We start from the raw sequence: 68,485 nt of genomic DNA on the forward strand, positions 1-68,485 counted from the left end.
GAATGCTAAAAGCTTTTAGTGTCTAAGAAAGGAATGCCTCCACCAAGTGGATACAAATTTCCCACGAAACTGAACTGTTGAACTTACCACTCAACCATTTTGAATATTTCCTGCTGCTGAACAGAAAGTGAAAAAAGAAATCAAGGTATTGCCCTAACCGGTTTGGCTCAGTGGCTAGAGTGTCAGCCTGTGGACTGAAGGTTCCATTCCGGTCAAGGGCATGTACCTTGGCTGCGGGCACATCCCCAGTAGGGGGTGTACAGGAGGCAGCTGATCAATGTTTCTAACTCTATCCCTCTCCCTTCCTCTCTGTAAAAAAAAAAAAAAAACAATAAAATATATTTTAAAAAAGAAATCAAGGAATTATCTGAGGTTAAAAACTCTGGCTATTGCCAAGACCGGTTTGTCTCAATGGATAGAGCGTCGGCTTGGGGACTGAAAGGTCCTGGGTTCGATTCAGGTCAAGGGCATGTACCTTGGTTGCAGGCATATCCCCAGTAGGGGGTGTGCAAGAGGCAGCTGATCAATGACTCTCTCTCATCGATGTTTCTAACTCTCTATCTCTCTCCCTTCCTCTCTGTACAAAATCAATAAAATATATATAAAAAAAATAAAAATAAAAATAAAAAACTCTGGCTATTGCCAAAACCAATTTGGCTCAGTGGATAAGAGTCGGCCTGCTGACTGAAAGGTCCCAGGTTTGATTCCGGTCAAGGGCATGTACCTTGGTTGCAAGCACATCCCCAGTAGGGAGTGTGCAGGAGCCAGCTGATCGATGTTTCTAACTCTCTATCCTTCTCCCTTCCTCTCTGTAAAAAAATCAATATATTAAAACAAAAACAAACCAACAAAAAAAAAAAAAACCTCTGGCTATGAAGAGGAAAGAGGAAATAAGTTGTTACCGTAGGATTAGCGAGGCTTAGTGATAGACTCTCAACTGTGATCCTGTCCCTACTACAAACCCTGTCACAAAACTACTGCGATTGTATATGAGAGCACCTCCCAGGGCACATTTCTCTCAAGGGCTGGAACTATTCCGTGGGCCACGGACTTGACCATCTGTTCTGACTGAGGGCAGAAGAAACCTGGAAAAAGAGTGAAGAAGAAAAGTCATAAATACAAGAACAGCCTTAGAATGGGTTGTGGAGGTGAGGATGTTAGTCTCTATTTGAACTTCCTTCCTCAAAATATATATTTACATATTTTAAATACTTTCCCTTTCCCCTATTATTGTCTCTAGGTAGTCGTCTAAGGAGAGTAACTCCACCATTTAGTCATGCAGTGCAGATTACTGAGAAAGGAATATAAGAAAGCTAGAGGAGGAACATCAGGCCTTGAGGTACCTTCCCAGGGAATTGAGTTGTTTTCTTTCTCAATTATATCTGCTTTCTGCTAAGTGGGAAGCAAATCTAAGTTGGGACACAGGGGTATGTGATTGGCAGCAAGTGGGGTACATAGGGCAATTGATGTTTGGGCCACCCACACGGTAAGGAAGGAAAAACTTGCTGGCACTACCTTTCCACGTTCAATATTTGAGTTTGTGAAATAAACTGACAACAGGCAGATTCATAGAGAAAATTATTCAATTTTAAAAAAATTGATTGATTTTAGAGAGTGGGGAAGAGAAGAGAGATAAAGAAACAGCGAGCCGAAGCCGGTTTGGCTCAGTGGTAGACCGTCTGTCTGCGGACTGGGGAGTCCCAGGTTCAATTCCGGTCAGGGGCATGTACATTGGTTGCGGGCACATCCCCGGTAGGGGGTGTGCAGGAGGCAGCTGGTCGATGTTTCTCTCTCATCAGACGTTTCTAGCTCTCTATCTCTCTTCCTTCCTCTCTGTAAAAAATCAATAAGATATATTTTTTTAAAAAAAAAGAAACAGCGATTTGTTGTTCCACTTATGTATGTATTCATTGATTGATTTTTTAAATATATATATATTTTATTGATTTTTTACAGAGAGGAAGGGAGAGGCATAGAGAGTTAGAAACATCGATCAGCCGCCTCCTGCACACCGCCCACTGGGATGTGCAGCAACCAAAGTACATGCCCTTGATTGGAATTGAACCTGGGACCCTTGAGTCTGCAGGCTGACGCTCTACCCACTGAGCCAAAGTGGTTTCAGCATTTGGTTGATTCTTGCATAAGCCCTGACCTAGGATCACACCTACAACAATGGCATATTTGAGGCAGGCATTTCCTGAACTCCTAAAGCACCCAACCCCACCCCAATCTCCTTTTGGAAAAACACTGTCTGGTGTCAGTAAGAAGGAAATGCCAGTTCTCATACCCCACTGCTGAGTCCCTCTGCAAAGCAGAGCGGGCTAGATCTTTCCTCTCCCTCCTCTCAGATGCAGCCAAGGAGCAGGCCTGTGATGCCCAAGTACCAAGAATGATGCTGGAGGCATTGGGAGACTATTGTTGTTGTTATTATTATCTAGTAATTGTGATTTTCAATCTTCTTCATCTCATGGGACACATAAACTAATTACTAAAATTCTACAGCACACCAAAAAAAAAAAAGAAAAAAGATATAATTTTGATTCATTCACATGGGTCAGCTATTGTCGTATTGGCTGTTGTCATTTTTTTGGAAAGGGAAAAGAGGTCAGGTATCAAACATTTTCACCATCTTGTGGCGTGTTGGTTGGAAATAGCTGAGCTAATCAATGCAGAGAAAGAGGCTCTGAAGCTTGTGGCTTGCTCCCCTGTGCCCGTCGACAGGTCACCTTCTGGGAACCTTGGGGACAGCCACCTTGCAGGAGCCGGTCCTCAGCGCTTCCTTGGCAACATCCTTTGCTCTTTGGACCACAATAGTCCGCCTCCCGGGTGGTTCTAAAAGTTACAGGACACAAAGGATGTCCCCCCTGACACGCCAAGGTTGCAGGGACAGGACACATACAAACATCACCCAGTGAATGCATAAATAAGTGCAAAAACAAATTGATTTTCTCTCTTTCTCCCTTGCCCTCTTCCCCTAAAAAATCAATGAATAAGTAAAAAAAAAATAAGCCCAGCGGTGTGGCTCAGTGGTTGGGCACCAACCCATGAACCAAGGAGGTCATGGTTCGATTCCTGGTCAGGGCGCATGCCTGGATTGCAGGCTCAATCCCCCGTGGTGGTTGTGCAGGAGGCAGGTGATTGATGTTTCTCTCTCAGCACTAATGTTTCTATCCTTCTCTCCCTCTCCCTTCTTCTCTGAAATCAATAAAGTATATTTTTAAAAAGACTGCACAGCACAGCACGTCAGTAGAGCAGGACCAGGGGGGTACTGGTAAAAGTTCAGCAATGCCAGAGGGGGGCATGCTGCGTACTGTTTGTGGATTTCGATGATGTGAACACTACCACTGTCATTGATTTTAAACTATCAATGTTTAAACACCACTGAGGGCAGAGTTGGGAAGAGATGTTCAGGAAGAAGCACAGTATTATATAGTATTTCTACCATATAGATACAATAAATCTGTCACCTCAAAAGCAGAGATGCTAGTGAAATATATAAAAATAATTAGGTAGTGTGAGTTTCGGATTTTTGTTACCTTTATTTTTTATTTTTTTGTAATCTATTTAATTGTAAGTTTTTATCTTTTTTTTTTTTTTTTTTTTTTTTAATGGATTCCTGCCCAGCCCCTGCCCAGCCGACGTGACTCAGTGAACTGGGAGGTCACAGTTCGATCCCCAGTGTGGGGTGTGCATGAGGCAGCCGATCAACAATTCTCTCACATTATTGATGTTTCTGCCCCTTTCCTTCTCCCTTCCTCTCTGAAATCAATAAAAATATATTAAGGGAGTCCATTCTTTTTTAAAAATATATCTTTATTGATTTCAGAGAGGAAGGGAGCGGGGGAGAGAGAGGTAGAAACATCCATGATGAGAGGGAATCATTGATCAGCTGCCTCCTGCACGCTCCTCACTGCGACCGCTTTGAAACCCAGGCGTGCGCTCTGACCGGAAATCGAACAGTGACCTACTGGTGCATGGACTGATGCTCCACCACTGAGTCACACCAGCTGGGCACAGGCTTATATCATTTTTAAAAATAATGGCTGTGCTGCTGAAACTGGTTTGGCTCAGTGGATAGAGCGTCGGCCTGCGGACTAAAGGGTCCCGGGTCCGATTCCAGTCAAGGGCACGTACCTTGGTTGCGGACACATCCCCAGTGGGGGTTGTGCAAGAGGCAGCTGATCGATGATTCTCTCTCATCGATGTTTCTAACTCTCTATCCCTCTCTCTTCCTCTCTGTAAAAAATCAATAAAATATATTTAAAATAAAATAATAATAATGGCTGTGCTAAACAGCCAGCTTGTAAAATTCTTGAAATGTTAATAGTCGGCTCTAGAAGGCTGAACTAGAACCTTTCTGCTGGATTTTAGGTATGCCCTGTGCTGTTTCTACCAGCAACTTAGGCATTTTCATTTTGCATGGGCCCCATAAATTATGTAGCTGGTCCTGCTGCTAAGGGTATGGTGGAATCTCCACCACAGAAATAGGGTGATTTTGGGGACCGTTATCTCCCAGGATCTCCCAGGCCTTGCTGCCTTTCACTGAGGAAGCCCGCCAAGCCTCTCTAGAGGAGCCAGCAAGACATTCCAGGGGCCACTCCTGTAAGTCCTGCCTGGCACTGGCAGCCGGCTTCATCTGAATGAGTCTACAGCACCATCTGGTGGCAACTGGGTGTCAGGGCTTCCTGGGAGTCAAAGCCAGGAGGATCCTGGAATGCCAGTATCCTCAGCCAAGAGGGGCCCAGTAGTACAGGAGTGGGGATGTGGGTGGAAGGATGATCTGAGGGTCAGGGATGGGGCGAATTCATGCATTCATACTTTGCCTAAGAGCTACGAGAGGGCTTAGAGGTCCAGAGGGCATTGAAACAAACAATTTTAGAGAGAAAAAGTGACCAACGCCCACATCCAGGATGAAAATTTACATCTACTGACTCCCAGTCCAGTCTTCTTTGAACATATCTTTTATTTATTTTTATTTTTTACTTTAAAATTTTTTCTAATTTGCCTTAGGTTTCTTTTCTTTCTTTTTATAATACATTTAGTTTTTTAAAACTGTATTTTTTTTTTTATTGATTTCAGAGATGAAGAGGGAGATAGAAACATCCATGAGCATCAGTCTGCGGACTGAAAGGTCCCAGGTTCGATTCCGGCCAAGGGCATGTACATTGGTTGCGGGCACATCCCCAGTGGGGGGTGTGCGGGAGGCAGCTGGTCGATGTCTCATCGACGTTTCTAGCAATCGATCTCTCTCCCTTCCTCTCTATGGAAAATCAATAAAATATATTTTTTTAAAAAGAAAGAAAGAGCCAAGACCGGTTTGGCTTAATGGATAGAGCATCGGCTTGGGGACTGAAAGGTCCCGGGTTCGATTCCGGTCAAGGGCATGTACCTTGGTTGCGGGCATATCCCCAGTAGGGGGTGTGCAAGAGGCAGCTGGTCGATGACTCTCTCTCTCATCGATGTTTCTAGCTCTCTATCTCTCTCCCTTCCTCTCTGTACAAAATCAATAAAATATATTAAAAAAAAAAAAAGAAAAAAAAAAAGAAAGAAAGAAAGAAAGAAAGAAAGAAAGAAAGATCCATGGGAATCATTGATTGGCTGCCTCCTGCACGCCCCCTACTGGGGGATCAAGCCCGAAACCTGGGCATGTGCCCTGAATCAGAATTGAACCCAGAATCCTTTAGTCCACAGGCTGATCCTCTATCCACTGAGCCAAACCAACAAGGGCTCAATATATATTTTAATCCAAAAGGTGCTTATTAACGCTCTACCAGTGCCTACCACTGTGTCAGGCTCTGGTAAGGGGCTAAAACAATAATAATTATTATACTTCATTGAGGACTTTGTCATATGTGTTGGGTGTTTTAGTTATTTTACTCAATTCTCTTAACAACCAGGAGTCCTGCTTCCATTTTAATAATAAAGACACTGAAAACAGGGAAAGTTACCTTGCCCAAGGTCACATTGCTGAGAAGTGGCTGAGCTGGGATTTGAATTCAGATTTGCTTGATGTCAATGAAGGAATCCAAGGGTCAAAGGAGGGGACGACCAAAGAGATCCAAGCAGAGGGTCTCACTCAGTCCACATACACGGAGGCCCTCCTGGGCACGCACTGTGCGAGGCCGGGGAGTGGAGAATGCGGAAGGTGAACATAGCAAACAATAGGATATAGCCCTTGCCTGTCTGCAGCTCATCATCTGATCGGGGAGGCAGGACATGAGCTGAAGTTAAGACTTATTAGATAGGCAGAAACTTGCTTTTATTAGACAGCATTGAGTTCAAATCAGAGTCTTGTCATTTCCTAGCTGTGTGATCTTGGGAAAGTCACTCCATCTCTCTGGATCTCAACGTTTTCAACTATAAGATGGAGATGAAAAATTGCTCCTACCTCATAGGGCTATTGGGAAGATCACACAAGGCACATGGTGTAAAACACTCACCTGTTTAATGAGTGCCCCGTTACACCTATTAGTAGTAGTACTAGGTCACTTGGTCATGTCACTTTCACAGCACTAGTAATTTCTTTACTAAAAAGATCTTTAGTGACTCTCTGTCCATGAATTAGGTTTGAATTTTTAGCCCTACATCCAAGGCTCTCAGGAATATAGATGCTAATGGCTTTTATAGCCTCGCCTTCATCTTTTCTTTTCATTTAAGCCACTCCAGCTTGCTCCAAATCAGTCCCGTTTTGCCTTTACTCTCCTCACATTTATTCTTTTATTTGCTCAATAAATTATAAATATTAAGCATCTATTATGTTCCAGGCGCTGTGCTAGATGCTAGGAGTAGACAGATAAATAAGACAAACAAAAGTTCCTGACTTCATGGAGGTCACATTTCTAAGTCAGAGGGAGGCATGCCTTTTTTTTTCTTTTTCTTTTTTTAAGTGTGGTATGTCAGATGGTGATAAGTTGTGTGAAGAAAAAAATAAACAGGGGAGAGGAATAGGAATGCTGGGGGTGCAAGTTACAGTTTTAAATAATTTGTGGAGAGGTCTGAGAAATTTCAAGGAACATCAAAATGGCCAGTATTGCTGGAGCAGAGAAACGAAGGGAGCCAAAAGTTTACTGTCAGATCAACCATGTAGGGCCATCAAGGCGTTTGTGAGAACTTTTCCACTGGCTTTTCCACTGAGTGAAACAAGAAGGCATTAGAGAATTTTGAGCAGAGGAGAAGGGTTGTGATCTTACATATATTTTTCTGGTAAAATATACATAATACAAACTATTTCCAAGTGTACAGTTCAGTGGCACCCACATTGTTATGCAACCATCACCACCCTCCGTCTCCAGAATTTTTCATCTACCAAAGTTACCCTCTGCACTCATTTCCTCAGCCCCCGAGCCCCTGGCGACTTTTTTACTTTCTGTCTCTGGGAATTTGACTACTCTAGGTACTGCATAGAAATAGATTGAAATATGGTAGCAATCATACTTGGGTAAAAACTGCTGTTTGAAATTTTTTTATTTATTTATTTTTTAAAAAATTTTTTATTGATTTTTTACAGAGAGGAAGGGAGAGAGATAGAGAGCCAGAAACATCAATGAGAGAGAAACATTGACCAGCTGCCTCCCGCACACCCTCTACCAGGGATGTGCCCGCAACCAATGCACATTTCCTTGACCAGAATCGAACCTGGGACCCCTCAGTCCACAGACCGACGCTCTACCACTGAGCCAAACCAGCTTCGGCTACTGTTTGAATTCTAACCTTGCTATCTGACTTCGACCTTCAATTACTTGCTTAAACAATAGGGCAGTTACAGGAGATTGAGTCCCACAGACTCAGTAGCTTCAGGGGTAGAAACTATAGATAACATAGAGATTAACCTCTGAGTTCTGCTTTTGTATTATGGGCAAGATAGGGCCACATTCCAATGTTTCCAGCCTTTAGAATTTAGAACAAAGGGAAATTCCTGTGGTTTTAAGCTTTAAAAGGGATTGCCTACGCCTGGATCAGTGTGGTCCTGTGGGGCCCACCTGCGAGTGGTGCTCCTGCAGCCATCCTGGCCAGTTTTTCAATAAACCCTTGTCTGATTTTTTTAATCAATCATCAGCCTCTGGTGGTCTTATTTTGAACCCAGGGTTTGACCCCACAACAGGATTCGTACAATGTTTGTCCTTTTGGGACTGGCTGATTTGGGACTGGCATAATGTCTTCAAGGCTCATCCATGATGTAACATGGGTAAGAATCTCCTTTTTAAGACTCAATAATATTCCATTGTATTATATACCACATTTTGTTTATCCATTCACTGTCAGTGACACAAGGGTAGCTTCCACCCCTGGGCTACTGTGAACAATGCAGCTATGAACATGAGTGTACAAATATCTGTTGGAGTTCCTGCTTTCAATGTTTTTTTTAGTATATACCTATAAGTAGAATTGCTAGATCACAAGGTAATTTTTTTTAGAACCATCACCATACTGTTTTTCACAGAAGCCGCACCATCTTAGGTTGTTTAAAAGATTTCTTTCAGAATGAATTAAGACTAGACTCTAGGAAGGCAAGAGTGGACACGGAGATATCAGTTAAGAGGCTCTGCCTTTATGCAAGTGAGAAATAATGGCCGCTTGGACCTACATAGTAGCAGGGGAGGTGGTGAGGCATGGCTGGATTCTGGTGATGTTCTCACGGTAGAGCCAACTACATTCGTCGAGGAATTAGCTTTTGAGTACGAAAGAAATGTCTCCCTCCTTTCGGGCTTGAGTAATTGGACGGATGAGGTTGCTATTTACAGCTTTGGGGAAGTTTGCATTAATTGTAGGAAGATACATCAGGAGTTTTGGGGCATGTTAAGATTAATATGTTTATTTTACAATCAATTAGAGATCAAGATCCTGGGGTTCAGAGATGTATGGGGTGGAGAGAAAAGTTGAGAGTCCCTGGTGTACAGATGACATTTAAAATCACGAGACTTGAGAAGATCATCCAAGGAATGATGATAGACATAAAAAAGGAGAGGGTCAAGGACGGAGAACTGGAACATCCAGCAATAAAGGTTGATGAGAAAACAGCAAAAACACTGAGAAGGAGATGCCCATGAGATAGGAGGAAAGTCAGGAGGGCATGGTGTCCTGGAAGCCCAGTGAAGAAAATATTTGAAGAAGGAAAGGGATCAACTGTGTTAGATAAGATAATTGTTGCCTAACCGATTTGGCTCAGTGGATAGAGCCTCAGCCTGCAGACTGAAAGGTCCCAGGTTCGATTCCAGTCAAGGGCATGTACCTTGGTTGTGGGCACATCCCCAGTAGGAGGTGTGTAGGAGGCAGCTGATCAATGTTTCTCTCTCATTAATGTTTCTCTCTATCCCTCTCCCTTCGTCTCTGTAAAAAAAATCAATTGAAAAAAGATGATTATTCAAGTAAAATGAGAATTGACAATTGGCAATTGGCCATTGTTCTTGGCAACCTTACAAAAGTTATTTCATGGGGAGAGGGGAAAGGGCAGAGGGTGGGGTGGGAACCTGGTGGAGGAGAGCAATGGTGGGGAGGGGGGAAGGAACATTTGTAATAATATGAAAAATAAAAACTTATTAAAAAAAAAAAAAGTTATTTCAAAGGTCTGTGGAGAGGTGACTCAAAATGAGAAGGGGAGGGTAGGGGAACTGGAGGCGGTGAGGATAGCCAAGTCTTTCAGAAGTTTTGCTGTTAAGGGAAGTAGGGAAATGCTGGAGGGTCAGGAGAGGGTTGGTTTTTGTTTGTTTGCTTGCTTTTAAGATGGGAGAAGAACAGCATGTATGATGACAGGAATAATCCCACGAGGGAAAAGGGAATGGGAGTGATGGGAACTGTAAAGCTATGCCCTGAAACAGACCAGAGGGATGGGATTTAGTGCAAAGTATGGGGTCCCCTCCCCATTCTATCTCTCTCTCTCTCTCTCTCTCTCTCTCTCTCTCACCACATCCACCTGGAGTTGTTTTGAGTCAGGCCGTCAACATTGAGTTAATTGTGTCTCCCGATAGCTTGAGAGCCCCTCTAGAGTAGAGGTGCATGTAAGTCACCTCTGATTTTTTCTCCACGAATCCCCAATCCGTGGCCCAGAGCCCCCCAGTCTGCGCTCGCTGAACCCGCCCGAAGGGACCCCAAACAGCTACCACGCGGCTGGTTTCATAAAGGGGGGCGGTCCTAGCCCTGCGCTCTGAGATCCAAACGTTCGGGCTCCCGCCGGGCTGGCTCCCGCGGGGATCGCTCCCCTCCTCCCCTCTACTCCCAGCTTCCCAAGACCACTCTGAGGGCCCCTGAGGCCCCATGCGGCCACCGTAGGGGACGATGGCCGATTCCTGTCAAGATTCGAGGTTGGTGGGGGCGGGGCTAACGCTTGGGGCCTTAAGACAAAACTGAGGATTGGACCAAGCACTCGGGGGAGGGGCTTAAAGGAGAACTCTGGCTAGAGAATGGACCAGGCCCGAGGAGGCGGGGCCTGATTGTAAAGCAGAGCGGAGATTGGACTGAGGGGGGGCTGTCCGCGCGAGGATTGGGCCGAGTGCTCCGGGGCGGTGCTTAAGGGGGCGGTACCGTGTCGGAAGTCAAAGGTCAGTAAATAGTGGTGATGTCATGCGGGGAAGATGGCGGAAGGGTGAGCCCGTCATCCTGCTCTCGGGCGTTGGGGCCTGAGTTCTCCCAGGGTCGGGGTGCTGGGCCAGGGTCCCCGTGGAGAACAGGGGGCCGGCGGGGCGGAGTCGCAGTGGGAGGGGGTGGGGGAGGCGGTCTGCGAAGCCTCAGCCCGTGGGGTCACATCCGAGGGGAAACTGAGGCCGGATCGTTGGACCCGCGGGGCTGCCAGATGTGTCTGTCTTCCGCAGGGAGGACGTGGGGTGGTGGCGGAGCTGGCTGCAGCAGAGCTACCAGGCGGTCAAGGAAAAGGTAAGCCGGCCCGGCTCCCTTCCTCCCCCGGGGCCCCGCACCGCTTCGCTGCAACTTGGCGCGGCCCCGCCCGGCCTGTGTGGGTGCCGGGTCCTGGGGGGGGGGGGGGGGGGACGACTCTCTCCCTACTTTTAGCCCCTTTCGGGGCTACAGAAAGACCGATGCCGACTTAGGCCTGTGGGACACTAGCCACAGCGAAATCAAGACTTTAGGTTGCAGCGACCCTCTCGTGGGAATCCATAGGAAGGGGAGATTTACAACTTCCTCGAAGAGAAAACATGTCATGTAGGTCTTAAAGATAAAGGGTTCTAGCAATAAAAACTTAGTCCTATAGTCCTTTAAAATATTAGCGTATGTGCCACAGCCAGCACTCTCGAACAGATCCTGAGGAGGTCGGTATTGGCCAAACAGATGCAGCCCCCAACCCCACAAAGCTCACAGTCTAGTCACTGGGAAATGCCATTGGGTGCCTCTGTTTCATGCCATTGCTAGCCTGTCAGAGCCAGCCCGAAGGCATTGTGGACATAGCTAACTACTATTTACCTCCAGCTACCGGGATGAGTCCTGCTTCAGAGCAGACTCCCCGAGGCTCTGCCCTCAGTTAAATAGGTCCTTTACTCCGGGAGCTTTTTTATCCTCCCGTGGCCTGTGTACTCCTCTCAGCTCCGGTCCAGCAGAGCTGAGGATGCCCTGAGCTGTTTGTGTTTGATGGGGACCAAGAAGGAGAATTTCACACTGAGGTTTAATAGAAGAGACCTCCAAGTAGCTCAGTTTCTGTTGCTCATTCTACCGACATTCATTTAGCAAACACATTTGAAGGCTTCCTGTTTCCCTCAAGGTTGGTCTGCCATACTCATGAAAAATAGGTAAATTAGCTTTCCACCTTTGTTCTTGGAGAACTCTCATTTGAAAACTGTGTGTGTGTGTGTGTGTGTACTTAACAGTTATAGGAACCTGGGCAAGTTACTTAACCTCTTTAGGCCTCAGCTCCTCATCTTTACTTAAAAAAAAAAAAAAAAGTGTATGTTTTATTGATTTTAGAGAGAGAGAAAGGAAGAGGGATAGAGATAGAAGCATTGATAAGAGATAGGCTGCCTCCTACATGCCCCCTATTGGGAGATTGAGCCCACAACCTGGGCATGTGCCCTGACTGGGAATCAAACCAATAACCTCTTGGTTCTTGGATCAATGCTCAACCACTGAGGCCCATGGGTCCGTTTTTTCTTATTTTTTCTGTGCTTTCCTGGCCTTCCTTCCTTTCCATCCTGGCTCCATTTGGACCACTCAATTCCCAGCACCCTCAATTCTCTTACACCCCATAGCATAAATTGCCCCAAGACTATTGCTCTGAGATGGTGCTATTATCTGCCTTCCTCTGCTCCTTACTCTCTGTAGTGTGTGGTGTGTGTGTATGAACTTCCCCACAGACACTGGTCGAGAACGTCACATTGCTCTTTGGCCCTGCCACAGATTCCCAAACTTACCTGGGCCTGAATATCCCCCACAACTTTTTCAGTCTCTAGTTTGCTTCTTCTCCCCTTGCCTTGAGGAACTTTCCTCAAACTTAACACCTCCCTCAAGTTCCCTGTTCAGTCACTTCCTCTTTTGCTTCCAGGAGACAACATTAGCTCTTACTTTAAAAAAAATAGATAGATAGATAGATAGATAGATAGATCTTATTGATTTCATAGAGGAAAGGAGAGGGAGAGAGAATAGAAACATCAATGATGGAGAAGCATTGATCGGCTGCCTCCTGCACGCCCCACACCGGATCAAGCCTACAACCCAGGCATGTGCTTCCTCCCAGAACGGAACCTGTAACCCTTTAGCCTGTAGGCCGACTCTACCCACTGAGCCAAACCAGCTAGAGCAGCTCCTACTTTTTAAAATTTGAGGTCAACAGCATGATCTCTCTAACTCCCTCTGCACCCCTGAAGCCAACCCATATGGGCTTATCTCTGATACACACTCAGCTTTACTTCATTTGCCAAATCCAGTGGGTGTTTTCAGCCCTTATCTTCCTGCACCTTCCTGCTGCATTTGACACTAGCGATCACTCCCTCTTGAAACTCGACTCCCTTGGCTTCTGTGACATGATTCTTTCTCAGTTCTCCACATGCTTTCCACCCCCCCCCCCCTTTCCTTTTCTGTTTTCAGGAGTTCCTCTTCCTCTGCCTGCCTCCTAAAGGTGTGGTATGTGAGAGGCCTTGTCCTCAGCCCACTGCTCTGTTTATAAACTCTTCCTGGGTGACTTCCATTTTCATGTTAGGGTGACTCAGTTCTTTTCTCTGAGCTTTAGTGTTTGAGAAACTCCTTCTGGACAGCTGTTCCAGATATTTCAGTCACTGCTGATTCTACATGACCAGAGTCACTGTCACCATCATCTCTCAACCTGCTCCCCCTTCCGCACTTTCTCTCTGTTGGCAGCACTACACCTACCCTGGTCATCTAGGTTAGCAGCCAGTAGCTCTTCTTGATTCTGTCTTGTTCTCAGTCAGTGTGTGTGTGTGTGTGTGTGTGTATATATATATATATATATATATATAATCACCAAATCTACCTTCTTTGCCTGGTATTTCTTTTCTTTTTTCTTTCTTTTTTTATTAATGTTTTTATTGATTTGAGGGGGGGGGGGGAGACACATCGATCAGCTGCCTCCTGTACACCCCTACTAGATATTGAGCCTGCAACCTGGACATGTACCCTGACCTGGAATCAAACTGGTGACCTCTTAGTAAATGGAACAGTGATCAACCAACTGAACCACACCAGTGAGGGATGCCTGATATTTCTTGAATCAGTTCCATCCTTACCGGCACTGTTCTTATTCATACTTTTCTGTTTTCTTTCCTGGACTATTGCAACAGCCTTCTAACTGGACTTCGCTCTTCTAATCTTGTCACCTGAAATTACCTATTAAAAAACGCAAATCTTGTCCCAGCCACTGTGGGCTCAGTGGTTAGAACATCATCCCACACGCTAAAAGGTTGCGGGTTCGATTCCCAGTCAGAGGGATGCACCTGGATTGCAGGTTCGATCCCTGGCCCAGGTTGGAGGCATGTAGGAGGCAACTCTCTCCCCATCCCACTTTCCCTTCCACTCTCTCTGAAATAAATCCATGGAAAAAATATCCTCGGTGAGGATTTATTTATTTATTTTTTTAAAAGTAAATCTCATCATGTCCTACCTCTTTCAAACCTTCGTGGCTCTCCATCACCCACCAGGCTGACTGGATGCTCCATGGTTGCCCTCGGCAACATCTCCAGCTTTATTCCTCACCACTTCTGCTTCACCTTTTATGTTCATTAGGACTAAAATACCATAAGCCTCAGTAAACCCCATACCCCAACATGTCCAGGCTTTCTTAGGTGACTCCTGCTCATAATCCACGTCACATCTTAAAGTAGGGGTCCTCAAACTTTTTAAAGTGAGGGCCAGATCACGGTCCCTCAGAGAGCTGGAGGGCCGGACTATATGAACTACTAATTCATACTGTAATACCTCGGCTGCGCTCACTGCCCAAAAAACCTGGCGGGCAGGATCAGACTCCTCTGCGGGCCGCATGTGGCCCGCGGGCCATAGTTTGAAGACCCCTGTCTTAAAGCATAGCAAAGCAGTGCAACAAAGTCTGTTTTGCTTCAGACTCTATGTGTCCCCTAACCCCACTCTGCTCCTGAGGACACTGACCCCGTCCCCCTCCGTTTCGTAGGAGACAGCTGAGGACTAGATGAGAGTTACTCTGGCTACACACAGCTTGTAGGTGTCTGGACTGACACTCAGTTCTCAGAGCGGCAGGAAGTTCTTTGCTCTCTGTTGTCAGTTATCAAGTCGTGGAATTGGGACAAGTGAGCATCGCCCCTGAGGCTAGGCTTCCCGTGCCGCCTGAGTTTTCTGAGTGTCTGTCTGGTACTGAAGAAGCACAGGGAGCAGGAGCAGAGGGTGGTGGATGTCCTCCCAGCCGGCTCTGTCATCCCTCTCTGTCTTCCACAGTCCTCCGAAGCCTTGGAGTTCATGAAGCGGGACCTGACAGAGTTCACCCAGGTGGTGCAGCATGACACGGCCTGCACCATTGCAGCCACGGCCAGCGTGGTCAAGGAGAAGCTGGCTGTGAGTACAACCTGTGTCCTCAGAGTCACTGTCCCTCACACCTGACCTATTTTGAGACCATGGTGGAGGCTCCCAACTTTTCTCCCATTTTTCTTTTATGGAATTGCTTTTCCCCATGGGCTCTCGTTTAGAAAGAATGTGTCTGCCAAGCAAACAAGCTACATCTCTGTATTAAGTATTAATAAGCTTTCCCACTTCTTACTGTCTTAGCAGATGTTATCCTATTACCAATGCAATTCATTGTAGATAATTTAGAAAATACAAATAAGTAAAAGAAAAATAGAGAGAGAGGCCTAGAGACATCCAAAATGCCATCTCCCAGCGATAACTACTGTTACTATGTGGAATATATCCCTTAGGTACCCTTTTATTTTCATAATTATCTTTTTCTTTTTTCTTTTTTCTTTTTAATTCAGAGAGAGGAAGGGCGGGGATGTGGGGAGGGGGGTAGTTAGGGAAAAATATCGATCAGTTGCCTCCTATCCTCACCCCAACTGGGGATTGATTTTGCAACCTGGATATGTGTCCTGACTAGGAATCGAACCCGCCACCTTTCAGTGCACAGGATGACACTTCAACAAACTGAGCTTCACTAGCCAGGGCTGTAACCTACTTTTTTACTTAATCATTACAGATTTCATTCTGCAGCTTTACAAATGGCATGGCATTCTATTATGTGGCTTTAACCAGTTCCTAGTTTCCTATTTCATTTTTCCTCAGTATTGTAAACAGATACAGTGAACATTCTGATTGCTAAATCTTTGCCTTTCACATTTTAAAAAAAATATATTTTATTGATTTTTTACAGAGAGGAAGGGAGAGAGATAGCTAGAAATGTCGATGAGAGAGAAACATCGACCAGCTGCCTCCTGCACACCCCCCACCAGGGATGTGCCCGCAACCAATATACATGCCCCCGACCGGAATCGAACCCGGGACCTTTCAGTCCGCAGACCGACGCTCTACCACTGAGCCAAACCGGCTTCGGCTCACATTTTATTTCTAATAAAATATTGGAAGGAATACTAGGGGGAGTATAGTTTTAGGTCTTTTAATATATATTACAAAACTACCCTCCAGAAAGGTGTGCCAACTTATATTTTTACTGGCCCTGTTTTTATTTATTTTATTTTTTTAAAATATATTTGAAGAGAGAGGGATAGAGAGTTAGAAACATCATTGAGAGAGAAACATCCACCAGCTGCCTCTTGCACACCCCCTACTGGGGATGTGCCCGCAACCAAGGCACATGCCCTTGACCAGAATCGAACCTGGGACCTTTCAGTCCGCAGGCTGAGGCTCTATCCACTGAGCCAAACCGGTCTCGGCTGGCCCAGTTTTTATTAATCTTCTGAGGTAGGAGTTTGATTCTGAAGTCTGTGGGAGAGAAAATTTATACAGTCAAAGGTATCCCTGCAAGTCTCCAGTTTCTGAGGAAGTGCAGTATACTGTTTTTTTACAGTTTTCCCTTTAGTGATGGGACAGATTGCAATTTCTTCATTTGCTCACCAGCTGAATCAATTGCCTTGTGACTAGAAGCCATGTCATGAAAAACATGTTTGGCAGTTTCTTACCAAGCTCGTTTCGTTGAAAGTTGTAGAATGCTGTCTGCCTGCTAACCACAGCTCAGATGAGCATGGAAGACAAGCGGTAGTCCAGCTGAACTGCGATAAGTCCCGCCAGGGGCAGAGACAGCACTTGTTTCTTTCATTTATTTATTCCTTTTTTTAGACCCGTGCTAACATGTTCTAGTACTGAGATAGGTTCTAGTTTAAAATGCGAGGGCAAAAAAAAATAAAAATAAAATAAAATAAAATGCGAGGGCAAAAAATAAATAAAATGCCTGGGCAGCCTAGTTAGGAATAAATGTTACAGTTTTCCACGAGGTCTGTAGAGCCTGACCCTGTCTCTCAGCATCTCATCCCTGCCTGCTCGAGGACATGCTGACCAGTGTGGCCAAGCTTGTTGTCCATACATTGGCCCTCAGCTAGTCCTAGGCTTGCCTGTAGGCAAGACAGTGTTCTTACCCAGCCCATATTTCCTCAGACTTCATAGAAAATACTCCACTTCCTGAGCAGTCACGATGATGAAATTGTGATATTACAATATTGCTATTTATTAAATGTTTGCTATATGTCAGGCATTGTGCATGCCTTATCTCTATTTTTTTTTGTTGTTGCTGAAACTCACATAACTTATCTTTTTAATCTACACGGTAGCCCTCTGAAAGAAATATATTTATCTGAACTTTACAGGGAAGGAAACAGACTCAAGGAGGATTTAGGTCTCACATCGGCAAGTAGTAGAGCTAGGATTCAAATTAAAGTTTGATTCCAAGCTAGTACCTTTCTCATCACATTGGCCTTCCCACTGAATGTCTGTGGCATGGCTCCTCACCTGTCAGTTTTTGCTCAGTCTGGCTGACCCTGAAATTTTGATGAAACAGCCAATCAGAGGAGCTCTGCTCTGACCTACAGAGGCCTACTGCAGCCCTACTCTGCACCCCCATCTGGTGGATGGGAACCCTGGCTGCCTCTCTCTCCTTCTCCAGCCCCAGAGATGGGGTGAGAAGTTGTGAGCGCTTCCCTGGTCCCCACCTACACAGTAAATTTTTGTACTTCACCACCGCTGTCTGCCCCAAACCCCAGATTGCAGCCTACTCCTGGACCACTTGCTTCCTCTGCTGGCTTATCTTTTCAGACTGAAGGCTCCTCGGGGGCGACGGAGAAAATGAAGAAGGGTTTGTCTGACTTCCTAGGAGTGATCTCCGACACCTTTGCTCCCTCAGCAGACAAAACCATCGACTGCGATGTCATCACCCTGATGGGCACGCCCTCTGGCACAGCTGAGCCCTATGATGGCACCAAGGTATTCACTGTGGCTTTCCCTGCAGCTAACAGCTCTGAGCTCTAGCTTCCCACATGTACTCACAAAAGCAATGTGTGTCCTGGCTAAAAAGCAAATGTATGTATATTACTGAATTGGAGAATACCAATAAGCAAGGAGATAATTATTGCTAAGTTCATAATCCCATCAGTCAAAAATAACCACTGATTTCTTACTGATGTATAGCCCTTCCTTCCTCCCTCCCTCCCTCCTTCCCTTCTTTCCTTCCTGTCATTCTTTTAAAGAATAAGGAGCTGCACAGAGAGAGTGTAGAGGGGAGTATTGGTATATTGGGATAATGCTCTAACAAACTGAGCTACCCAGCCAAGGTTAGCCTGTCTTTTTTTGTTTGTTTGTTTACAAACATGGGTAAAGATAGTTTAGGGTGTTGTTTTTTTTAAACCAAAAAGGCACTTTATACATACAATTTTGTTACCTGCTTTTGAAAAATTTATAATAAATTTAGCACCTTTCCTAATCACCATTATTTTTTATGTCTTTAAAATGAATATGGCATAATTTATTTCTTAAATATATTTTTATTCATTTCAGAGAGGAAGGGAGAGAGACAGAAACATCACTGATGAGAGAGAATTATTGATTGGCTGCCTCCTGCATGCCCCCTACTGGGAATTGAGTTCACAACCCCTGCCTGTGCCCTTGACTGGAATTGAACCCGGCACCCTTCAGTCAACAGACTGAAGCTCTGTCTACTGAGCCAAACGGGCTAGAGCTAGCATAATTTATTTCGTCACTTCCCTGCGTTGCACATTTGGATTCCTTTCAGATTTCAACCATAATGAGGAATGCTGTAGGGAGCATCTTGACAGACATGATCTGCTCTATATTTGGGCTATTTAAAACTAACTTCCAATAGGAATACATGTATGGGAGGAGGATGTCTATATTTCTATCACATTTTATTTTCTCTTGTCATTTCTTGGATGTCATGGAGTGTTTTTCCTAAGTTGCATGGTGTCATAGCAGTTTAGCCTCCTTCATAGCATTTTGCCACATTGAATTTCCATTCCAAATGTACTGAATTCCAAGAATTGGCACCACCACTTAGTGAAATTTGAGTGGAATTGTGAACATTTTAAAATGACAGGTTTTTAAATTATAACAGTGAATCACCAAAACCACTTGCTGCAGTTCTGATGCAGCCAGCCAGCCCAGCCTTCATGTAATACTGAGGAAGGAAGACGGGGCTTTCTGTTCACAGCTAAAGTTTGCCACTTCCATGGCCCTCATTCCAATGGCCCTCATTCCAGCCTACTGTTCACTTGGCAGATGGCCATGAAATTAAGAGATTCTTGATGAATGGTTTTAACTTGGGGAAGTTTTATTATTTCAAAACTTGTCCATAAATTTTTGACCTTATTAATATTTTTGCATTAATTTTTCAAGCTTCACATAATTCAAAAGTATTTTATACATATAATTTTGTAGCCTATTTACCCTGTATTTTCTTTTTCTTTTTTTTTTTTTAACATTTATTTATTTATTTTTACATATTTTATTGATTTTTTCCCCCCTACCCTGTATTTTCTTAGTGTAATATTTGGTGAGAGATCATTTTTCTCAGAACCTACTTTTGGATTCCTAGCCCAGCACTCCCCACCCTAGCCTGTTTTGTGTGTTTTTTTTTAATTTTTTTAAAATTTATTTTTATTTTTTAAAATATATTTTATTGATTTTTACAGAGAGGAGGGGAGAGGGATAGAGAGTTAGAAACATCAATGAGAGAGAAACATTGATCAGCTGCCTGTTGTAGTTTTTTTTCTTTATTGCTCCAGTCAACAAAAGGGAAACTTTATTGAGGCACCAGGGCCATGGAGTTCAGGCAGAAGGCAATCAGTCCTGCAGGCTCAAGGAGGTGGTGGAGAGGCCTTATTTATTAACCTTCTGGGGACAGGTTGTTGGTGTAGCCTCACTTTTTTGGGGAGTTGACAGCTTGAGGGTACAGGCAGGTGTAACACTTGTGACATCATGTACTTCTGGGAGGGCTGGAGAAGGAAGGGCTCGATGATGCCACCCTGTGGATGAAGCACCAAGTGCAGGGTGCACTCTTTCTGAATGTTGTCATCTGAAAGAGTGCAGCCATCCTCCAGTTGTTTGCCCACAAAAACCAGGCGCTGTTGGGCAGGTGGGATGCCCTCCTCATCTTGGATTTAGGCTTTGATATTCTCAATGGGCTCAATCTCGAGGGAGATGGTCTTGCCAGTCAGAGTCAGAGTCTTCACAGAGATCTACGTCTCTGCATCTGCTGGGGAGGCGGCTCATTGAAGAATCTTCTCTGCTTCTTACAGGCTCGTCTCTATAGCCTGCAGTCAGACCCGGCAACCTACTGCAATGAACCAGATGGTGAGGGGGCAGCTGGGGGGGTGGGCTTGCAGGGCAGGGAGGCCAAGGGCTAAGCATCCCCTGTGTAGAGGGACCAGAGTGGAGTGAGTGTGTACCTTAGATCTGGTGGGATGGCTGATGGTCCTCCTTCCTCCCTGAACCCAGGCTATCTTTTTTTTTTTTTTTTTTTAATATATTTTATTGATTTTTTTACAGAGAGGAAGAGAGAGGAATAGAGAGTTAGAAACATCGATGAGAGAGAATCATCGATCAGCTGCCCCCTGCACACCTCCTACTGGGGATGTGCCCACAACCAAGGTACATGCCCTTGACCGGAATCGAACCCGGGACCTTTCAGTCCGCAGGCCGATGCTCTATCCACTGAGCCAGACCGGTTTTGGCAAACCCAGGCTATCTTCATCCCTGTCTGCAAAGACTTCAACCCCGTCCCTCATCCTCAGCTCAGGCTCCCTCCCAGCCCCGGTGCCTGCCTGTTTGCTAAACCCCTGTGGTACAGCAAGCCCCAGGCTGGGAACTGGAGGTCAGAAACAAGTCAAACCCTCAACCTGGTCTAGACATTCAGGAACCTGCTATTAGGAGAGGGAAACAAGAAGCAGTGAATAAAGCAAAGGTAGTAGATTTGGAATGACTGCTTCTATAAAATGATGGGTGCGGTGGGAACCCAGAGGGATGGCACCCAGCCTAGCCTGGGAAACTAGGATGTGACACTTGAATTGATGTTTTAAGGATGAATTAGCAGCAAATTAATTTTATCTTTAAAGAGGGGGTGAGGGGAGGTGGGTGCTTAAGCAGAAGGTCCAGAAAGAACGGAGCAGCTGGCATTTGGGAAGGTTGAAGTAAAGGGAGCATGTGAGGGAATGAGCAGTGAGAGATGCGGTGGAAGCCACATTGGGATGCTTTGGGTGTCAGACTAAGCAGTTTGAATTTTGTCCTAAAATGTTCAAGGTAGTACTTCTTAACATTTTTTAAAAATATATTTTATTGTTTTTTAACAAGAGAAAGGGAGAGAGATAGAGAGCTAGAAACGTCGATGAGAGAGAAACATCGACCAGCTGCCTCTTGCACACCCCCCTACCGGGGATGTGCCCGCAACCAAGGTACATGCCCTTGACCGGAATCGAACCTGGGACCTTTCAGTCCGCAGGCCGACGCTCTACCACTGAGCCAAACCGGCTTCGGCAACATTTTTTTTTTTTAAGTCAAAAAGGCCTTTAAAAATCTGTTGAAAATTACAGGCCCTCTCTTAGCAAAATTTTAGATGCAAAAATGAGAATTCTTGGACCGTTTGAAGTCCATCTTTGGACCATAGCTTTTAAAGCCTCCTATAGAGAACTGGTGAAGGGTTTTGAGGCCTGAGGTAGTCAGATTTTACAATATATAAAAGAGTTCTGGGCAGTGTTGTGAAGGATGAAATGGAGGGAGAGAGAGAAGACAGGAAGATAGGTTAGGAGGCTTGGTAGCAGTCCTCACCTCAGAGATAGGGTCAGCACCTAGGAGGTGGCAGGAGGAATGAAGAGGAAAGGGTGCATGTCGAGAAGGGTTCTCGGGTTTCCATTGGATTCCTGGGTGGATCAGGTTGGGCAGGAAAGAAAAGGAGTTGGGTTTGCAGCACCCGTGCAAGTGGACGTGTCCAGGGGATACTTGGACCCCTGGATCCAGAGGATTTTCAAGAGGGAAGCAATGGCTACCAGAGTCAAAAACTGGATTGGTCACATGAGGAAGGACAGAGAAGTAGCCATTGGATCTGGAAATATGAGTCACTGGTAACCTGAGAACAGCTCTTTGAGAGAGGAGATCCAGTGGCCAAGTGCAGTGGGCTGACAGTGTGGAGGCATGGGAGAGAGGGAGTCTGCAGCCCTCCTGGAGGTCATGAAGATGCTGCGCCTGATTCCACCCACCCCTTCACCCTCCCTGCTCCCCACCGTGGGCCAATGGCTTTGAAAAAGACCTTATCCGTGACCAGGCTTAGGCGTGTGTTCTGTAGGCCCAGTGTTCTCTCCTCAGACCAGGGAACTGACCCTCAGTGTCTGTCCCTCTACAGGGCCCCCGGAATTGTTTGACGCCTGGCTTTCCCAGTTCTGCTTGGAGGAGAAGAAGGGGGAGATCTCAGAGCTCCTTGTAGGCAGCCCCTCCATCCGGGCCCTCTACACCAAGATGGTGAGGGCCCAGCTGGCAGGAGGTGGCGGGAGGTGGGAGAGACATTTCAGTCATCTGGCTTAGAGAGCGGTGGGAGGCCCTCCAGAGCCAAACCAGCCAGTTCCTGGGCCAAGAATTTTCACAGGGGAGATGATATGCCAGGTTTCTGGCCATCGTGGTGAGAAATGGAAGGACTGGCAAAGCCTGGTGGGATTCCTGTTCTCCTGGGCCAACCTAGGCCAGGAAGATAGCAGGAGTGGGGTGTGGGTTGGAAATACTCTGGTAATCATTGCTCAGCCTCTTGCTGTATTTGAAATCCAGAGTGGCTAGGAGCTGGCTGATAGGGCTGGGATGCAGACCCCACACAACCACTCCAGATGTTTCATCTTTGCTGTCCCCTCCCTCCAGGTGCCCGCAGCTGTTTCCCATTCAGAATTCTGGCATCGGTATTTTTATAAGGTTCATCAACTGGAGCAGGTACGCTGGCCTAGCCTGACTAGGTACTCCACTCAGCCATGGGGGGGCTGAGCTGGATTTTGTGGAGGGAAGGAGGGCACACAGGATGCTGGGGTCAGGACCAGATGGGAAGAGGGTGCTGTGACTGTCCTCGCTCCCCCACATTCAGGAGCAGGCCCGGAGGGATGCCCTGAAGCAGCGGGCAGAACAAAGCCTCTCTGAGGAGCCTAGGTGGGAAGAGGAAGAAGGTAAGACATTGGGCAGGTAACAGGTGCTGCCTGTGGGGGACTGTCTGTCCATCCTCTCTGAATCCTGGAGAGACATGGCGCCCCGGGGAAAAGGAATGAGGGTGTGCATGCTAAGGACAGGCTGAGCTGATGAGATATTTCCCAAGGCTGGGGGGATGCGAGGTACAGAAAGCACCTGATCTGCCGTGTCCTCATTGTAGCAGATTACCCTGTCGGCCGTGGACCAGCTACTGCAGAGTCACATGGGATGCTTATTGAAATCCCAGAGCCCCTTATCCTCTCTTGTAAGATTCTATGGGGTTGCCAAAACCGGTTTGGCTCAGGGGTAGAGCGTCGTTCTGCAGACTGAAAGGTCCCAGGTTCGATTCTGGTCAGGGCAGGTATGTTGGTTGCGGCACATCCCTGGTAGGGGGTGTGCAAGAGGCAGCTGGTCGATGTTTCTCTCTCATCGACATTTCTAGCTCTCTATCCCTCTCCCTTCCTCTCTGTAAAAAATCAATAAAATATATTAAAAAAAAAAAGATTCTATGGGGTTGTTGTGGGTTTTTTTGTTACTGTTTTTAAAATTTATATTGAGAGAGAGAGAGAAACATCCCATGTCAGAGAGATACATCAATCAACTGCCTCATGTACAATACATGCCCCAATGGGATTGAACCCGCAACCTGGCTCTGTGCCCTGCTGGGCAATCGAACCCATGACTTTTCGGTATACTGGCTGAGATGACACTCCAACCAACCGAGTCACACAGGCCAGGACCAAACTTGTATTTAACAAGCTCCCTAGTGATGTTAATGCCCAGCCAGACTTGGGAACCACTGGTTTAGGGAGGGAGCTAAGCATCCTCTATGGCAGCTCAGCTTTTGACAGTGTGTGGGAGTGATATAATATTAACGCATTTATTTATTAAGTGCTTATACAATATTATACTAGAGGCCCAGTGCACGAAATCTGTGCTGAGGGGAGGGATCAGCCTTCCCCCAGCCTGCACCCTCTCCAATCTGGGACCCCTTGGGGGGCCTAAACCAGCAGTCAGACATCCCTCACACAATCCTGGACCGCTGGCTCCTAATCACTCACCTGCCTGCCTGCCTGATTGCCCCTAACTGCACCCCCCCTGCCGGCCTGGTCACTCCTAACTGCCCCCCGTTCCAGTCTGGTCACCCCTTACTGCCCCCCCCCCAGCCTAATTGCCCCCAACGGCCCTCCATGGTGGCCTGGTCACCTCCAACTGCATCCCCCTGACAGACTGGTCACCCCTCATGGCCCCCGTGCCGGCCTGGTTGCCCCATGCAGCCTGCTGTTCAGTTGTTTGCTTGTCCCTCACTAACCCCTGTGCGGGCCTGGTTGTAGACAGCCATCTTGTGAGGGCATGAGGGTTAATTTGCATATTGCCTCTTTATTATATAGGGTACCTAACCTGTACTAAGAGCTTTATATATATGGTCATTACCACAACTCCATTATCCTCTTTTATAAATGAGGCAAGTAAATTAAAGAAAAGTTAAAGAAACACCCACAAAGTGCTTTGCCTGAGATCATATAGCCTGATCTGAACTCAAAACCGACAGAAAAAGAAAACTTAAAAGTCTTAGTTTTCTAGTCTAGAATGCCATCTTGGGCTGAATTTCTAGAAGCCGAGTGCCCACCAGATTCGTGCTTGGCCTCAGGGTAAGTGAGACTGACAGGGAGTCTGCAGTGAACCTGGTGGAAAAGGGTGAGGGCTCTGTCACCCTTTCATCCTGATCAGAGCAAACTGTGGAAGGAAGCCGAGGCCTGTCTTCAGGGGGCTCCAGCGTTGTCCTGGGGCTAACAGGGCACATTGCCCGCTTCCCCTGCTTTTCTCTCCTGACAGAGGAGCTTGCGGGCATCTCGCCCCCACCTCCAAAAGAGGCAAAGGTTCCTGTGGCCAAGACTTGCACATCCCTTGAGGGAGGACCTGGCCCCCAGAGTCCCTGTGAAGAGGATCCGGTGGCCCCAGCCGAGCCTCCGGCAGAGGTCACCCCGTCCGAGAGCAGCGAGAGCGTCTCCCTCGTGACCCAGATCACCAAACCCGCCGCCACCCCTGAGGCACCGGCGCTGCCCAAGGACCTGTCCCAAAGGCTTCTGGAGGCGTCTTTGGAGGAACAGAACCCGGCTGTGGATGTGGGCGAGACTGGACCCCCGCCCCCAGCTCAGTCTAAGCCTCACGCCCCTGCCGCTCGCCCCAGTGGCCCAGAGCCCAGGCCTCCAGCCAGAGTCGAGACTCTCAGGGAGGAGGTGCTCACAGACTTACGGGTGTTCGAGCTGAACTCGGACAGCGGAAAATCTACACCTTCCAACAACGGAAAGAAAGGTAAGTCAAGGCCAGAACCCGGGGAGTGTGCGGGGCAAGGCAAGTGAGAGTTGACACCTCACAAGGCAGACTGATCTCCTTGACCCTTGTGAGGATCCTAGGAGCAGCTGTCCTTTATTTGTGATACTGTTGGTGATGACAGTTACTATATATTATTCATTTGTTTATTTTTTTATTTTTATTTTATTTATTTATTTTTTAAAATATATTTTATTGATTTTTTACAGAGAGGAAGAGAGAGGTACAGAGAGTTAAAAACATCGATGAGAGAGAATCATTGATCAGCTGCCTCTTGCACACCCTCTATTGGGGATGTGCCCGCAACCAAAGTACATGCCCTTGACCGGAATCGAACCTGGGACTTTTCAGTCCGCAGGTTGACGCTCTATCCACTGAGCCAAACCGGTTTTGGCTATTTTTTATTTTTAAACATATTTTATTGACTTTTTATAGAGAGGAAGGAAGAGAGAGAAAGAAAAACATCAATGAGAGAGAAACATCAATCAGCTGCCTCCTGCACATCCCCTACTGAGGATGTGCCTGCAACCAAGGTACATGCCCCTGACAGGGATCAAACTGTAGGCCTACACACTATCCAGTGAGCCAACCCGGTGAGGGCTACTATATATATATTTTTTTTTTTTAATATATTTTATTGATTTTTCACAGAGAGGAAGAGAGGGATAGAGAGTTAGAAACATAGATGAGAGAAAATCATTGATCAGCTGCCTCTTGCACACCCTCCACCGGGAATGTGCCCTCAACCAAGGTACATGCCCTTGCCCGGAATCAAACCCGGGACCTTTCAGTCCGCAGGCCGACGCTCTATCCACTGAGCCAAACCGGTCCCGGCAAGGGCTACTATATATTATTTATTACCTTAGTCCAATTCTAAAATACACTGATTAAAGTGCATCTTACAAAATAAGGTTTATGTCAAGTCCTGTGCTGAGTTTGTAGCATTACTTTTAATTTCTCACATCTTACAAGCCAGTGAGGTCACTGTTACTGTCCTCATTTTACAGATGAAGAAAGTGAGGCTCAGAAATATTAATTAACTTGCTCAAATCACATGGCCACAAGTGGCTAGCCCAGATTCAGACCCAAGTCTGGCTGACTTGAACCCCATACCCTTAGCTACCTACCGAATTTTATCCTTTTGGACAATTTAACCTTATCTTGGGGTGGGTATTCTGGTGACACTGATTGATGGCAAGGGTCTTCTCTCCTGGGTCACCTTAGAAAAGTCATTAGCTTCCCTAAGCCTTCATTAATTATTAGTATAAAATATATATAAACAAAACTTATATGTACAGTTTTGAGGGTTTTTTTGTTAATCCTCACTCAATATTTTCCATTGAGCTGAGACCGGTTTGGCTCAATGGATAGAGCGTCGGCTTGGGGACTTAAGGGACCCGGGTTCGATTCTGGTCAAGGGCATGTACTTTGGTTGCGGGCATATCCTCAGTAGGGGGTGTGCAAGAGGCAGCTGATCGATGACTCTCTCTCATCGATGCTTCTAGCTCTCTATCTCTCTCCCTTCCTCTCTGTACAAAATCAATAAAATATATTTATTAAAATATATATATATTTTCCATTGATTTTTAGAGAAAGTGGAAGGGAAGGAGAAGACACAGAGAGAGAAACATCAATTGGTTGCCTCCCAGATCAAGCCTGCAACTAAGGTGTGTGCCCTTGACCAGAATCAAACATGGGACCCTTCAGTCCGCAGGCCAGTGCTCTATCTACTGAGCCAAACTGGGTAGGGTTGCATGTACAGTTTAAAGAATAAAGTTAATATTTCTGTGAGCCAGCTTAAGAAATAAGCTTTAGTGTCTTATCTGTATAATGGAATTTTATTCTGGAGGCTTTGACTTGATGTCACAGGGAACCTCTCTAACGCCTAGAATTGATGATGCCTTTGTTGTCAATTTCTTTGCCACATTCAAAAATACCTCTCTACGAGGTAGCTGATGGCCAGCAAGACCTTCCCTCAGCTCCTCACACACACGTGCATCCTGTCTGCGAGCACTCGGTACCAGTCAGCCACGAAGCTTGCCCATCTGGCAAGGGCCAGCCTGCTGGCACGTGAGGGACTGCTTTGCTGCAGTGGGTGGGAAACAGACCCCGCTACGCCCTCCCCTGTCCCTGATGGAAACTGCAGGGTTTCTAGTTTCCAAACAGAGTGCTTTCCTTCTGACTGGCTCAGTGAGGTCATCCATTGAGCTCCTACCTATTCTTTGTGAGACACTGAGGAGGGAGGGGCAGAAGCTGCAGTCTTTGTGATGAAACATGAAGCTGTGCGGGACAGACTAGTATTGGAGAAGGTCAAAGAAAGAAGGAACATCTCGGCGTCCGCGCGTCTTTCACCGAGGAGGCCAGCGTTGTCTGGGAAGCTGGGGAGTCCGGGGCAGGTGCGGGGAAGCAGTCCGGGCTCGGTGTGCCCACAAAGGCCATGCAGCAGAGGGCAGGGGGCACACTGAGGGGGGTGACGAGAGGGAGGAACAGATAGGTGAATGGATCGGCTCAGAAATAGAACTTAAGAACGTAAGCTGAATTTAGAAGGTTGGACTTAGTGCCACAAAGCAGCGGGGCATGCTGCATATACTATATGCCCAACCTGTACTAAGAGCCTCTCATGGGGAGGCTCTGGGTTCAAATCCCAACTTTGCTCATAAGCCATGTGACTTCAGACAAGTTACTGATCTTAAGCCTTCATTTACGCCTCTTATCAACTGGGGGTAATTGTTTCAGGTGCTTAATCAAGGAGAAATGCTTTGGAGAAATGATGATAATAAGAGGTACTAGTCTCTGAACACTTTCTGTATGTTCATATAGCTCTGTGCTAAGCACGATATGCATAATCACTCAATCTTCACAAAACCCCTGTGGATTCTGTGCAATATTCCCCCTGTTTTATTAGTAGGAAATAGATCAGTCACCTCCCAATAAGTACTTAGAAAAGTATGAAATAGTCATTTAGGAGAGTGGATGAGGAGGTGATGGATCAACAGGTAGTGTGTGGTTGCTGGGTGGGTGGTACTAAGGGCCATTGGAGGTAGTCGTCATTAACTTGGAGACACTGGTCAGCACTATTGCACTTCTGTCCGGCCAACGTCACTTAACTCTGAGAAGAGGCCTTAAGGACTCCATTTGTTCATGTGCCGGTACAGGCACAGAGCAGGTGGGGAGTTGGATTTAACCGGGGCTCGTTTAGCTAGATGAAATCAGTGGAAGAAAAGGAGTCAGTCAAGTACATGAAAGAAGTGATCAGAATGATGGCTCCTGGAATCCTAGCTGGACAAGGGAGGGAACAGCGATGAAAGAGTTGTAAGGTTCAAGAATTATAGGTTCCATTTAGAATCCACATGATCAGGAAAGTGAGTGGTGGGTGAAAGAGAATGGACAAAATGAGATTTGGGGGAAGATGCAGCGAAAGCTCTTAACCGCCCCGTGTTACTGTCTGCGTGCCCTCAGGGACTCGGAAGGAGAGGCTGGATTTGATGCAGAAGACCCAGCAGACGTAGTTGTAGTCAGTGAGGGGAAGCCAGGGTCTTGGATGAGGGTCGGACAGTGGGAACAGAGTAGAGGGAGTAAATCTTAAAGGGAAGACTGGAGACTTAGAGACAGAGTGACTCCTTTCCCGATTGTGTTACTTCCTAAAATGGCATGAGGGAGGTGGTCTCTGCGCAGCAGTCTTTCCTGGGGTCCGCTGCAGTGCCCGTCTTTGCAGATTTGCTTCCTACCTGAGGTTAGTGATGAAAAACGCCATCGTGAAGTCTAAAATGATGGTTGCATAGGTGAGTTTTCTGCCACAGGCACAGTATAATGGAGATCTTACTCTCCTTGTGTGACTGAACCGATGGTGGGACAAGGCAGGTGGCAGAGCCCCAGTTCACGTCTCTGCCACTCACACCTTCATTTTCTCATCTGTGAATCAGGACTGTGAATACCTACCTTGGAGGGCGGGTGTGAATGCTCCAAAAAGTTTAGCTGGTACTCTGTTTTCTAAAGGGTCTGCCCTAGCATGTAAGCCTGAAGAAGAGTTTCCAATCCCTAAAGGACAGCTGAGGCTAGAGAAAGCTGTCATGGCTACGGCCACAGCTCTGAGGTGACAAATCAGCCAGGAGTCTGGCTTCCATCTCACCGGGAGCCTGCTCTGTCAGAGGTGTCAGAGGGTCCCACCAGTGTTCTAGAAGCACAGGGACACTTAGTGTGGGTCAGGGGAGCTGGGTCTTGTGGCAGGCACATCTGTCCCTGACCAGCTGTGGGGCCACGTACAGCATCACTTAACTCTGAGAAGAGGCCTTAAAGACTCCATGTGTTAAATATCCAATGTGCACATATGTACGGGCACCTTCCACTGATATTTATAATATTAACACTGTCTGGTGTCAAACGGAAGTCTCAAGTCCACACAATCACCCAGGTTCCTGCAGAATCCTGGACGAGGGTAGAACAGTGGGAGCAGAGGAGAGGGAGTAAATCTTAAAAGGAAGATTGCTGAGTGAATGAGAGAGCAGGAGTCTGCATTCTAATAAGCTCCTCCAGTGGTTCTTTGCAAAGAGGGTAGTTTATCTTTTATTTATAAAGTAAGAATGAAGCTCAGTAACTTGCCCAAGACTACAATAAATAAAAGAGTCAGGATTCCACCTAGACTGACTTGGTTCCATAGACCATGCTCTTGCCACACTGCTTATAGTTAGCTAGGTGGCTAGGAAGAGAGAACAGTGTGAGACCCCTTATAAGGAATGTGCGGGCTGGGCTGAGGGAGGGTCTGAGACCCCAAGAACTTGGTGGGGAGCAAGTTAGAAAAGAAATAAGGAGATATTATGAGTCATGCTGTTGGAATCAAAGGCCTACATTTTTTAAAGGTCCTTTAAAAAAAAAAATTACAAAGTAATACATGTTTCTTTTAGGAAAAAAACCACACCAAGAAAAATTACCCCATGACCTCATCTAGGGATAACTATTGTTAGTATTTTTGTGGATATCTTACTGATCTTTTCTGCATACATCTGTGAGCATATTTCTAAAATGGAATCTTACTGCATATACTTGTTTTTACACGAACTATATTGTAGCTTTCTTCTTAGTAATAGCTTTCTTTTTTAATATATTTTGTTGATTTTTTACAGAGAAGAAAAGAGAGATGTAGAGAGTTAGAAACATCGATGAGAGAGTATCATCGATCAGCTGCCTTTTGCACACCCCCTACTGGGGATGTGCCCGAAACCAAGGTACATGCCCTTGACCGGAATCGAACCTGGGACCTTTCAGTCTGCAGGCCAATTCTCTATCCACTGAGCCAAACCGGTTTCGGCATTAGTAATAACTTTCAGTGTACATTTTAAAAATATTTGCTTGTAAGCAGTCATAACCAAATATGAATTTTTAGAGCAGCGGTTGTCAAACTTTAGCAGGCATCAGAATCACCTAGAACAGGGATGGATAAACTTGTTCTGAATAGAAAACCGTATAGGCCTAGGTCACAAGTATATTAGGCCTTTGGGGACATACAGTCTCTGTCTAAACTACTGGCTGTGCTGCTGTAGCCTCAAAGCACCCATAGGCAATGTGTGCACAACATTTTATTCCAAAACAACAGAGGCTGGATTTGGTCCATGGGCCATGGCTTACCAACCCCTGGTTTAGAGAGAGGGTCCATGAATATTTATTGAAAATGAGCTATGTGTTCTAGTCACTTGGAGTATATTGGGAAATAAAACCAATACCCTGCCTGCTCTTGAGGAGCTCTCATTTTAACTCCTATATTATTAGGCAATAAATATATTAAATCTGATGGTATATGCTAGAAAGTGACAAAACAATGGAAAAAAGAACAACTTGGGCAGAGGGGAATAAGTTGCAATTTAAAAGAATGTTAGAGCCCCAAACCGGTTTGGCTCAGTGGATAGAGCGTTGGCCTGCGGACTGAAAGGTCCCTGGTTCGATTCTGGTCAAGGGCATGTACCTTGGTTGCGGGCACATCCCCAGTAGGGGGTGTGCAGGAGGCAGCTGATCGATGATTCTCTCTCATCAATGTTTCTGACTCTATTCCTCTCTCTTCCTCTCTGTAAAAAATCAATAAAATATATTTAAAAAATAAAATAAAAAATAAAAGGATGTTAGAAAATAAAAGGATGATTAGGGTAGGCCATACTTAGATGGTGAGTTTGAATGAAGCTGTACAGGAAGTTAGGAAGTTGGCTTGTGGATAGGGAACAGCCCATGCAAAGGCCCTGCAGTGGGAATGTGCCTGCTGTTTTAGATGTAGCAAGGAGAGTGTAGGCAGAACGGAGAAAGTAAAGAGGAAGAGGTTCATTGTTTATTCTGGGAGATTTTTGTGGCTCCCAGGGAACATTGGAACCAAAGTGCTCAGTAACTTGCTTTTCCTCATTTAATAGTATAGTTTTGTGGGTTGTTTTTTTTTAATATATTTTATTGATTTTTTACAGAGAGGAGGAGAGAGGGATAGAGAGCTAGAAACATCCATGAGAGAGAAACATCAACAAGCTGCCTCTTGCACACCCCCTTCCAGGGATATGCCCACAACCAATGTTCATGCCCTTGACCGGAATCGAACCTGGAACCTTTCAGTCTGCAGACTGATGCTCTACCACTGAGCCAAACCGGTTTCGGCAATAGTATAGTTTAATACTATTTGTCATGTATATGTTCTGTAGTCTAACCTTTAAAAGCTACATGTAATGTTCCATCACATCACTGCACTATTTACATTTGTAATTCTCTTGTCAGTGGGTTTTCAGGTGGTTTTTTAAGTTTTTCATCACTGTAGTAGTACTACAGTGAACATTCTTTTCTTTTTTTTTTAAATATATTTTATTGATTTTTTTTTTTTTTTGCCCCCCTCCCTCCCTCCCTCCCTGAACATTCTTTTGGCTGCATTTTTTTTTACTGAATCTAGGATTTTTCCTTAGATTCCTAAAAGTGGGAAGTGGGATAGAACAGCAGCAGAAGGCAAAGACCTTTGTGTGTCTTTGTCAGATCCTTTTAAAGAATGCCATTGTCTCCAGCTTTGACCTCTTCACATACCACTCTGACTTCGACACTGTGGATTTTGGTTCTAGGCTCAAGCACAGACATCAGCGAGGACTGGGAGAAGGACTTTGACTTGGACATGACCGAAGAAGAAGTGCAGATGGCACTTTCCAAAGTGGATGCCTCTGGTGAGGTGAGTGGACCCGGTTGGCCACAGGGAAGCAAGCCCAGCGATCCCAGGGTCTGAGGCCTCTCCCGCTCCAGCCCAGCTGTCCCCTCAGGGAGGATGGGTCCCTGAGCCTCTCTGAGGTGGCAGGCTGCAGAGAGAGAGCTGGGACCTCCCACTCGGGCCCTGAGCAGTTGTCATTGGATGGAAGAAAGGGAGAGTTCCTGGCATTACTGTGTCAGAATCACCAAGGAACCATTAAAAAATAGAGATGCCAAACCCTGCTCTAGATCTGACTCATGGTCCCCCAGGTTGGGCCCTGAGCAGATTTCTAGTCTTGGAGACAAAAGGCAGTGTGATCTAGGGCTGATCACTTAGCCTGAAACATGACATTGATCATGATAAGCTTGTCAGCTGTGACAGACAATGATCGACACAGTGGGACTTGGGAGCGCTAGTATATGTTACCAAAACCACCACAAGACCCAGTCCAGTTATGAGCTCTTCCTTCACTACCTCTCAAAATAAAAAAATGGCTCATTTTGAATGAGAGCCTAGGGATAAGCCTCTCATAGCTAGTAAACAACAGGCATATGATTCAAGTCAGTGTTACTTCCATCGTCCACCATGTAACTCATGCACCTGCTAAAGAGGGAAACAGATTAGAGGGAAACAAGGCGGGGAGGGCCTTGTTTTTCTGATTGGAAAACTGGAGCCTGAGAGGAGGCGGTGACCATGCGAGAGCATCTTGTGCCTGTGCCTTCATGATGCCCCAGGCAGAAAGGCTCTGCTGGCCCGTCGTGGCTTTTGTGTCTTTGCGGCCTTCTTCTTCTTTTTTTTTTTTTTTTTTTAAATATTTTTTATTGTTTTGTTTTTGTTTTGTTTTTTACAGAGAGGAAGGGAGAGAGATAGAGAGCTAGAAATGTCAATGAGAGAGAAACATCGACCAGCCACCTCTTGCACACCCCCTACCGGGGATGTGGCCGCAACCAATGTACATGTCCTTGACCGGAATCGAACCTGGGACCTTTAGTCCTCAGACCGACGCTCTACCACTGAGCCAAACCGGTTTCGGCTGCAGCCTTCTTTTAAAGCCTGACATCCACTCTTCCTGAACAGTTATTTTCGCCATAGCAGGGATCGGCAGGCCAAGAGAAAGTTGCTGGGAAGATTTTGGCTAAGGACTGGGTGCCTGAGCCCCTGGTGAGGCCCTGTAAGCACCTGCAGTCCAGGGCCACCCTCCAGCTCTCTGCCTCTCTGAGCCATCTTCGTAGCTGCTCACCAGGAGACAAGTTTTCGTTCAGGAATTGCTGATTCGTTCCTGTGGGCAGGCTGTCCTTCCTGTAGGACAAGTGCTGGTTGGTGGAAACATTTCCTTTGGGTCTGGAATGACCAGAGAAGCAGACTCACCGCTTAGATAGAGGGCAGCTCTGCTCCCAGACACGTTCCTTAAGACGGGGGTTCACTCTCGTGGGCAGCTGAGGGCTTGGGGCTATCTGGAAATGGAGGCAGCAAGGGGAGCTCTGGGTCTGGGTTTGACTTAGAGGAATAAACTGGTATTTGTGCTGTCCATTGTCCTCTCCCATTTGCAGCTGGAAGATGTGGAGTGGGAGGACTGGGAATGAGGGGAGCCAGAACAAGCGGCTCCCCCTCCCACCGCACCTCCCATTTCCCTCGGTCGTCTCAGCCCAGCCCTGGAAGACGCTGACCAAGAATGTCCCCCAATGGCCTCTCAACCAGAGCTCTAGGCACAGATTCTGGGTTGCTTCTTGCTGGCCCTGGGGGCCCCTGCTCACATCTGGGAAGGGGCTCACAACCAAGAACTCTGACTTGTGCCAACCATAGGATGACCCTCACCGGAAGAGCCTACATTTTTATGCTGAATTCCCTGCTCCTGGGGACTCTTGCTGGGAAGTCCCAAGGGATAGCTCCATCCCTTCTGCCTCTGTGGACAGGAGCTGAACCACCAGTCTCTTGGAAGAAGCCAAGTCAACACACTGTCCACCCATAAGCAGGCAAGGAAGGACATGCCACCTGCCATTGGCTAGATAGGGATGGCAACCTGTTTGGTTCTTATTCCAGTGGGTAAGAGACATTTGATTCTGGGGAATTAGCCTCTCTTGGGAATCTCCTCTTCCCGGCATTTTCCATTCCCAGAAAGGTTCCTTGTGGTTCAGAATCCAGAGACCAAACCCATCTCCTTCCATCCAGCCCAGCTGGATGTCCCCCACACTTTCCCAGGGCTTCTTCATGTCCGATGCACCCAAGTCCTTAGCCCAGCTGTGCCACCTGCAAGACTCTGCTCTTGCTTTTCTTCCCCTCCCCATGAAGGGAGGGGCCCCTTCAGGCCCTTCCGTACGATGCCTGGGGGTACTTTGTCCAGCCAGCTACCCACCTCAATTCACCTGGATCTTAGGACACAAGCCAGCTCGCAGTGGCACAGAGCAGTGATCAAAGCTGAGTACTTACAACTCTGGTAAGCCCAATTTCTCTGCCTCAGCCCTTCTGCTTCTAGAAGGGATGTGCTGGGGTGAATTCTTGAGACTCATCAGGCTTCTGAAAAAGCTCTTCTTGAAGGCAGACCCGTCTTTGTCTCTCTCACCCTCCACTCTGCTAACGCGGCCCCTCTAGGGGAATGCGGGCTGCAGGGATCCCTGGAGGTCCTGGCGCTGACAGGGCTGCTCTGGTATTCCAGTGCAGAGTCTGGTGCTCACCAGTGATTTAATGGGAGCGTGGCCGGGATCCCAAGGAGTGAGGGGGTGGGGTGGAGAGAGTGCTGAATCTTTGTGATGGGATGGGGTTTTTCTCTTTGTAATTATTTCTTTAGTTTAATTAATCTTTTGGTTGTTTGTGCAATATTATATATTTTAAATTATAATGCATCTCTCCAGAGTATTTTGTAGCTGGGAAAAGAAAAAAAAAAGGAGAAAAAAAAAAGATTCTAACAGCTGTTAGTTTTGTAATTAAAAAAGAAAGAAAAAAGAACTTTGTTCTGACCTTTTCCAGACTGTCGTTAACAGCATTAAAGAATTCAACAGAAGCTGGAAGATGCCTGGGGTCTGTTCTTGTCCCCCATGGCAGCTGGGCAGGACAGTCACAATGTGCAGAGTGGCTTCCTGCTTAGAATGTGGTGGGGGCGGGGGAGAGGGAGGAAGGGGTGGGGCCTGGGTTCTGAGGGCGTCCCTGTCCTCATCTCAGACTCCGCTTGGCCTTTGGAATGAGAAGGGGCAGGACTTCCAACAGGCTTCTCACCAAGACTAGAAGTCAAGAGGCCAATTCTGCATCCCCAGTGCTTCTGCTTTTATTTGGAAAGGAAGTTGCAACAACAGTGGCTCCAATTGCTCTTGGTCATTGTTCTCCTCCTCCCCTCCCCCCGTATATGTATGATTCTGGGGTCTAATTTAATTAACTTTAGTTAAATGCCCGTATGAAAATCACTTGTCAGTCATAATAAAAGGGAAGTCTGAATGAGGCCCTCTGGTTCCTTGAAGATCTTTCAAGGGAAAGAAAAGTAAGGCGGGGAGGGTGTAGGTAAGTTTTAGGATGAGTAGACTTAACGTGTGAACTATACACCACCAGTTCGGAAGCGGGTTTGGGTTTGCTTTCTCCCCTGCTTTATTGGGGAGGACTTGCCATTGCTTTTATGAAGTGCTTGCTAGCCATGGATGCCAACTAACTTCTTCGATTGAAGGCCGGAGGAGCATGTCTGGTTCCAGGAGCTGCTTGAGCAAGTCCTGGCACTCGGCCGAGATGCCCAGGTGAGTGGGGAAGGACACCCCCTTCTGCTGCTGCCACAGCATCTTGGGAATGTCTGTGTCATCGAAAGGCAGGCTGGCGCAGAGCATGACGTAGAGGACGACGCCCATGCTCCAGACGTCACCCTTCTTGCTGTCGTGCGGGATGCCCTGCAGCACCTCGGGGGCGGCGTAGGCCGTGCTGCCGCAGAAGGTCTGGCTCAGCTCCCGGCGCGACTTGGGCAGCACCTTGGCGAAGCCAAAGTCCGTCAGCTTCAGGTTGCTGCCCTGCAGCAAGGCGTTCTCACACTTGAGGTCCCGGTGGGCCACGCCGCAGCCGTGGCAGTAGCGGATGGCCTCGACCATCTGGCAGAAGAGGGCCTTGGTTCGGCTCTCGGGCAGAGGCCCCCCGTTCAGCACGCAGTCAAATACATCCCCTCCCTCGGCCAGCTCCATCACCAGGTAGATTTTACCGTCGGCGGACTCCAGCATCTCGTACACCTGGATGATGTTCTTGTGGTCCAGGGTGCGGACGATCTGGAGCTCCCGAGGCAGGAATCTCTGGATAAATTCTGAGGAGACGAGGGGAAAGGATGGTATCGGTCCAGAAGAGCCTAACTCTCCCTCCCGCTTTCTGCCCTCCAGCATGTCTTCTAGTCACAATGTCAAGTTCCCTTTTAACAGTTTTAAACATCTAGATGCTTGGACTGTACAAAGAATATCCTATTTTTGTAGTTAATACGTTATTCAAAGGAGCTACATGCCAACCTCAAGGACTGTTGTGAGCACCCTGGAGACCGTGGAATCCAAGTGTTTGGGGATGGTCAGAGTCACTGGCACTCATATTCTGAGGCCTGGTTTGCTCACAGTGTGGTGACCCAGCTCCTCACCCCTGCCTTCTGACCCAGTTCTTCCCATGAGCCAGTCTCTCTCCCATCTCCACCACCTCCACACCAGCCCCTGCCCTCTGGTAGCCTGATCATGCCTCCGCTGGTCTCTGTTCCCCTGATGGGCTTGGCTTCTGCCTCTGAGGACCCTTCACCTCCTGCCATTTTAATCATAGATTCTGGAAGGTGTGATGTTCCTGGATTCCCAACATCCCTGTTCCCCATGGACCTACGCCAGAGCCACAATCACTCTTGCTTTCCCTTGGCCTTAGTCTAAAGGGGAAGAGGAGTGATCCTTCTGACTGGAGGAGGCCCCCACCCAGGTCCGCCAGCCCTCCCTCCTTCCCTCCCTCGGGCCCCAGCTCACCTTCTGGCCCTCCCATCTTGTCTATAATTTTAATTGCCACCTTTCTTTGGTGTTTTTTGGAAAATGCTTCCTTGACTTTTGAGTAGGTCCCTTCCCCAATGGTCTTGCCGAGCTGGTACCCATTGGAGAGCAGAAAGTCCTCCATGCTGTGTAGCGTCTCCTTCCTATCACCCTCTCAGCTCATGCTGCCTCTGTGAGGCAGCTCTACTCCACCATAGCCCTTGGCCGGGTCCTCTTCTCCCCAAGGACTTCATCCACGGCAGCCCCTATCGCTAGAACATTCAGCCGCAGATGGTGGGGAGGGAGAGGGCCAGACATTTTTAAACTCCAGCCCAATTGTGATGTAAATGATGTGTGACCCTGGGCCAAAATGGCTAGCGCCCCTATCTGCCCTCACCGGACCCGGCACCGGTTAGGCATCGCTGCCCCCCAACCCCAAGCCGGGCGGGGGGCTGCGGCCCGGCCCGGAAGGGAGGCGCTCCCCGGGCCGGGCCGCCCGCGCCGCCGGAACGCCGGCTCCTTTTCCCGGACGCCGCCGGGTGCTGTAGCCGCCGGCGCCCCCATCGGGCCGCCGGGGGGCCGCGCCGCCCAGCCCCCGGCGCCGTGGCCGGAACCCCCCGGCCTCCCGCGGGCGGCGGGCGGGCTCCCCGGCGGGAGGAACGGGCTCTGTGAGGTCAGCGCGCCGGGCCCGGGTCACAATGCAGCCCTCCCCGCCGACGCCCGCGCCCGCCCGCGCCGCAGACACCTGCCCGGCCCCGCCTGGACCGGAGCGCCCCCCCGCGGCCCGGGCTCCGGCAGCTGCGTCCGGCCTGGGACTGGCCTCGGCCGCCAGCAGGTGAGGGGGCCCGGGCGCGGCGCGGGGAGGGGGCGCCCGGGGCCCGCAGCGCCCTGACCGGCCCTCCCCGCGCAGAGCGACCCGGGGCCTGGACATGAGTGCCCAGGAGCCCCCTCAGGGTCGGAGATTCCCCATTGAGGCCGGAGACTCCCCTGGCCTTGCCGCCACCCCCGAGTCCCAGGACAACCCCGAGCCGGTAGCGACGGAGCACAACCGGGTCAGGTGAGCGGCGCCCCCCCTCTCCTTCCCTCTCCTCCCCTCCCCTGCCCTCCCCTCCCCCGCGGCCCCCCTGCGCCCCCGGCTCGTCCCCGTCCCCACCCCCAGTCCACCGCCCCGCGCCCCGCCCCACCTCGGAGACCGGTGCGCTCCGGCGAGGCCCACAGCGCCCCCTGTCGCGCCGCCCGCAGGCCGCTTCGCCGCTGCCCGGGCTGCCACTGCCTGACGCTGCTGCACGTGCCCATCGACGTCTACCTGGCCATGGGCGGGAGCCCCCGGGCCCGCGCCACCTGAGCGCCCCGCACGTCGCGCGCGCCGAGCATGAGACAATGATGCACATTTTAAAATAAAGAATGATGCACATTTTAATAAAGCACAGCATAAACTGTTCTTTCCACTCCGGGCTGGCCGTGTATGTCTGTCCCGTCGGATCGGGCCGCGGACTTCTCTACTTCATCCCACGGTGCCTTCCCTTAGGCTGCCTCCTCCCCTGGATCCTCCCAGCCCCCGGGCTCCCCCTTCCCGTTACGTCTCCTGGCGGGTGCCCACCCTTCCCCCTTTTCTTGCTAGTCATGCATGACCGCTTCTCAGGCAGCCTTTCCTCTCCGACCCTTTTCCTTATCCTCTCCCCCCATCTCTCTCATGGTCTCCAGGGAAAGTTGTGTTACTGTGCTCCCGGCCTAGTAACTGGAGGGGATGGGCGGGCAACTTGAATAAAGAGAATGACCTCCCACATCCTCTTGGCAGTGGTAATTGGCCCCAGGTGTGCACACGTGATTTAAGAATGGCCAATTGCTGTCCCTCTATGGGTGGAGATACAGAGACTGAGAGAAGACATCTCTCCCTTCTTGGGATTTCTAAGCTGCTTGCGGGCGTGCTGCCTGCCCAGGAGGTCATGTGGGATGAGAGAGGAACAATGGGGCAGTCCTGGTGGGACTGAATCCTTGGTCATAGCCAGACAGATGCCCTGGCTCCTAAATTCTACGGCAATGAGGAGCCTTGGACTTGGACAGCTTATATCCTTCCAAGATACTTAAATAACTAGTTCCTTTTAGCTCAGACTAACGTCAGTTGCTCTCAGTGGTGAGACCCTATCAATACAGAGCCTGATAATTGTTTTCTCCCTTAAAATGAAAACATCCTGCAGAGGAGGTGAGTTCTGTTTACAGTAGGGGTGTCGAACTCAATCAGAGAAGGGGCCAAAATCTAAAATCCAGCCTAAATCTCGGGCCGAATGGTTTACTGAACAGTCATAAACTGACAATGTCATAAACTGACAGCGGAGTGCAGTGATGACAGCGTGGTGCGGGCCACATTGCAAGGCCTGGTGGGCTGGATTTGGCCCGCGGGCCTTGTGTTTGACACATGTGGTTTACAGGGAACGAGGTCCTTTTTCTGCAGAGCAGCAGCACGGGTTGTCAGGCTGCAGAGGCTGACATTAAGTTTGGTGGGGATAGAAACAGCTGGATTATTCCACTTACCAGAACTGAGAGTCCCTGAGGGGTTTTCCAGGAGGTACAGGGTGGAGGAGGAGCAGTGAAGGCGAAGAGAAAAGCCAGCACTCGTGCCTGATGCCAGGGTTATTATGGTGGAGGGAAAAAGGTGTGGGGGGCTTCCAAGTACCAGGATGTCTGAAAGCAGCGGTCGCCAGCCTTTCGGACCTCACGGAGCACCGTCTTAAAGGACCAGGAGCTGAATGGCCAAGTAAAGTCCTCACTTCAAAGTAGACCTTTTGGCCAACATCCTCTCCAATAAGCCTCCCACATTTGGCACTGCCTAGGAGAGCATTTGTGTGGAAGTCAAGAAGTCACTTTAAAAAAAAAAAAAAAAAAGAAGAAGTCACTTTACAGTGACCCTGGGATTCTGAAGTGCTCTGGGACAGCTTGGCCTTCTTTCCTATGCAATTAGGGGAGGGAAATTAAGTCAATGGTACTTAGATCTCAGGAGACAAGAGACTGAACCTGATCTTTGGCTCACATATATTTTTCCAATCCTATATAATTAAGAGGTACTATGGAGCCGGAACCAGTATGGCTCAGTGGATAGAGCGTCGGCCTGCGGACTGAAAGGTCCCGGGTTCGATTCCAGTCAAGGGCATGTACCTTGGTTGCGGGCACATCCCCAGTAGGGGGTGTGCAAGCTGATCAATGATTTTCTCTCATCGATGTTTCTAACTCTCTATTCCTCTCTCTTCCTCTCTGTAAAAAAATCAATAAAATATATTTTTAAAAATTAAATATATATATATATATATTTGTGTGTGTGTGTGTGTGTGTGTGTGTATCCTCCTCCCATGTGCTTGGATAGTGAGGGATGCAAAGATTCCAGACGCATTCGTTGCCGATGGGCCAGACCCTGGAGCTAGTTAGGTCTAGAATGTCCATGAGAAAGGGCATTCTGGAAGGAACGCTGTGGACAAAGGCAGGAGGCAGAAAAGTGCAGGGCAAGTTCAAGGAATTCAGTTCAATCGGCTTTCACCAATACCTACCGGCCACACCCTGTGCTGAGCGCCCAGGCCTGAATCCGACCACGTGCCCTCGCAGAGCTCAGAATCCAGGGGACCCAGGAGCGAGTTCACAGAAGAGAAGCTGGACTGAGACACTGAGTTTGAACTTTGTTCTGCAGATGACAGAGCACAGCAAGCTCCAATCTGGATCACGTCTCTCTCCTACGTCTCATCTCCATTCTGTCCTCAGCTGCTGTTCTTTCCCACTGAGAAAGCCACTGGCCTAAATTCTAGTCCTGCGTATGAGTCCTGACTACCATTGACAAGCTGTGCAACCTTGGGCTACTTAGCCTCTCTGATCTCCATTTCCAAGTCTGTAAAATGAGATGAATGACACCCGGTGGGAGGTTTCAGTACAGTGAACACAGCATCAGGCAGGAATCACTCGAAGACCGAGAGAGGCTGATGCTGCTCCTACCGTTGGCTTCAAGGGGCAGCAGAGAGCCGGCCAGCCAAGTCCCCAGGGGCTGGGTGATGCCCAGCCAGGGAGGGGCCTGGGGAATCCCTCTTGCCTCCCTCTGCCAGCTTCCCAGCAGTTCTGCTCAGAAGCCTACAAACTTGTTAGGGGGATATTTCCAGGGGAATCCCCAAGTGCTAAGAGCAGAGTTGCCTCCCTCCCTCTATAGGGTAAAGCTGTCCCCGGATCCCAAAGCAGGACCCCAGATCCCAGCCTTATTGTCTGGGCCTGAGGAATGGGGAGGGGCCCTGGGAAAAGGGGATGCCTTCCCTCATTCTCTCAGACACCTTATTAGCCAGCCCCTCCCTCAGGACTCCCTTTTAGAAGGAGGGGGTGAAGTACAGATGGACCCCCAGGTTGCCATGGAGATGGCAGGGGAAGGGTTGCTGTGTCGTCATGGCAACAATTGACGTCAGCACCATCTTTTCCCATTGCTTGATATGAAACCGGGGCAGCCCACCCCAACCACAAGCGAGTTCCCATAAAACCTTCTCTTACTGAGCCAATCAACCAGGGGTCCCCAGGCTTAATATAGTTCTGGAGTTAAAAGCACAGACTCTGACGCCAGTCAAACCTTCGTTCCAATCCTCCTGCCTCATTTTAGCTGTGCGAATTTGAGCAAATTCCTTAAGCCCTGAAAGTCTCCGATGTACAATGCGGGTACATAGCTGGGGAGCGCCAGGTGTGTGAGGACCCCAGTCCCGGAGAATCGTGCACTGGGCCATCTCGTGTGAAGTGCACACTGATGTCAGGGCCTGTCCAGAGTCCTGGAGGCCTGTCAGGGGGTGATGGGCCTTCAGATATAGACTCGCAGACCCTAGAAGGTTCCTGAGACTTCCAAGGACTGGGTCCCAGAGACTGAGCATCTCAGAATTTGGGTGGAGCCAGAGACAGTGGAATGTCCAGACTCTGAGGAAACCCCAGATATCACTTTCCCTGAAACCCCATCACATCTGGACTCTGACCCAACTTCCTTTTGTCCTCCCCTCTGCCTCATCTGGGTCATCTTAGCAGCCTCTTCCTTTTGGGCCTCCACCTGCTCCTTTGGAAAAATGATGAATGAGCCGAAACCGGTTTGGCTCAGTGGATAGAGCGTCGGCCTGCAAACTAAAAGGTCCCAGGTTCGATTCCAGTCAAGGGCATGTACCTTGGTTGCGGGCACATCCCTGGTAGGGGGTGTGTAAGAGGCAGCTGATCGATGATTCTCTCTCACCAATGTTTCTAACTCTCTATCCCTCTCTCTTTCTCTCTGTGAAAAATCAATAAAATATATTTAAAAAAAAAAAAAAAAGAAAGAAAAGAAAAATGATGAATGAGGGCCCCTGGGAAGACTCAGGAAACCCCAAACCAGGTAGATCAGCGAGTCGGAAGCCACAGGGATATGGGTGTCCCAGCTCCCATGGTCTCTCCCCACCCATCCTTGGGGTAGGGCGCCAGAATCATTCTCATTCCCTCTCTCCCAAGCCCAGTCCAGACGACCACAGTCCATCCTGCCACCTCTCCGAATCAAGCCCTGGTTGCTACTCATCTGGATTCCTCCAGCAGTCTCCTCACCTGGCCCTCTGGTTTCCTCCGCGCCTGATTCCTCCAGTCTGGACTTGTTTCATAAAGACCACAAACCCAGCAGTGCCGTCCTCCTATTTAAATCTCATCCATGGCTTCTTTACGTCACTTGTCAGCCACATGGGACACCCCTCAGCTCTTCACTAAACACATTTCCCACCTTTAAGCACACGGGTCCTTCGGTCCAGGATGGCCTTCTTTCCACTCCCACTGACCCGATCTCCACCAACTGTCACTTCTCAAGTCTCCTCTGCCCCCCGTTTCAGCCCTCCCCTAACCTAGCTAGCCCACTGTGTGCTTACACTGCTCTTTAGCCCCTGTCGAATGGCTGTCTAGCCCATTACGATATGGATTCAGTAAGGGCAGGGGCCTTCGACATATTCACCCTGACACCCCCAGGGCCGAAAATGGGAGGGCTAAGGATTCTGTAGAATGTCTGCGGATTAGATTAGCTAGCGAATGGCTGCTTGCTAAGTCCACAGAGGAGAGGGCACAGGGCTGTAGGAGAAGGAAAAGCAGCGCCAGCTGGGGGTGTCCAGAATGGCTTGCCTAAGGAACTGACACTGGAACTGAGGTAAGCAGCAGTTACCCAGGCAAAAACCCAGGGGTGGGGGACGTCCCAGCACTGCGATGGGTGTGCGCCATGGGTGAACTTTTGGCTGAGGACACACTCATGTTTGGAAAGACAACCCTGGTTGCTTTGTGGGAACAGACCACCTCAGAGATCCAGTGGCAGCAGGAGACAATTCAGGAGGCTGCTGCAGCCTTCCAGGTGCAAGGCGACAGGTACCGGGACCAGGTGTCAGCAGTGGAAACGGAGAGAAGCAGTGGGATTTGGATGTGTCTCAGAGAGGACAGGATTTTGCAGCTCCTTGAATATCAAAAGGGAAGATATAGAACCAAGCCCAGGTTTCTAGTTCAGGCATCTGAGAACAGGACCAAGCTGGGGAACCTAAGAGGAAGGGCAGGGGCTGGGCTTGTCTCCTGTGAGGTGGGACGTCCAGGGGAGGGGTCCCAGAGACGGTGTGGAGCAGAGAAGAGCGGTCAGGGCTGAGAAGTGAGTCTCTGACACAGATGGACACCATCGGCATGGGAACGGAGGAGATGAGATTCCCTTGGGACTGACTGCGGAGGGTCCGGGAACACCTATGTTTAGGCCGTGAGCAAAGGAGGAGAAATCTGCCATGTGGCTGCAGTCGGTAAGATAAGAAAACCAAGCGTGCAGTGTCCAGAAAAACAAGGACACAAAAGTACTTCAAGCAGGAGACAGAATGTGACTGTGCCGGAGCCACCACGGCTAAGGGGTCATGTCAGAGAAAGCCCTGAGAGCATCCTTTGGATTTAGCCACAAGGAGGTCAGTGGTGACCTTGGTGAGGGAAGGTGGGGGCGGGAGCCACACTGTGAGTACGGAGGCAGAAAGAGAGGGTGCACACAGCTCTTCCGAGAACGTTGGCGGTGAAGGGGTCTAGAGACGGACACAGGGTTGAAGGAGGGCTTTCTTTTTCCAAGATAGGAAGGACGACAGCCTGTCTGTCTGGGCTGGGAAGGAACCGCCAGGGAGGGAAAGGTTGGAGAGAAAGAAGGGGAAGGAGAGGAGATTCCCTAAGGAAGAAAAAGAGATTCAATCCCCAAGTGTGGTTGCACAATTTTTGGGGGGAAGAGAAGGGGGGCAAGTCAGGACCTGTACTGGACTCTGGGGGCTCGAAACAGCTGCCCACTCTCCCCAGCAGCCAGGATGGGTCACTGGGGGGAACAGCCCAAAGTGGCAGAGCGAGAAAGGGAGCTGGGCCAGAACGTGCCTCAGGATCCCAAGGGGTTGAGGGCTGTGCCCGAACCTCATGCTCTGAGCAGGGTTGAGAGGGGTTTGTGGGGGGGGGTCAGACAGAGTAGTAGGAAGCCAAGGTTTTCCTTTTGGCTTTTCTCTACTCCTCTTTGAACCTGTTTCCCTTTCTGCAGAGAGAGGGTTAGACCAGATTAAGGACTTTTTTAGGGGGAGGGGAGGTAGCCAGGAACGCTTTCTAGATTCTTTCCAGAAATATACTTGTGCCTGGAACTTTGCAGACAGCTTAGGGGTCCTGAAACTCCCAGAAACGCATTCCTGAGCTAGATAACAATTCCTGAACTCCAGCTGGCAGAGCCTCTGACATGTAAGAGTGCCCTGGGGCAGGGGGAAAGGCTCTGAAAGGGCCAAGCAGGGCTCCTACACCTGGGGGCAGGGAGGCCTTTTGAGGTGTGGGTTCTACCTGTGCCACCACCAGGGTGTGAGAGCGGAACAGAGGTTTATTCAACCGGCAGCTGACCTTCCTGCCCTCAGCCCCCTCGGCCCGTCCTTGCCCTTGTGACCCCGGTCCGGGGAAGTGTCCCGGGGGCCGCTGAGGATCTGGTGACCAGCTCTCTCCCATAAAGCGGCTGGTGAAGTCAGACAGCAGACTGGACCCGCCTGAGGTGTTTTTAGCAGGAGGTGCCCCCACCCACCTGCCAGCTGAGGCTCCTGCTAAAAACAGCCGGGCCCAGGGGGCCTATGGGCTTTCAGCCTCCCCCTCCGCCGGGGCAGGTATTCTAGAGGCCGAAGCCGGGCGGCCTGGACACCATGCTGTTCACCGAGAAGGCCCACTTGGTGGTGAATTTCCTTCTCTCCCGGGGAGGGGCCTGGGGAGGGCGCTGGCAGTATCCGGGGCCCTGGACTGGCAGGTGGGGGAAGGAGGGCCAGGCCCTTGGGGAGACCCATGGGAGCCTCCAATCCCCCTCCCAGTCCCTCTGGAATCTGGATTGACCAGGAGGGAACCCGGCCTTCGCCTCGTCTCCTCTGATTCGGGGCGGCCCCTCCTCCCCGCTCCTATCTCCTCCTGGAGTGACCACCGCCTCGGGTCCCCGCAGGCGACCCCGGGCCGCGCCAGCACACCGCCTGGACCAGGAGCTGTGCTTCTGGGGCTGCCGGGCCTGTCCCCGCCGGCGGCGGGCGCCCGCCGCAGCCTGGGCGACCACTGGCTGAGCCCGCAGCGCCGCCTCCCGCCCGGCGCCGCGTGGCGCTGGCCGGCGCGCAACATGCTGCTGCTGCCGCCGGGCGCCACGGGCCTGGCCGACGTCCCCTCCGCGCGCGCCCGCGCCTCACGTGAGCCGGGGACCAGGGAGAGGGACGTGGCCTAACGCCGGGGGCGGGGTCTGCGAAAAGGGGCGGGTCCCAGACTCCGAGAAGCCAATCAGAAGTTGGTTGGGCTGGGCTTGACGTTTCCTGCAAGCGGGAGGCGGGGCGGAACTGGGAAGGGCGGCGCCTGAGGGGCTGAGAGCGGATAAGGGGAGGGGCTAGGAGAGTGGGCGGGGCCCCGGGAAGTAGGGGAGCATTGCTCCCTCCAGGAGCAAATCTTCCCGCCCTCCAGGTGGACGCACCGATGGCAGAACATTAACTACCAATTCCTGGGCAAGAGGAAGAGACATCTGGTTCCTTTGCGCCCATGAGAACCGGTAAGGGGCGGGGCCGGGAGAGGGGAGACCATGGAGGGGCGTGTTGTGGGGGCGGAGCCTAAGGGAGGGCTGGGGCGGGGCAAGGCACGAGGTGGGTGCGCGGCTGCTGCAGACTTCAGGACCAGGGGGCATTGGGCTGAAATGGAAGAGGCACGTGGGCCCGGCTAGTGTGGCTCAGAAGGCTGAGCACGGACCTATGAACTAGGTCAGGATTCGGTCAGGGCACCTGCCCCGATTGCGGGGGTCAATCCCCGGTAGGAGGCGTGCAGGGAGCAGCTGATCAATGATTCTATTATCATTAATGTATCTCTCTCTCCCTCTCCCTTCCTCTCTGAAATCAATATTTTTTTCTTTTAAAGAGGCACACTGGGTGGGGGTCTCTGCAGGGTTATTTGTCCCTGCCTTTCTCATACCACCACAAACATATTTTAAAAGATTAGCATATTTTAACCATATTAAAATTCCTGTTCAGCCAAAACCGGTTTGGCTTAATGGATAGAGCGTCAGCCTGCGGGGGTGTGCAAGAGGCACCTGATCGATGATTCTCTCTCATCAATGTTTCTGACTCTCTATCCCTCTCTCTTCCTCTCTGTAAAAAATCAATAAAATATATAAAATTTTTCTGTTCGTCAGAAAACATCTAAAAAAGTAAAATACAGCTGGGACCGGTTTGGCTCAATGGATAGAGCGTCAGCTTGGGGACTGAAGGGCCCCGGGTTCGATTCCGGTCAAGGGCATATACCTTGGTTGCGGGCATATCCCCAGTAGGGGGTGTGCAAGAGGCAGCTGATCGATGACTCTCATCGATGTTTCTGACTATCTCTCTCCTTTCCTCTCTGTACAAAAATCAGTAAAATATATTAAAAAAAAAAAAAAAAAGTAAAATACGAGTTCCAAGCAGGACTCCTCAAGTAATGCCAGCTTTGTGCCCTGCATGAGGAGTGCTGGGACCAGGATAGGTCTTGACTTTGGGCACCAACTAGACCAGGAGTGACTCCAGGCCTTGGCCTGGTGACTAAGCGGAATGACCTCCGGGAAGGAAGGCAGGGCCCACTCGGCCGGCGCTGTCAAGGCGATCACCCTGTGTGCGTCTGCGCACTCTTACATCTCTGTGCATCTGTGAATGACTGACCCACCTTTCCGCATGGCTCAGTTTCTGTGTATCCGTCTATCTCTGGTCTCTGTGTCTGTTTATTTATTCCACAGATATGTATCAAGGGCCCTTTTTAGTGGCTTGTGTCAGGTTTATACACTGAGTCCCAGGGTTCACACTTAGTGAAATGAGCAGTTGAAGTCCCTGCCCTCATGGAGCTTATATTCTGGTTGGGGAGACAGACAATAAAAAGAGGTCAGAGGTCAGATGTCCTGTGTTTAAGAAGAACAAGGTGGATCAGATGCGGCTTTACAGGTAGTGGGCGGGATTTGGTCTGTTCACAGGTCCAGAAGAGAGCCTGCCTCTTGATTGGGGCTCAGTCAGTGTTGAATGAATGCATTTGTTGGTCAGGAAGTCTCGACCGAGGAGGTTAACTCTGACAAGGCCTGCAGTATGAGGGGGTCAGCACTCCAGAACCTGGGAAGAATGTTCTGGACGGAGGAAACAGCGTATGTCTAGTGGGTGGCCTCTGGCCTCTGGCCAGCTGGCCTTAAGCCCCCCTATTGCCATCTCTGCTTTTGTGATCTTGGGAGTCACAGGGCAGGTTTACACAGGGCCCCTCCCAGGTGTCTGGAAGTAAGGTCACTGCAGACCTAATTCACCCCCTGAGCCATTGTGGCCTGACCAGGCTGGCCTGGCCATTTCCCTTAAACAGTGGTCAACAAACTCATTAGTCAAAAGAGCCAAATATCAACAGTACAATGATTGAAATTTCTTTTTTTTTTCTTTTTTTTTTTAAATATATTTTATTGATTTTGTACAGAGAGGAAGGGAGAGAGATAGAGAGCCAGAAACATCGATGAGAGAGAGTCATCGATCAGTTGCCTCTTGCACACCCCCACTGGGGATATGCCCGCAACCAAGGTACATGCCCTTGACCGGAATCGAACCCGGGTCCCCTCAGTCCCCAAGCCGACGAACGCTCTATCCATTGAGCCAAACCGGTCTTGGCTGAAATTTCTTTTGAGAGCCCAAAACTGACTTCTGCTCATGGGCCACGAAGTTTCAGTCTCACTGTACGTGCACGCCCGCACGTGGTATTTTGTGGAAGAGCCACATTCAAGGGGCCAAACAGCCGCATGTGGCTTAAGAGCCGAAGTTTATGGACCACTGCCTTAAAGCAACCCCTCCCCCCAGAGCCTCGGTCCCAAGACCTCTGGCTCCTTTCCAGGGTAGTATCCTGCAGCGCAGAAGGAAGTCCTTCGTCCTGTCTTACCACAGTCCCTGCTGGCCGGCCCTTTCCTCTCATCCTGCCTTGGGGGAGAGGGGAGGAGATGGGCTGGCCCTGTGGGACTGAGAGCCCAGAAAGACCTGACAGAGTGGGGGGTGACACCCCCCTGCATTCCCCAGGAGATAAACCTCAGAGGGGCAGAGGTAGTCATTCACCCTGGAAGCCTCTGCCTCATCCATTATCTCATTTAACCCTTCACCATCCTATTTTACAGACGGAAACTCAGGCAGGCCCAGAGAGGAAAACATGGCAGAACTGGGACCAGAACCCAGGTCTCTTGATAAAGTAGAAATAATCATAACAAATAATATTTATTGATCTCTGCCAGGTACCATGCTTAAGCTTTGCATTCAATTATCTTTCCTTTTAAAAATATATATATTTGTATTGATTTCAGAGATGTAGGGAGAGGGAGAGAGAAAAACATCAGTGATGAGATTGGCTGCCTCCTGCATGCTCCACACTGGGATCAAGCCCACAACCAGACATGTGTCCTTGACCAGGAATCAAACCATGACCTCCTGGTTCATAGGTCCATGCTCAACCACTGAGCCACCCTGGCTGGGCTCAATTATCTTTCTTAAGCCTCATCACAACCCTGGGTACCATCGTTATTTTCATTGTCCTCCGATGAGACGGAGGCTCAGGGCCATTAGATGACTTGCTCCAGGACACCTGCTAGTCCACGGCAGAGCGGCCGGTGAGGCCAGGCGGCCTGGCATGCTCAGCGACACGCCCTGTGCCTGTGGTTCCAGAGGCGTGTCACCGATGCCTATTTTCCAGGGATTTGGGAAGACAGACTTCAGGTTCATCGCGTGACGGTCTGGAGCTGACTTGTGCCAAGCCAGGATGCGCAGGAAGATGGCCTGGGAGCACTGCCCCATCTCCTGTCCCTCTCTGAGGGTGAAGATGACCTAACTCCGACTTCTCCTGGGCTCTCTGCCCTTCGGTGCCCAAATAAAGCTGCTTCCACCTCTCTGTGGCTCTCTCAGTTGTCCTCATTCCCACACAGAGTTATACTGGACCCCAGGGGTTGGGGGGCACCTGCTGTCACCCCCAATATCCCTACTGTACCCATTCCCACCCATGAACCCCCAGTAGGGTAGACTGGATGAACCAGACCTGGCTCCTGCTCTCCAGACTCTCACAGCGACAGAAAGAGAAAGGCAGAGATATACCTCAGCTCAGTAAAATGCCACGGGGGTGGGGGGACCATGACATTGGTTTCCATGAGGCACAGAGGGTCTTCTGGCCCAGAAAAGCCTTCAGGAGGGGGCCCTTGAGCTGAATCTTGATGGGCGAGCATCAAGGAAAGCACACACACACACACACACACACACACACACACGGCATGCAATGCAGGCAGAATTGGCGGCATGGAGAAAGGTCTGGTGATTTGTAGGCTGAAATGGTCATCCCACTGATGGAAGGGTGAGAGTGGCAGCCAAGTGGACGTGGATAAAATGAAGCTAGCCGGACTTGGAGCTACAAAGAAAAAAAATATTTTTGCTTCAAAGAGTTTGAAAGCCCAAGTAGGGAGTCAGACATTCTCCAGAAGGAAGTAGGGGGACATGGGCAGGTTCAAAGCAGAGGAAGGACATGGTCCCCTCAGGGCACCTCCAGGCCTTGAGTCCTCCTGGGGCCTCAGATTCACGCTGGCAGGCGATAGTGGTCTCCAGCCCTCCATTCGTTCCGAGGCCTGGAGCCTGTCCCAGTCTCCCCCTTACACACTCTCCCAGGTCCTGCCCAGGACTGAGACCCAGCCCTGACCTCAGGAGCACTCCTCTCTATGGATCCCGGCGAGTCCTGTGGCTTCAAATTTGGGACACCCCCTCACCCGCCCCCAAAAAACTCCTCTGAAGTCCAGGTTTGTTGATCCGTTAACAGCGGCCTGATGTCTCCACTCTAATAAGCATCTCAAACTTTACCTCTGAGGCTGCCCTCCTACTCCCAGCACTGAGCAGACACATGTGAGAAGTGCTGAGTGGGGACCCTGAGCCCAGCGGTATGGCGGACATGGTGGGGAGAGCCATCCCGTCCTCCGGGGGAATCGGACAGTCCTCAGGACAGGTGTGGTCTGGGTGTTAAGAGGAAAGTAGAAACTGAGCAAGCAGAGAAGTGGAGAGAGGCGTTCTAGGTGGCGGGATGGCATGTCCACAGGCCCGGAGGTGGCAGAAGCTCAGCACTCTGAGCTAACAACCCAGCACGTCTGAAGTTCAGTGGCCTGAGGAGAAAAGGAGGAAAAGGAGGCCAGGGGCTCAGTCTCTCAGAGGCATAACCTGGAGCAGAGGGGGAGGGCCTCAGGGATGCAGGGCCCCTGGTGCAGACAGAAGGGAAGGAGGATTTGTGGATGGACTGGGATGGGACAGACAGGGGGGCTCCAGAGTGTGTGTCTTTCTGGGAAAAGTCACTAAAAGGAGGTCCCAGGGGGACACTTTGGGGTGCAAGACAAGAGGAAGAGAATCCTCAGGGTTCTGGAGAGAGGCAAATTCCTTTACCATTTAAGGACAATTCTGAGCCAAACAAAGCCCTCTGAACAACTCAGTATCTGGTCAGCCTGGTCAGTCCCTCCACCCCCTGCCCCAGAGGATTGTGGATGGAAAGACTGCAAGGTTTTCTCAGGGTGGTCCTAGACCCTCGTCTCCTCTCCCCAGGGCAGGGAGGGAGGAGAGGGAGGGAGTGGGCACCCTGCTGAGTGCTAACTTTGTGTCAGGCCTTTGCCTGGCAGGCCACGTAACCCGAGTCTAACCATGAACATGGTTGAACTTCCCGGCTGCTCCTTGCCTCAGGAGTTTCGGTTTTACAGGCTTTACCAGCTGGTACTAGCTCATGTGTCTCACAGTAACCCTAAGACATGGATACTGTTATTCCCATTTTACAGATGAGAAAACTGAGGCGCAGAGAGGGCCTAAAGCCACACAACTAGGATATGATGGAGCCAGCTCTTCACCACTGCCACTGGCTCAACACAACTCACTGAACCCTTTCCACACCTGAAGTGGCACCCAGTGGCCTCATTTTGGGGTGGGCACGGTGAGGGTAGTGTGGGGAGGGTCCTGTTAGGGTCACAAAGCTGGAAGATAACAGTAACGTGGGTTCAGATCACTTGGAGGAAGAGGCTGAACGGAGAGGCGGTGAGCAGTGTGGAGAGAAAAGGGTGGGACTGGGGACTGGTCTGGGAGAGAATTTTAGTTTCCCTTTTAAAGGGACTTCCCCTCAGTGGGGGGATTTTGACTGGAAAGTTGTAAGCAATCCACATTCCACCTCTTCCCCAAAGACACCCAGGATCTAAAAAGAAACGGAAAGTTGGGAAGACGGGAGGGAAGGTGGAAGGGAGAGGTCCAGGGCAGCCCAGAAAAACTGGATTGAATTTCTGGTGACCTCATCCAGCCTGGGGGAGATAGGGAGGTGAATTGAGATTACACACCTGTTGGCTACTGGAGAATCAGCCCGGGCCCTGACCATTACTCAGCCACCCCCACCACACACACAGAGACCGGGGGAGAGGGAGGGGAAAGGCGTATTGGGATGATCACTTAGTAAGTTATGTCTAGTAACTTACTAAGTTGTGTCTAATAACGGGTGTATAACTGAAACTAATATAATAATGTATGTCAATTATAATTGAAAAAATGTTTAATGATTTTGTTATAAAGATCTGGGCTGCCTAAAGTTCTGAAAGGAAGAATCCCTGTCCCTGTGATTGGGTGACTGGTTGCATGGTGGGTTCCAATCAAGGCCCAGAAGGACCTCGGTATCTAGACCCAGGTTCAAGGCTAAGTGACTGGCGGCCAGGCTGCGGGCCTGGGCCCTCCTGACCACCTTGTCAGAACCTCCTCGCACTCCAGGATGCCAGACTCCCGTCCCTGGGGCCGCCAGCCTGTGACTGCCTTCCCTCTCCCTGCCAACATCTAATTGCTCCTCCAAACCCAAAGCATCGGAACCCTGAAAACCACTTTCTGCTGGTCCTGACTGCCTCCCTGCTGCTCACACAAACTCTCCTCGGGCTTCGGTTTCCTCCTCTGTGAACGGAAACAAAAGGCTACGTATCTCACTGGTGGGAGATAATGTATGGGAAGCAGTATGTAGTCCGTGCTGGCAGCTTTGGTTATTACCAGGGCTGGTCGATCCTGCCTTGTTAACCCTTAAGCGCCTTAGAGATCTCCCCAGTGGCTCAAGGTCTCTGTGACTCTGTGCTCTGGGGTTTCCCCTCCCCCTCTCTGCTGGCTCCCTCCCAGGCTCCTTCCTGGGGCCGCCTGCGCCTGCCCCTCCAATGGCAGTGCTCCTTCCTGCCCTGGTACTTTCTGGGTGACCTCATGTGTTGTGTGGCTGCTGTTAAAAGCAGTGACCAGAGGCCCAGGTTTTGTGGGGTCAGTTCTGACTTAAAACCTACTGTCTGCTGGGACCGGTTTGGCTCAATGGATAGAGCGTCGGCTTGGGGACTGAAGGGTCCTGGGTTCGATTCCGGTCAAGGGCATGTACCTTGGTTGCGGGCCTATCCCCAGTAGGGGGTGTGCAAGAGGCAGCTGATCGATGACTCTCTCTCATCGATGTTTCTAACTCTCTATCTCCCTTCCTCTCTGTACAAAATCAATAAAATATTTTTTTTAAAAAAAACAAACAACAAACACTTTTAAAAACCTCCTGTCTGTTGTCCCTGTTTGGTCTCTAGTCAGTCTGGGCCTGGCCTTTGTGATCACATGTCTATGAGCCGAAGTGTCCTGGTCATTTCCCCGAGGGTCCTCTGGGCACCTCAGACTCAACAAGTCTAGATTCAGTAAACCCCTCACAATTACTTTTTTTCCTCCGATGCCTTGTCTCAAAGACTTCGCTTTGCCAGCTGTCACCCTGAACAGAAATGTGGGCAACAATCTCATCACTGCCTTCTCCCCACTGAACCCCTCTATCCAGCCCATCACCCATTCCGAGGGAGCCTGGCTCCTGACCTTTGCTCTGGACTAGGCCTTTCCCTCCGTCCTCATCCTCACACAAGCCGTGTGCTGTTCTCCCTTTGTCCTGCTCTAAGCTCTCCGCCATCCCCGGCCCACCCCCATCCCCCCTCTCCATGCCGCCCAGGAGCCCAGGATCCCGCTGGTCCTTCTTCTCCCCGTACGGCATCGCCTGTCCTCCCCGCAGTGGGAAACCCCTGCGAGCAGGGCCCGTGTGACTCACAGCTGACGCCCTGCCTTGGTGAGAGAGAGCAGAAGGAACTCCAGTCTTTGTGAGTCTGAATCAGAGCCCAACCTCTCACTCTACAGATAAGCAATCGGAGGCCCCAGAGCAGAGGGGCCTGGCTCCCAGTCACAGAGCAGGAAGAGGCAGACCTGGGGCTAGAACTAAGGTCTCTGGGTCCAGGTGGTGTTCCCGGGAGGAGATGGAGGCCCTGGGGCTGGGAACACCCCTCTGCCCAGCTGGCCCGAGAACGAGCCTCTCTCCTTCCCGCACCACACCCCCCCTGAGCTGTGCCAGGCCACCGTTCCCGAGGCCTCCGCCGGACCTCGCCATTGCTGATGTCTTCCCCCGGCAACAGGCCTTCCTCCATCACTGACTGCGTCGTGCTCACTCCCTCCTCAGCTGGCATCTGATCTGGTCCCCACCGCAGGGCCCCCCTCAGAGATCCCCAAATGCCCCAGCCTCCTTTATCCGTGCTCTCTGCTGCCCGCCTCCCTCTTCAGCCCCACCTGCATGTCTCTGAGGTCCCAGGCTTCCTGCCAGGGACATTCACTCCTTTCTGTCCACGGGGACTAGGAGCCTCAGACCAGGGCCGGGGGCTGAGCCTTACCAGAGAGCTGGGAACAGATGGGTGTGTGTGTGTGTGTGTGTGTGTGTACGGAAACACGGGGTTTCTAGTCTCTGCAGCTTCCCTTCCCCCATGGATCCTGGAGTCACCCTGGCTTCCCATTCCTCCTTTCCTGCCACTCTTCCTGGTGCCAAAGTTCCCACCTCAAAGACTCTGGCCACCTCAGCCTCAGGGCCCCACGGAAGCACACCCAGCACCATGAGCACCCATGCGAACACGAAGGGTTCGCTCTTTTGTCCACACACTCATAGACATCCTCTGCACAGCCACACACACTCAGAGGTACACACCCAGCCCCAGTCAGACAATAGTCAGCAACATGCAATCTCAAGGTCAGACAAGCACACGCCCAGAACGTCGCAGAGTCACCAAGAGTCACCCTAAACACACACAGCCGCACAAGGATGCAGACTCACACTGTACACAACTGGTCGCACACACAGACGGAGTCACAAAGTCTCTCACACACAGACAGACACAGAGCAGTACACAGTCACACGCAGAGAGAAACAGACACACACAGTTGCACACAGACCCCTGGAGACGCAGAACAATGGACACATTGTTTGGGCTGGCAGCAGCTGGGAGGAAGGAGCAGCAGTGTGGACGGAGGAGGCCGTGGGGGCTGCTGTGCCCACCCCCCCACTCCTACAGCATCCTCCAAACCCCTTCCTTTCCCCAGAGGCCAGATTCTGCTGGGACCTAGATTTGCCGAGGGATTGGGCTCCCGGGCACCCCCCTCCCTGCAGCCTCCAGCAATGTCTGGTGGGTAAGGCAGGGGCTCCCCTGTGGACCAGGCTCCCTCTGAGGATCTGGGGACTCGGGGTCCTTCAGCTCTGACGCTCCTTTCTCCCCCTGGGATGATCCAAGCAATTTGCCTCTCATCCCCGGAAGGGCAGTGCCTGGAAACCAAGAGGCTTGGGATCTGTTCTTAACCTCTGACCTCAACTTCTCAGCTCACCCACGCCCTCCAGCTATGCCCTATCAGCTCAGGTGCGTAGCTCCAGGCAGCACTGCGGGTTCCCTACCCCTACTGTGGCCAGCACAGGGATGCAGGTCACTAAGTCCATCCCGTCAGCAGTGGGTAGAGAAGTCACTGTCATCTGAGCTGTAGCAGGGCATGGCGCCCCCGCCCCCATCCCAAAGCTAGTTCTTCTTGCTTCCCACCCTGACCAAGCAGCCCTAGATCTCAACAGAGAATTCTTCCAGGGGTTTCCTTACAGCCCGTTTGAGCAGGTCTCTTGGCTCTTTCTTTTCTTTTTTAAATATATTTTATTGATTTTGTACAGAGAGGAAGGGAGAGAGAGAGAGAGCTAGAAACATCAATGAGAGAGAGACATCGACCAGCTGCCTCTTGCACACCCCACACTGGGGATGTGCCCGCAACCAATGTACATGCCTTTGACCGGAATCGAACCTGGGACCTTTCAGTCCACAGACCGATGCTCTATTCACTGAGCCAAACCGGTTTCGGCTTGGCTCTTTCTTACCCTCAGCTCCTGGTGTGTGCTGTGTGCCCTTGGACACGTCACGTTCCTTTTTTGAACCTCAGTGTCCCGGACTATGACATGCGAGGGTGCTAATGAAGCTGAGAGTGTTAGGTATCCAGCTGGGGGTGGGGATGGAGGATATAAGAGTGAGTGCTGAATGTAGCAGCCACCTCAGCCTATCGCTCCCCCCCCACTCTGCCCCCCAACCCCCCTCTGCGGTTAGAGTTCCTGATTTCTCGTGTGTGTGTGTGTGTGTGTGTGTGTGTGTGTGTGGAGGGGTTATGCCCATCCCCGACGATCTCAGTCCTCCCAGGAAGCCTTACCCATTGTGGGTTGGAGGGAAGATGGACACCATGCTGAGCCAGCTGTCCAGGACACGGCCTTGCTTTTGTAGCACTTTGCTTCCTCCAGTTCCCATCCCCTTCCTGCTGTAGAGGACAACAACCCCTCCACCCCAGGCAGCTGCACATGCACACATCTGGGGCCAGCCAGGACTCTGGGGTTCCCGTGGCCTGTCCAGGCTGAAGGGAGCCTTGGTGAGGTCCACCCCTCCTCTTCAGGATGGTTTGTTGACCCCCTCCTGGGGTACCTCTGCCTGCTTCATGGGGAGTCCTGATGTAGGGGAGCAGGTGTGGAGGGGAGAGCACCAGACAAGTCAGACTGAGCCCCAGGCTCCTCAGCTTTCAAATGGAGATGAAGATGCCGGTCAAGGTCACAGGACCATCTTACGTGGTGTCCAAGCTGAGGGCATTAGGGGCCAAGAGTGAGCTTGTCTGTGGGGGCTCAGCATGATGGGCCACCGAGGACCGAGAGGAGGGATGAGGAACGGGGCCTCACCGGTCTGACCAGAATGAGCCAACATGTGGTCAGACCCCCGGGCTGGCTGGAGCGGGCCCTCAGGGAAGTGGGTGGGACCGCTCACCGTCTCCAGGCCTGCGGGGGTGCAGATGCTAGCGAGGGGCCCTGCAGCTTCAATGACCACATTCTCTGGAGCATGCCTCACCACCAGCATGTGATGCGTCCAGGCATGTGAGCCTTGGAAAGATTCTAGGGGGAGACTGCCAGGCAGGACCGAGGCCATGGGCTGCGCCAGGTGCTGAGAGGTGGGCCGTGAGAGGAGGAAACGTTTGCTCTCTCCCCTTCCCTCCATCAGCGCGCCCCTCTGCCCAGCTCGCCCAGGAACCCGTCTCCCTCCTTTCCTCCTCAGACCCCCCTGCCATGTGGGCCGGGGGGACAGACCTCCAGCATCGCCCACTGCACTAGTGGGGCGGCGAGGAGCCCGCCCCCGCCCCTCCATTGGGCGCTCATTTAAATGCCCGGCCACGCCCCGGGCGCGGGGCCCATATATAGGGGCGGCTCGGCGGGCGGCGGGCGGCTTTCTGGCGCGGAGCGGAGCGGCGGCGGGCGCAGCCATCGGGTCGGGCGGAGCGGGGGCGCAGCTCGGTTTCCCCCGACACCCCTCCCCCTCAGGCGCGAGCCCCACCCCTTCGCCGGCCAGGCCGACCCCACCGAGGTACCCCCTGCGGCGCGGGCCCGGGGCGGCTCCGGCGCCCCCAGCAGACCCCGCACCATGGGCAGCCAGAGCTCCAAGGCTCCCCGGGGCGACGTGACCGCCGAGGAGGCAGCAGGCGCTTCCCCCGCCAAGGCCAACGGACAGGTGGGTGCGCTGGGCACGGCCCCCCCGGCCCCTTCCCCTCGCACCCAGTCCCCTCCGGGGCCCCGAGTCGGGGCCGCGCGCTTTGTCCGGCCCGGGACACGCGGCAGCCCCCTCCCCCGCCCGGTCCCTTTGTTCTCGGCGCCGCAGCCCCCGCGGGCGAAGCGAGGGGAGGGGAGGGGCGGCGAGGGGGCGCCGGCCGAGCCCCGCTGCCTTCTTTGTTCGCCGCCCGGCCCTCGGCGCTGCCCCCGGGCCGCCCCGAGCGCCGCGCGGGGAACAAAGGGCCGCGCCAAGGGGGCGCCCCGGGCCCGCGGGGCGGGTCCCGCTCCGGCACTCCGGCCGCAGCCCAGCCTCGGTGCCCACCGCCTTTTTTCGGGGGGTAGTCGGGAGGAGGGGGGAGCCTGCGGTGGGTGGGGGACCGTTTGCACAAAGCGGGAAGCCGGGGAACGGCCGTCCAGGTGCGGAGGACGGCGCCCCGGGGCGGCTTCCCGCCCAATCTCGGCAGCTCGGCCCCCAGCCCGCCCGGCCCGGGCCGCCGCGGGTCTGCGGGAAGGGAGCGCGCCCCTGGAAGTGGGTGGGGGCCAGGGGACCCCAGCGCCTCCTGCCGGCCGCGGCCTCCGCTCGGCCCCAGCGCGCCGAACGGCCTGGAGGGAGCTGTCTGACGGGATCCCGGGTGGGTGAGGCCACCGTCAGACTCAGGCTGGAGCCCCGTTGTCTGGAAGGGAGAAGCGGCGGGCTGGAGGGGGTAGAGTCCTGACCCTGACTGCTGTCTCCTCTGCCCCGCAGGAGAATGGCCATGTGAAAAGCAATGGAGACTTATCCCCCAAGGGTGAAGGGGAGTCGCCCCCTGTGAACGGAACAGAGGAGGCAGCCGGGGCCACTGGTGATGCCATTGAGCCAGCACCCGCTAGCCAGGGAGCCGAGGCCAAGGGGGATGTGCCCCCCAAGGAGACCCCCAAGAAGAAGAAGAAATTCTCTTTCAAGAAGCCCTTCAAATTGAGTGGCCTCTCCTTCAAGAGAAATCGGAAGGAGGGTGGGGGAGAATCGTCTGCCTCCTCACCCACAGAGGAGGAGCAGGAGCAGGGGGAGATCGGTGCCTGCAGTGAGGAAGGCGCTGCCCAGGAAGGGAAGGCTGTCGCCACCCCGGAGAGCCAGGAGCCCCAAGCCAAGGGGGCCGAGGCTAGCGCTGCCTCCAAGGGAGGAGACACGGAAGAGGAGGCAGGGCCCCAGGCCGCAGAGCTGTCCACTCCCTCGGGGCCAGAGAGCGGCCCTACACCTGCCAGCGAGCAGAATGAGTAGCTGGGTTGGGACAGGTGGGTGATCTCGGAGCTGCAAAAACTGTGCTGTCCTTTTGAGGTCACTGCCTGGACCTGGTGCCCTGGCTGCCTTCCTGTGCCCAGAAAGGAAGGGGCTGCTGCCCCCTCCCAGCCACGTTCCCTTCCCTCCTTCCCTCCTGTGGATTCTCCCATCATCCACCTGGCCTTCCTCTTAAGGCCAGTTGAAGATGGTCCCTTGCAGTTTCCCAAGTTAGGTTAGTGATGTGAAATGCTCCCGCCCCTGTCCCCACCCCTACATAAGGCAATTGCGGTTTTCCTCCCCAGTTCTTTTCCAAGTAGGTTTTGTTTACTCCCCAAATCCCTGAGCCAGATGTGGGGTGCCTACACTCCTGAACCCTGAGTGTCCAGCCTTCCCTGTTTTTAGTCTCGTGCTGTGCCTAGTGGCACCTGGGCTAGGGGAGGCCACTGCCCCTGTCTAGGTTTTTATAAATGTCTTACTCAAGTTCAAACCTCCAGCTTGTGAATCAACTGTGTCTCTTTTTTGACTTGGTAAGCAAGTATTAGGCTTTGGGGTGGGAGGAGGTCTGTAATGTGAAACAACTTTTTTTTCCTTTCCCCCCTCCCATTGTTGTAAATAACTTTTAATGGCCAAATCCCAGATTTGTACTTTTTTTTTGTCTAACTTTTAAAACCATTCTCTTCCACCTGGTTTTACTGTAACATTTGGAAAAGGAATAAATGTTGTCCCTTTAGTGGTGCTTTTTAATGAGTGGTCTTCTGGGGGAAGGGTGAGAAGACTGGTTAATCTCAGCCCTGGCCAGTGTGGCTCAGTTGGTTGGAACGTAGGCCAGTATACCAAAAAGTTGTAAGTATCATATTGGGGTGCATGCCAGGGGCAACCGGATCAATGTTTTTCTCTCCCCCCACATTCCTCTCCAAAATTAAAATTTAAAAAGGATTGGTTAGCCTCAGACCTTGAGGGAGGGATGAAGACGGGTAAGTTTGTGGGGTTCTTTTATTGTTGGGGTGTTGCCCAGATTTTCATGGACTCCAGGAAGGCAGGGAAGTAGAATAAATAGCAACCCAGGGATACTGCTAGGTGAGCTCAGGAGGGTATAGAAATGTACCATTTTATTACAAAGGTTCTCACACACACACAAAAAGTCCCCGAAAATAGTATCTCAAAAGGGAAACTACCAATTCCCACCTGCAGAACGGGGGGGTCAGAGGTCAGATAGTGAGTTTAACTGAAACTCACTGGGGGCCAGTGGGAAGGTAGAACAGAACCAATCTAATGTGGCTGAGGTTACCTTAAGGCGCCTGTAAAGAACAGGGGTTCCTGAAGACCCAGCCATTCCTAGAATGCTCAATATGGGCACCTTTCCAAAGCCACTATGCAGAAATTTGGCATTTTGGAATTTTGTCCTATGGATGTTTAAGGGAATCGAATCCCTTCCACCCAGAACTGGCACCCTTTATGGTTCAAAATTAAGAATTGGGGTAGGATGGCAGGGCAGCTAATAGAAAAGCTCACCCAGCACGTGTGCCCTGGGCTCACGGCCCTGGTTCCTGTCTAGTCCCTGGGGATATTTATATTTAATATATTTTTATATAAATACACAGAAATAGAAAATATAAAATCTGAGGGGTTACAGGAAAAAGGTCGGGCACTTTGCAAGAAGCCAGAACTGGAGAGGACTGCTCAGGCCAATTTGACCTCCTCTTTAACCCTGTGGAGAGAATAGAGACTGGTATGAGATAACCCACCCCAGAGGCCTTGAAGTGTGGGTACAATGACTTACTTTCACAGGACCCGCTGCCCAGGTGACTGCTGAGGGCTGGGGCTTCCTAGCTCTGCCTAGAACTGCAGAGACTGGTCCCTGAAAGAGGCCTTTGTAAGCTGGACCAGCTGTCCCTGTGCCTTCCCTCTCAGTGTAGTGGGACAAAGGGGCTGGTGCACTAATGCCAGGGGGATGGCTGACAGCTCCTTCCTCACCCTTTGGCTTCTTGCTTGTCCTCCTTGGTTTTCTCCTCCTCTGTGACTTCTGAAACATAAAAGTACAGGGATGGCCAAAGAGCCCCTCTGGAAAGACAGGATCTTCACTTACCCAAAACCCTCTTCCCCACACTACAGGGCACTGGACATAAAAAAGAAAAGCCCATCCCAAGTCTACCCAGCGAGCCCTGTTGAGAACAAACAGGTCTGACCGGTTTCCCAACCTGCTGGAGCCTGAACCTGGTGGGAGGAGGCAGCCCCCTGGGAAACAGGGGTGAAGTGCCAGGAAAAGGGCTTGGGTGGTATGTGAGGGCCACACTCCTGACCACAGGGAGCCCAGGCATGTCCCTGGCTTTGGAGCCTGGCAGGGCTCTAATCCGGCGGAGATGAATTGAGTTTCATTCCTTTGTAAGCCTGGCCACTTCTGGGAGCCACTGAAAGGGCCAAGGAGCCGAGGAAGATCCCACAGGAGCTGGCAGGGCCCAAGTCTGCTCCCTCCTCCCAATGCCCTACATAGATCCATCATCCTCCAGGACTGGGGCTCAGGACCCAAATCTTTGCCCAACCCATACACACCTTTCTTCTCTTCTGGGTCTTTCTCTTTTTCATCCTCAGTTTTGACTCTCTTGGCTTTTTTGAAGTTGGAAGAGTTCTTGCGACCACCTTCTCCCTCCTCATCAGAATCAGAGAACTCTTCCTCACAGGCAATTCGTTTGTCAGAGGAACAGACTGGGAAGCAATGGAGAACACTGAGAGCAGGAGTGCCCACGCTTCCTCATGAGTGTCCTCTGAGAGACACTCAGGTTCCCCAGTTGCTCCTACAGGCACTGAACTTGGGTTTCCCAACAGGTGGGTAGCTTGGGGGGAAATGGAAACCGAGAACAGTGGAAGGAAGTCAGAGTTGCCTACTCAGGGAAGTACAGGACCCTGGGTCGGGGTCTTACTCGAGATGCGCTTGTCAGGGTCTTCCTCCTCCTCATCACCACTCTCCTCTGGAATGGCGTCCTCAGGAATCGCCTGCATTTGGACCCCAGGTGCATGGGGCAGCATTCGCAGGTTCTCAAACAGTCGCTGTCTATGGCCAATGGTAGAGAGGGTGGCTGGGTTCTAGTTAGGGACAAACCACAGCCTGGAATGTTTAATCAAGAGGTGTCTGGGATATACTCACTTGATCTTCTCCAGGTACTCGTTTGTGTTCTGGTTAGTCATATTGGAAGGACTGATGTGAAGTTTGAAATCTGGCCCAAAGTATTCAAAGTAGTCGTTGTATGGAAGCTCTAATTGGGGTAGCAGATAAGAGAGTCATGAGACTTGGCCAAACCAAGGGACCCCAATTATGGGTTTATCTGGACCTATAAGCCCAACTATCAAAGAGAAGAATGCTTCCAAAATAGGGTGAGAGGCATATCTATAGTACTTCCATCTTTTCAATCTCTGCAATGTCCACACCAGTGGAGGGTGTGTGTGTATGTGTCTCTATGAGAAGGCCCAAGCCCTTGGTTTAGAAAAATTTAGGCAATACTCATTATTGGGAGCACTCGTTTACTTGCTACCCCAGTAACCATATAGAGAAATTCAAAGCTACAAATAACGTGGTAATTTTGTTCAGATCAAAAAAGGGAGAGGGAACAGGGTAAAAAAGGACTCAGGAAAAATTAATGACTATGGTCTGACAAACACAAGAGAATGACTAACATTCAGTCAAAGGGAAACTTGTGAACTTGAGGACACGTGAGCTCCAGCTCTACCCAGCCCAACCTGGCCTTGCAGCTATTACCATTAGGAATCTCTGTGTCTAGGGCGACAGCTGTTTCGTACGTCCAGCATCGGGCAACATTACGAATGGTGTAGCCACCTCCTCCCAGCATCAGCATAGGCAGGTTAAAGCTCTTCACAAATTCCACGCACTTGGCATGCCCTTTGGAGGAAGAAGGTGGTGCTGGGTTACAGGAGCACCTAGCAGGACCCTGCCCACCCAGGCCTATGCTACCTGGTCTCACCTTTGATGGTCAGATTGAAACAACCTAACCGATCCCCAGACAGGGAGTCAGAGCCACACTGTAAGACGACTGCACTGGGTTGAAACATCTCCATTACTTTGGATATGACCTAAAGGACAAGATCCTGGTCACCACCAGCCTCAAGAAAAGCTGTGTTCTAGGCTAAAAAGAGTGGGTGCAGCACTTTCTTCTGTACCTTCCACTCTCCATATGCTGGGTGGTAGGTAAGGAAGTATCAGCCCGGGCTTCTGGTTTTCCCACTTTGGATTTGTTTTCTAATCTGATAGGATCTCCAAAAGCCTCCTAGTTCTACTAACACTGAACTTAGAATGGCTTCTTTATCAACTCCAAGCCCTTCTTTCACTACCTGAGACTTCCTCCAGGAAGGCTTTCTGACCCTTAGGTGCATCTGCTCTACTCACCTGGTTCTATAGACTTTGTGCCCGATATTGTAAGGAACCATTACTGAGGACAGACATAACCCAGGCTTCTATTGCTGCCCGCCCTTACTACAAACACATTTGGTGTTTGCTGACTTTATTAGGTTACTATTAATGGTTCCCTGCTGCTGGCAAGTGAGGATTTATTTGTCAGCATGACATTCAAGGCTCCCTCTGAAATACTGACCCCAACATACATTTTCTACATCCTTAGAGACTCTTCCCACATATCACAGTGGCCTACATACAGCTACATATTGGCACCACTGTTCCCTCTGTTGAATGCCACCCCTCCCACCCGGCCCCCACGTCCTTCTTTACATAGGTAACTCATTTTTCAAAGTCTAGCTTAAATGTCACCACCTCTGTGAAACCACTGGACTACCCTTCCCCCAGCCCAGGCAGCAGACTGCCTCTCACTCCTCGGGTTCATCCCTCAAAAACAGTACTGACTACACACTTAAGTTATATGCCTGCCTCCCAAATTCTAGATTGTGAGGTCTTCAAGGCCATAGATCATGACTTAGGTATTCTTGTATTTAACCGAGGGCCTGAATCACAGAAGGCATCAACAACTATTAGAATGAATTCTGTTTCTGGAACTGAGCACGTAGCATGCAATCCAGGGTTGAAGCACATCTCCCAGCTAGCCTCTCAGTGGGGAAAGATCCCTGAAATATTGCTACCCCTTCTTAGACCAATCCCATTTGTAACCCAGGTGGTGGATAAACCACTTACCGGCTTGAAAATGGCCTCATAGGACTCGTCATCAATCCCATCTCGAAGCGGGTAGTTAACAGCATAATACTTGCCTTTGCCAGCCCCAATATCCTAATCAAGGGGACATTAAAATAAAACTGAAAAATGAAGCTAGAAGTTCAAGGATGGGGGCTGGTTCAAAGAGGCAAGCGGGGCCCATGAGGTGGGCCAGAGACACTGTGGTTAGTATCTCTGGCAAATCTAGCTCATAGATTTTAGTACAGGCTCATAACACACCCCTGAGCCGGTACCCAAACCGGGAATTGTTTATGGGACCAGAGATTAAATACCCTATCCCACAGCACAAAGACCTCTGCCTTTGGGTTGGGCTAGAGCTGCCTGGTAACTGGGTCACAGAATACCTACCTGCCACAACCCTTTTCTCTCCAGAGAGCTTTACTGCTCACTCCTCTATCCACCCACCCTCTCTCTCGGGATACATGGTGGAGACCCAAAGGAGGAAAAAAAGAGTTCAAAGTAGTACTCAGTTACCATAATGTTCATCATATCAAACAATTGAATTAGCACCACTTTTTTCACCTAAGGTAACTGGCATGACAAAATGGCTGATTTCACAGTATTCATGTTAATAACAACAGTTCAATGAATTAGCTTCCAAGGATTCTTAGAAGTCTATGGATGGATTCATTTAGGCAGAAGGGTCTATTTACTATTCAATATTCGATGCAAAATTTTATGTACTTTTCTGGGGATAGAGTCCATAGCTTTTAGTCAGATGATCAAAAGGTAAGTGACCTAAAAATTTTTCCCGAGATGGTTCATAGGGTCCCAATCCTAGCCCATGGCAGAGAACCTGGTGTATCTAGCCTAAAATTCAAGCCACATAGGAATAGTGTAATTCGATTTAGCTGTGGCCAGGAACAAAGTGCATGAGTCAGGCACCCCTTTTCCCTCCAGAATAAGGGAGGAAAGGAGACTATAGGCAGGTATCTTGGGCTGGAGAATGGTGTTCTGAAAGGCAGAAGAGGCAGGAAGTGGTTTTGGTGACTTGAGATAAGAGAGTGAGAGCTGGCAGCTGAAGGTGAGTTGACTGGCCCCTGAAAGTAGTTCTCACCCGTAGATCCCCAGTTCCTGGGAAGTATTCTCCATATTTATGAAAGGACACAGTCATGACCCGGTCTGTGGTATAGAAGGCCTCTTCCACGCCATCGCCATGGTGAATATCAATGTCAATATACAGCACCCTCTGGTGATACCTAGGATTAAAAAGGGGTTAGGAATCTGGGGGCTCTTTCTGAGTGGGATGCACCAAGGGCGCCAGGTCCCAGCTTACCGAGCTGGCTGCCTCCCTCAGGTATCTCTAAGCACCAGAGATGTGGAAACTGGCTGAAGGAAGGTGGAAGTGTGGCAGGGTGTCTCCAGAGGCCTGACCAAGCTGACCAAGTCCGATCTTCCTACTCTACAGCCAGGGTCAACTCCAGCCACACAGGGACATTCTGGAGGCAGGATCTGAGCAGCGCCTGCCCCTGATCTTGCCGAGGGCTCAGATCAAATCAAGACCCCGTCAAGGAGAGAATGGCCAGAGACACTCACTGAACACATCCTAGCCAACACACTGCTAAGAAAAGCAAACTAGGGAGGCAAGCCCAGAGGGAAAGGTAAGTGGGAACCTGGCCTAAGGTGCTTCTCCGAAAAAAAAGCCAGACAGGCATACTTTAGCAGTTCCAGGATGGCCAAGACGATATCATTGACGTAACAGAAGCCAGATGCCTCAGACTTCTTTGCATGGTGCAGGCCCCCAGCCCAATTCACAGCGATGTCCGTCTGCTGCTTATTAAGTTTCACAGCACTTGCTGGGTGTGGGAAGAGAGAACATAAGCTTATTACCAAACCACTCTCCCCTCCCCACAAGAAGCCCAAGGAACCAGTGAGAGGTAGGACCTGCCTATTCACAGCTGTATCATACAATATATAAGCCAGTCTTCTCCCTCACAACCTATCCCATTCCATCAGGCAGTAAATACGATATTACTCTAAAAAAACTGTTTTCTAAATGGAAGGTGATAAACCCTTTAGTATGCCTTAAAATTGGTTTAGTGGGTCATGACCAATATATATATATATATATATATATATATATATATATATATATATATATATATATATGTACTTAAATGAAATAGAGTAGAATAAAAATATCAGAATAACAGTAAAGGTAACTGCTATTCTGGAAAACTGATTTCAAGGTGAGAAAGGGTTTTTGAGTGAGTTGAGTGTGTGTATACACACAACCTGGACTGCAATATAATGTTAATTCTTACCATGGTTCACAGTGAAGATGCCAAAAGTAACAGAGGCTCAAAATACAAATAGGGCCGAGACCGGTTTGGCTCAATGGATAGAGCGTCGGCTTGGGGACTGAAGAGTCCCGGGTTCGTACAAGGGCATGTACGTTGGTTGCGGGCACATCCCCAGTAGGGGGTGTGCAAGAGGCACCTGATCGATGACTCTCTCTCATCGATGTTTCTAACTCTCTATCTCTCTCCCTTCCTCTCTGTACAAAATCAATAAAATATATTTAAAAAAAAAAAAATACAAATAGGTCCAAGAAGTGAGAGAAATATACACTCAAGTGTTCTAGTACATTTGTGGCGTTTAAAGTGTAATTTTAATAGAAATAACAGGAAACAATCCAAATGATCCAACAAGAGGCAACCAACTGAATCAACTGAAGTAGTTCCAAAACATGGGATAATCATGTAGCCAATAAAAATCATGCTGTATCTACTACAGAGAAACTTTAAAGATTAGGTAAAAAATGGAGACAAAATTGTATAGTATATAGTTTTGCATTATATAGATGTATATATATTATATCCAGATATATATACACAGAAAAAAGAATGATGTACAAACTCTAAAATGGTAACAATGGTTATTCATTGACAGTGTGATTGTGGGCAATTTTCCCCCCTGTGAATTCTTTGTTTCCTGAGATTACACTGGGTAGTGGAAGGGAGAGGGGAGAAGAGAAAACAACAGGCATAAGAAAAAGGATTAGAATAATTCTAAAGTTAATCTAAAAGCTACTAATGAAAATGGGCAATATTTAGAGCATATTTCTGACCTCAAAGATAATTACCATGCTTTTTTTGTACAACACAAATGATGACACTTCCCATTTTACAGCAATAAGCAGTTTACAAATTGCTTTTATGTATAGCTTCTCAACAATCCCATAAAATCAGCAGGGAATTCCTGTATATAAGATCTCTTGGTAGGAGAGAGCAGTCAAGGACACCTGTCAGTACAATATCAAGAGAATGATCCTGGGCTAGGACTGAACCAGAAGGACAGTTGGAAGGCCTAAGAACCCATAGGACCACCCTGGCTGGTATGCCTCAGTGGTTGGAGTGTTGGGCCACAGACAGAAGGGTCTCAGGTTTGATTCCCCGTTAAGGGTATGTATTTGGATTACAGTTTTGATCCATAGCCCCAGGAGGAATGCACATAGGAGAAAACCAATCAATATGTTTCGCTCCTCCCTTTTTTCCTCCCCCTTCCACTCTCTCTAGAAGAAATAAAAAAGGTATCCTTGAGTGAGGATTAACAAACAAACAAAACCATATTAACATTTCATATGGTCACAGATCAGCCTACTGGGACAGTGACCTAAAAGACAGACCTCATTATTACAACCCAGCACAGCCCTCAAGGAGAGAGGTATGATCCTTACCCACAGAGCCACCGGTAGATAACTGACAGAACTCAAACAGGCCATCAAATACCGGACAGTCTTCACCAACGTTGACTTGAAAGACATAAGTGAAAGGTTAGTTTCCACAATTTCCTTTAGTTTTTATTTATATATTTATGAGCTGATAGAAAAACAGAATTTGAATTCAGAAAGCTTGGGTTCTAGTCCAGGCTCTACTACTTACTGGCTGTGTAAGTGGGTCAAATAATTTAATTTATTTGAGCTTTGGCTCTTATCTATAACAAGTCATAATGATATCCCACCTTACCCCATTGTTGAGAAGATGAACAGAAATCTTAAATAAGGAAACATTTCGCAAGTAAGTGCTTGGGAAATGTTGATTCATTACATGCAGGAGAAAAATTTAGCCTCT

The 68,485-nt window shown here is 50.0% G+C and overlaps 5 protein-coding genes and 1 long non-coding RNA gene across 6 annotated transcripts in view; 4 read left to right on the plus strand and 2 right to left on the minus strand.

Annotated features, from left to right (window-relative positions):
- The first annotated feature begins 10,538 nt into the window (after positions 1 to 10,538).
- BSDC1 (BSD domain containing 1) lies at positions 10,539 to 36,038 on the plus strand. Its single transcript, XM_084873104.1, has 11 exons — positions 10,539 to 10,579; positions 10,806 to 10,866; positions 14,857 to 14,973; positions 17,674 to 17,841; positions 20,169 to 20,223; positions 22,265 to 22,380; positions 22,768 to 22,836; positions 22,985 to 23,063; positions 24,919 to 25,398; positions 32,490 to 32,593; positions 34,159 to 36,038. Exons 1-11 carry the CDS (start codon positions 10,569 to 10,571, stop codon positions 34,189 to 34,191), a joined length of 1,293 nt encoding a protein of 430 aa, XP_084729230.1. The 5' UTR covers positions 10,539 to 10,568; the 3' UTR covers positions 34,192 to 36,038.
- On the plus strand, positions 20,247 to 21,187 carry LOC311617728. The gene is made up of 2 exons (XR_014794165.1): positions 20,247 to 20,367; positions 20,613 to 21,187. It is a non-coding gene; the product is annotated as an uncharacterized lncRNA (long non-coding RNA).
- Positions 36,039 to 36,184: 146 nt separating the features above from the next.
- On the minus strand, positions 36,185 to 37,721 carry TSSK3 (testis specific serine kinase 3). Its single transcript, XM_084874399.1, has 2 exons — positions 37,555 to 37,721; positions 36,185 to 36,872 (listed from the first exon to the last, which is right to left on the minus strand). Exons 1-2 carry the CDS (start codon positions 37,697 to 37,699, stop codon positions 36,208 to 36,210), a joined length of 810 nt encoding a protein of 269 aa, XP_084730525.1. The 5' UTR covers positions 37,700 to 37,721; the 3' UTR covers positions 36,185 to 36,207.
- On the plus strand, positions 37,698 to 39,336 carry FAM229A (family with sequence similarity 229 member A). Its single transcript, XM_084874398.1, has 3 exons — positions 37,698 to 38,389; positions 38,465 to 38,611; positions 38,797 to 39,336. The coding sequence occupies exons 1-3, from the start codon at positions 38,253 to 38,255 to the stop codon at positions 38,897 to 38,899; spliced, it is 387 nt and encodes a 128-aa protein (XP_084730524.1). The 5' UTR covers positions 37,698 to 38,252; the 3' UTR covers positions 38,900 to 39,336.
- Positions 39,337 to 57,632: 18,296 nt separating this feature from the next.
- MARCKSL1 (MARCKS like 1) lies at positions 57,633 to 59,951 on the plus strand. The gene is made up of 2 exons (XM_084874377.1): positions 57,633 to 57,925; positions 58,709 to 59,951. The coding sequence occupies exons 1-2, from the start codon at positions 57,839 to 57,841 to the stop codon at positions 59,219 to 59,221; spliced, it is 600 nt and encodes a 199-aa protein (XP_084730503.1). The 5' UTR covers positions 57,633 to 57,838; the 3' UTR covers positions 59,222 to 59,951.
- Positions 59,952 to 60,313: 362 nt separating this feature from the next.
- The window catches only part of HDAC1 (histone deacetylase 1), a 32,147-nt gene continuing 23,975 nt past the window's right edge, over positions 60,314 to 68,485 (minus strand). The window contains exons 4-14 of the mRNA XM_084873097.1: positions 68,092 to 68,166; positions 66,070 to 66,208; positions 65,470 to 65,611; positions 64,374 to 64,466; positions 63,196 to 63,304; positions 62,973 to 63,113; positions 62,364 to 62,472; positions 62,140 to 62,270; positions 61,772 to 61,924; positions 61,196 to 61,244; positions 60,314 to 60,929 (exon numbers count right to left, since the gene is read on the minus strand). Coding sequence (XP_084729223.1) covers positions 60,902 to 60,929; positions 61,196 to 61,244; positions 61,772 to 61,924; positions 62,140 to 62,270; positions 62,364 to 62,472; positions 62,973 to 63,113; positions 63,196 to 63,304; positions 64,374 to 64,466; positions 65,470 to 65,611; positions 66,070 to 66,208; positions 68,092 to 68,166 — 1,169 coding nt within the window. The 3' untranslated portion in view covers positions 60,314 to 60,901. The remainder of the gene's footprint in view (positions 60,930 to 61,195; positions 61,245 to 61,771; positions 61,925 to 62,139; positions 62,271 to 62,363; positions 62,473 to 62,972; positions 63,114 to 63,195; positions 63,305 to 64,373; positions 64,467 to 65,469; positions 65,612 to 66,069; positions 66,209 to 68,091; positions 68,167 to 68,485) is intronic.

The sequence above is a fragment of the Pipistrellus hanaki genome (assembly GCF_964339955.1).
Source record: "Pipistrellus hanaki genome assembly, chromosome: 2".
Taxonomy (NCBI): domain Eukaryota; kingdom Metazoa; phylum Chordata; class Mammalia; order Chiroptera; family Vespertilionidae; genus Pipistrellus; species Pipistrellus hanaki.

What these genes read in the sequence shown, in the direction of transcription:
- BSDC1 (XM_084873104.1), top strand. An exon ending in CTACTGCAATGAACCAGATG is followed by an intron (nt 20,224 to 22,264) that starts GTGAGGGGGCAG and finishes GTCCCTCTACAG; the next exon opens with GGCCCCCGGAATTGTTTGAC. An exon ending in GGGCCCTCTACACCAAGATG is followed by an intron (nt 22,381 to 22,767) that starts GTGAGGGCCCAG and finishes CCCTCCCTCCAG; the next exon opens with GTGCCCGCAGCTGTTTCCCA.
- TSSK3 (XM_084874399.1), bottom strand. Translation starts at nt 37,699, where the DNA reads ATGGAGGACTTTCTGCTCTCCAATGGGTACCAGCTCGGCAAGACCATT. An exon ending in CAAGATGGGAGGGCCAGAAG is followed by an intron (nt 36,873 to 37,554) that starts GTGAGCTGGGGC and finishes TCGTCTCCTCAG; the next exon opens with AATTTATCCAGAGATTCCTG.
- FAM229A (XM_084874398.1), top strand. Translation starts at nt 38,253, where the DNA reads ATGCAGCCCTCCCCGCCGACGCCCGCGCCCGCCCGCGCCGCAGACACC. An exon ending in CTGGCCTCGGCCGCCAGCAG is followed by an intron (nt 38,390 to 38,464) that starts GTGAGGGGGCCC and finishes CTCCCCGCGCAG; the next exon opens with AGCGACCCGGGGCCTGGACA. An exon ending in ACGGAGCACAACCGGGTCAG is followed by an intron (nt 38,612 to 38,796) that starts GTGAGCGGCGCC and finishes CGCCGCCCGCAG; the next exon opens with GCCGCTTCGCCGCTGCCCGG.
- MARCKSL1 (XM_084874377.1), top strand. Translation starts at nt 57,839, where the DNA reads ATGGGCAGCCAGAGCTCCAAGGCTCCCCGGGGCGACGTGACCGCCGAG. An exon ending in CCGCCAAGGCCAACGGACAG is followed by an intron (nt 57,926 to 58,708) that starts GTGGGTGCGCTG and finishes TCTGCCCCGCAG; the next exon opens with GAGAATGGCCATGTGAAAAG.